We start from the raw sequence: 60,948 nt of genomic DNA on the forward strand, positions 1-60,948 counted from the left end.
GTTATTTTTGTAAATAAATAATTAGTTATTTTGGAAAATATAGAAGACTCGATTTCTATTGGTTGAAAATCAAATATTGATGAGGTGGACAATTAGAGATATCTCAAGAGGACACTCTAGAAATAGAGTGTCCTCTTGAGATATCTCTATTCCACCCTCGACACGTCATCTTAGAGATCCAAATAGAGTGTTGCATTGGAGATGGTTTTTAAGAAAAAACTCTAAAAATCCTAGGTGGCACTCGGAGTTTCTAAGATTGAGTGTTGCATTGGAGATGCTCTAATAAGCAATGTTGAATCTATATGGGTATGAATCTTGAGAGGACCAAGGTAGTGGGAAGAATGCTATAAGTGAGCTTCCACAAGAAAAGCTTTCCCTGGGACTCAGCTAAAGTTTCGATAACTCTTTACATCAATAAAGTGTGAAACGAGTATTGTTGAAGATGGCATGACCAATGAAAGACACCACTAGTTGAAGAGCCTTCACAGGGTTCTTTGTCTTCGTCCTTATTCGTCTTCTTCTCCAACTTCTTCATCTTTCTGTTGAAGATGACAAGAACAATCAAAGGCACTACTGGTTGGAGTACCTCATAACTTTTTCTTTTTCTTCTTCTTCTTCTTCACCGTCTTCTTGTTGAAGATGGTGAGGTAAATCAAAAGCACCACTAGTTGAAGAAACTTCGTACCTCCTCTCCTTTCTTAGCTTCTTACTCCTTGCAACAACAAAGTGTGAGAAGGCAATTTTTGAAGATGGCAAGATCAAACAAACCAAAGGCACCACTGGTTGAGAACCTACACAGAAAAAATAAATATTTTCTTATTTAAATCCAAAGTTTCAATAGGTTATACTTGGATTTTAGTTAAGTAATTCTAAAAATCAAGGATTTTGAGGAAAAACTTGAGTTTAGTTTCTAAGGTTTTGGAACCCTAGAAAACAAGCAATTTGTTGCTCATGTTCGTATTTTGCGAAAATCGGACGAAAACTTAGCCAATCAGATGAGGTCCTTAAGTCTTATATGGGGTCCTTATAAGACTTTGTTTGGCCATTCATGGACACCTAGGGTTTCTTTAACTTGGACAGATAGAGAGAAAGACGAGAAGGATTGAGGTGATCCGTTGTTCATCATTACCTTTTTCTTTGTAAAGCTCCATCATCTTCATTATGCCTCTGATCATCTCATTTCTTCTTCTCTAACATTAATCGCAGGGTGCATTTTGTTATATAAATTGAAGATGCCTAATGAAATCTAAGGTTCTCGACTTATCACTTGTTATCAAAGTTATAAAAACAGAGTCAAGCTTTTGTTATCTACCATCTACGCAGATAGCATTTCTCCTCTTCTTTTCAATTCTTTCTAAAACTTCTAATACTTCTAATACTTTAGTTTTAATTGTTTTGGGCCTTTAGGTTACTGATTTTGATTTTTTAGGTTATTGATTTTGTTTGGGTTACTAGTTTGATTTACTTACCGTTACTCCATTGTTTTGAGCTACTAATTTTGATTATTTTAGTGATTGATTTTGATTGTGTGGATTTCTGATTTTGATTTTTTATTATTAGTTGGGTCAATTTTAGATAGAGCAGAGTTTTTAAATAATAAGAATTGGCCAAGCTTCCTAATAAGATATACGGTTATTTTCTATTTCACCCTTACTTTACGATCAACTTCCTTTTTAGTCGTCTGTTTTTTGGAAGATTCAAAATTGGTCCACTTTTTCTAATTCCGTCTACATACTGCTAAAGTTGATATATATCTTTCAAAACTGCCATTATTTGTCAGCGTGTGTTAATCCTTCCCTTTTTTTTTCTCTTTCTCTTGCTAACTTCTGTGCAGGCGACCCGAAGTTAAATTTGAATGAAAGAAATAAAATAAAAAATCACAGTGAGATACGCCCGATTCTTTCTCTAAGTCGGTTAAGATGTAGGCGCCCATTGAGTGGGCCACCCACTATAATCTTGCACGGTACTAGAATCATAAAGTAGAAATCAAAAGATCGTTGTCCATCATAATCACATATTTTTGACACGCCAAACACGACATTATCATTTTTGGGAAAAATTGTAATTCCAAATAGATAAACTCAAATACCAATTTGTGTTGAGGAAATGAGGTAAAAAACACAAAATTATTTCTACATGTTAATTTTTGGGATGTTCTTCTATAAGAACAAATTATTTTATAGCAATTTTAGGCTAGTCATGTATAAATTCAAATTTCGCTCCGATCTTGGCTACTAATTTTCCGTGTTCCAAATTGAGAGGTGAAGATTTTACTGCGTCCATGTGAAGAAGTTGGCCATGAATTTTTTTTATGTTAAGATTGAAGTTGTTATAGGATGGTGCTGACCAGCGTTCTGGATTGCTAGTGATACTGCACGCTTTGGAACACCGGGCTTCATGGATTTAAAAGTCCTCACTAGGGAAGGGTGTTTAACCTCTTAAGAGGAGCACCACAATCCGTCTCACCACCAATGTGAGATTGCTTTACAACACACCCTCCCAAGACCACATCATAGTAGAGTGAATCGTGCTGATAACGTGTTACAGGATGGTGCAGAGCAGCCTTCTGGACTGCTAGTGATACTGTCCGCTTTGGCACACTTGGGTCTCACGATTTTAAAAGACCTCACTAAGAAAGAGTGTTTAACCTCTTAAGAGGAACACCACATTCTGTCTCACCACCAATGTGAGATTGCTTTACAACATAAATATGTTTCACAACTTTCACAAAAAAATGTTCCAGAATAGAGGGACCGACCTAGAAGCTGATCCTAATGATCCCATGTGCCATCAAGCTCGAATTCCACCATTTTATATAAACAGATAATCTATTCGTTCTTTCTCTCTAAATTTCATTTGGTGGGTTGGAGACCTAGAGCTCCCTTCAGGTAAGCATGTGGATGTGAATCCACCACAATCATTAGTAGAGAGATAGCTAGATAGAGAGAGAGGTCACAGCAAAGCCATTAGGAAATATCCCAAGGGTCTGTTATAATAGCAAAAACAAATCTTAGTTTCCCTCTCAATCATGAGGTGGAACATGGGGTACCTTTAATAAACTTCTTTTTTTTCCTTCTCAACCGTAGTTCTATATTTGGGCTTCCCAACCACTCTTGATTGTTTAAGTGAGAGTGAAAGAGCAGTTTCAAAAAAAAAAAAAGTGAGAATGAAAGAGAGGTAGTATCTTAACAAAAAAAAAAGAGAGGTAGGACATCAACAAAAAAAAATAAAAATAAAATAAGAACAATGTCTCATCAAAAGTAGATCTCATTGTATATGGAAATGCTTCTAGCATAAGGTACGTATGATTTCATTGAGATAGGGGCGTGGATGTGGCTTTTAGCCTTATTAATTGGTCATTCTAAAATTGGTTCTTTTTTAGCCATATATATCATAGCTCATTGCAGGAATTCTTCTTTTGTGTTGCGCTTACGAAGTTAGGTTACTCTTTTATTGACTTCTCCGCGTTCATTGTACCATGTCTCGGCTCCATATAAGGTCTTTTTTGTTGAAGTTCTGTAGTAATTCATTCCTATAACAAAGATATTAAATAAGCAAGCACGTAAAATATTACAAAAATGAAGGAGCAAATCAAAAGTTTGCAGCAACCTTCTCACTCCATTATGTTAAATAACTGTGTTAAATCAAACATGCTAGTTAGGGGTGGGAAAACGGCTCGAAAGTTTCGTACCCGCTTGGGTCCGCCCTAGTTCGAGGTAAACCGTGGTACTTGCTACCCGTCACGGGCATACCCGATCCGTCTGACGAGTATTTAACGGCGAGAAGTAGTCAGAGGGTCTAGACCAGAAGACAGCCCCGTTTAACCCGATAGACACGACCGAGTGGACCGACTGACCAGACCGGTACAACTACCCTATAAACATGATCATTTAGTTTTAAGGTGTGATCCTTATTTCTAAGGTGTGAACTATGGACTTCGTGATGTTGTATGATTTGTAATTTTTTATTATTCTATAATCTTGTAATAGATGACTACCTTAACCTTTTTTAATGGAGTTTAACTGTGTAAGTGTTTTAAATTAATTTTTTATCGATTTATTTTATTATTAGGTTGGTGGTAAACCTAAAATTCGATTGACCCGATGCTGAAGAGGCCCGTCCGGTCAGCCGATCACAAGCGGGAAATGGTCAAAGGAATTTGTGATTTTGACCGCACTGGACCGAGTAATTTAACGGACACGAAATTTTGGTTCCTGATCGAGACAAGCCCGAAAAGTTTAGTCTCGCGAACAACCCGAAAAGTAATAGAGAGAGAAAATGAAGTTTTCTCCGAAAGTAAGACGTTGATCCGATGATCTGAATCGTTAAACAACAATGATACAACTCCCGGCTCATTTCCCGGCCGAAATCCGGTCGGGTGAGTTGGCAAGCCAACCCGGCATTTTATCATGACGTGGATGTTGCTTTCATCTGATTTTATATGGAATCTAGTTTTAGTCCCTCATATTATGTTTAATTATAGTTGAGGACCTCCATAAAAGTCTTGAGAAATCAGATTTTCTACCCAAGAAGCTCTTCCCTTTCATGAGCTAGGATTTTTTTTCTCTATCTCTGTTAGAAACACCACCACCACCACAAAATCCGACGTCTTCTCACCCATTTCCAACCCTAAATTTTCTCTTTCATTTTCCACAAGCCCTACTCAGGTATTTCTCCCTCCCTCACTCTCTCTTTCTATCTTATTTACTTTATCTCTCTAACTTTGTTACATTAGACTAGAATTTGAAAACCCTAGATATATTTTAAAAACTCTAATTGTCTTCAAAATCTTGTTGGAGAAGGAGAGTAGAATCGTGATAAATGAAAATATAGTGCCTGGCAATTCAATTATGGATTGGATTTTTTCATTTGTTACAGACAGCTTTAATTCTTAGTAGTTGAAGTAGTTAGAATCTGATAATATTTGCTTAAACTTTTTTGTCTTGTTCAATATTCTGGTATAACATTTGTTAGTGAAAGAAGTGAGAAATATTGTATTGAATTCTCTTGAAAGATTATTACAACATCTCTAAAAGAGTCCATGGGTATATAGACCAAAATTAATTTGATAATAGGTCTATAGACCATTCTTCTTAGATTATGGATTTATGGTCCTTTTACAAGAAGGGTATAAAGTATGGCTAATTTATTGGGTAATACCAATTGTATCCCAAATAAAAAAATCCCGGGTTTTTTGAATTTACGAGGGTTTTAGGAAACTTTCCCAAAACCCGTGGGCGTGATTTGTGGGGGATCTTTATTCAGCCGAAACAGATTGGATACCAATCTTCATAAAGACACTTTCTCTCTCTAAACCTACTTCATTTGGGATTTCAATCGGTTTAATGTACCTTGATTTTAGGATAAATTTAGGAAAAAACGGTTAGATTCTCACGAAAATTTCTCTCTCTTCTATAATCTGTTTAGAAACAAAATCTAAACTTTCCCAAATCAATTTTCTCTCTCTTCTTTACAGATTTAATATGGAGATTTATTAGAAAAAAAAAGATAGAAACAAATCATAATTTCTCTCTCCTCTAAACAGATTTGGAAATCAAATTTTCTCTTTCCTATTATCTGAATCAATCTAGGATCAATTTAGCGTGATTTGGGGGTTAATATACAAAACATATATATCACTTTCTCTCACTTAACTTTCAGTTTTGGAAATAGTATATTTTTCTGGGAACATTAAAGCAGCATTTGTTTTCGTTTTTACTCATACATAAATACAAATCGAATACAAATTATGAAACAAATACGTAAATTATGTATTATTTATGACGAATAAACCTTCATTAGTCAAGTATACAACGTAATTTATCAAATGTATTTGGGTCTTGTTCAGTAAATTAAACATACTTTCTATTACATAACACATAATTTCTTTTACATTACACATCGTTTACATTCTGTTACCAAAAAATCGTTTACACTATATTGTCGAAGAGCATATGTAGTCTTGAGCAGGACAAACAACATTTACACTATATTGTCGAAGAGCATATCCAAATGATTTTGCACCACCAGGAAACAAATGACCAACTTCAGTAGCAAATTCCATAAGTAACAACAAAACTGCAAAAAGAAAACATATACATTTGTTAACAAAACAAACAATTTACTAGAAACGACATGTATAATGGAATAAATTATGCATACTGTTTGTTAAACTTCATAATGTGTTAGAAGACAAACATAACGTTAGTTCGAATCACAAGGTCACTGTTATGTGAAAAAATATGTATAATGTGCAATAAATTACATATAATTTTTGGAACATTTATTATAGTATAAACGGCAACTGTTTTGTGAAAAAAGTACGCGTAAAGTACATGTACTTTATATCCAGAGAAAACAATGAATCTGAATATACCGCAAATCTGAGTCCGTCAGTGAAGATGAATCTGATCTGAAAAAAACTTCAGTAATGATTAAACGAAAATCTTAAGATACATACCACGAAAATTGAAAGATATAGAACATACCTAGATTCAATAAAACATTAAATATGATATAAAGATCAAAGATTTCATTATTGATATTAAAATTTTAGAGAGAGAGAGAGAAGTTTAGACTTCCATTTCAGATCTATCAAAGATGGAAATATATATTATGAGAAAGATCTACAATTGAATCGTTTTTTCAGAAATAATACATAACAATTTGATACAGTTTAAAAAATTAATTATTAGATCTTAAAAATGAATCTAAATACAAAACAGTAATATCAAATACATGAAAACAAAAACGAAATCTTACAAATGAATGTTCTCATTATGATTTTAGCAAAAATAATTACCTTCAAGAATTGATCTTCGATAAGTTTAATGGAGATGAATGTAGAGTTCTGATGTTAATAGTGGTTAAACAACTAGGTTAATGTTCTTGAAAATGAGATATACTATATTACGGTTACATATTAGATTTGTTAATATTTCTTTCATTATAATTCTGATTGGAGAGAGAAAGATGGAGACAATTAAGGAAATGATATATACATGATTATTTTGGCAAAAACGGTTACAAAATATATGGAAAGGTTATAATAGGTATTAATAAGGATTAAATATTATAAAGATTTGATATTTCTCTCGAGATGAATACAAATGGACTAAATCTCTTTTATGATGATTAATTTGGTTTTTAAATCCTTTTTAGGATTATAGAGGATTAAATCTCCTATTAGGACCCTATTTTTGGTCTATAGACTCAAAAATTATTCTATTTATAGTATATAGAAAGAGAGATCAAAGAGATAGAACTTAGAAAGAGAAAGAACAAAGAGGGATAACTGTTTTAGTAACAGATTAACTAACTTAACCTAATCTATTACTAACTATCATTAAACACCAACTACTACATGTGCCAGTCACACATGTATAGAGGTGTGCCTATAGAAACTATTATAACAGTCCTTTCTGTATTAGATCCTTTCACTCCTTTAATCTTCTTAAGTAGTCCCTTGATAGTCCTTCTCTCTTACAACCCCCCTCAAACATATGGTTCAAATTGAGTGAAACATAAGTTTGTCCCTGATAAACTCAAAAGCTGAAAGAAGAAGGCCTTTAGTGAACACATCTGCAAGATTCTGATCTGAGGGAACAAAATTGACCTCCAATTGGTGTTGCTGAACTAAATCTCTGATAAAATGAACATCTATCTCCACATGTTTAGTTCTAGCATGAAACACAGGGTTAGATGCTAAGTACTTAGCTCCCATATTGTCACAGAACAGAACCATTGGTAATACCACAGAAATATGAAGCTCCTTGAGCAAATAAGATGTCCAGAGTAATTCAGAAGTAGCTAAAGACAAAGCCCTATACTCTGCCTCAGTAGATGACCTTGACACTGTGAGTTGCTTCTTAGAGGATCAGCAGATCAGAGTAGAGCCTAGGAAAATACAATAACCACTAGTGGACCTCCTTGAATCAGGGCAGCTACCCCAATCTGAGTCTGAGTATCCACTTAACAAGGAGCAGTCACCTGATTTGATGATAGTACCAGCTCCTAAAGAACTCTTAAGATACCTTAGCACTTTCTTTAGAAGTGTAAGATGCACTGAGGTTGGGTGATGCATAAATTGAGAGAGATAATTCACAGAATAGGTGATGTCTGGTCTTGTCATTGTTGCATACTGTAACCCACCCACCATGCTTCTATAAAATAATGGATCATCCAACAAAGAACCATCTAGCTTAGATACTCTCTTACCAAATGATACAGGAACAGCACTTGGTTTGGAATCAAGTAGCTCAGCTCTCTTTAGGAGCTCAACTATATACTTGGTCTGAGATAAGTGAAGGGAACCATTCACCTTAACTACTTCAATTCCTAAAAAAAAATGGAGATCTCCTAACTCCTTCATAGCAAACTCTTTCTTTAAGTCAGACACAAGGCTTTGAATCAGGTGTAAGCTGGACCCTGTAAGAATTATGTCATCCACATAAAGAAGAAAGACCAAGATATGATCTTTAGAATTGTGAACAAACATAGAGGAATCAGATGAGCTCTTGAGAAATCCCCAATCCAGTAGATAGGTAGCAATCCTTTTAAACCAAGCTCTAGGAACTTGCTTAAGTCCATAAAGAGACTTATGCAAATGAGAGACATGGTCAGGACTCCTGTCATCAATGAATCCCTTAGGCTGCTTCATGTAAACATTCTCATGTAAGTCCCCATGCAAAAAGGCATTGGACACATCCAATTGGAGTATTGTCCAAGAATTTGAGACAGCTAAGGTAAGTACCACTCTAATAGTTTGTATCTTGACAACTGGACTGAATGTCTCTTGGTAGTCAACCCCTTCCTGTTGATTGTAGCCTTGAGCTACTAGTCTGGCCTTATATCTTTCCAGGGAACCATCTGATTTATATTTCACTTTAAACACCCATTTACTACCTAGAACATTCATAGAAGGTAACCTAGGAACTAAAGTCCATGTCTTGTTTTGAATGAGTGCTTCATACTCAGCTTTCATTGCTACCCACCAATGAGGGCTTTTGGAAGCCTCCTTAAAGGAAGAAGGTTCAAGAATGGTATACTGCCTATCAGCCAGGAAGGAAGCAGAGAACATATGAGGTGAAGTATATAATCCCACATGATCAGGGATAGCCTTGGGTTTGATAATACCACTCTTAGACCTAGTTTGCATAGCATGAACATTGGTATTTATAGCTGGTGTGGGGATAGGATTTGCAGTAGGAATAGGAGATGGTGGGTTTATAGATGGCACTAATGACTGAGATGCAGAAGTAGGAGAAGATGGATAGGAGTGGAGCTCCTGATCATAGAGTGGATAGTTTATGTGGTGAGGAGTGGCATCTTGATCAACCACAAGTGGTAAAGAAGGTAAGTGGATGATGCAATGAGGAGCAGCTGGCTCTTGGGACAGAGACTCAGTTGAGGTGTTATTCTCAGCAAAAGGAAATGTAGATTCATCAAAGATTACATGTCTAGAGACATATTCTTTGTGAGAAAGTAAGTCCAAACATCTATAGCCCTTATGAATTGGAATATAGCCAAGGAAGACACACTTGGCTGATTTGAGACTTAGTTTGTCACTCTTAGTGTCTCCAAGATAGGGGTAACATAATGACCCAAACACTTTAATCATATCATAGTTTGGACTTTGATGAAATAAGAGTTCATATGGAGTTTTATAGGACAGTACCTTACTTGGTGTCCTATTGATGAGATAGGCAGCAGTAGCATAAGCATGGAACCAAAATTGCTTAGGCATGGAAGCTTGAAAGAGCAAGGCATTACCCACAGAGGTGATATGTCTGTTCTTTCTTTCTGCCTTCCCATTTTGTTCTGGGGTATAGGGACATGAGCTTCTAAACAGAATTCCACATTTGCTGAGATGAGCCTGAAAATCCCCTCTTGCTAACTCCAATGCTCCATCACTTTGAAAACTCTTGATGGGGAGAGAGAACATCCTTTCATAGTGCCTTTGAAAGTGTTGGAAACAACTCAAGCTATCTTATCTTTGTTTCATGGGGTATATCCAGAGAAACCTGCTAAAGTCATCCATAAAACTGATATAATATCTAATACCAGACTTAGTAGTCACAGGAGAAGGCCCCCATATATCACAGTGAATGAGTTGAAGTGGTTCAGTAGTTGTGCTGGTTGAGAGAGAAAAAGGAAGTTTTTGACTCTTCCCAAATTGACAAGAAGAGCATATCTTATCAAAAGCCTTGGAAGAGAGGTGAATTTTCTGTGCTCTTTCCAAAACCAGAATAATATCTTTGGAGGGGTGACCAAGTCTATTGTGCCAGACCTTGGCTGAAGCACCAGCAACATGTGTCTCTTCAATATCTTCACTTTGAGAGCCAGAATGCAAGTTCATTGTGAAGTCAATGCTATATAGATTGTTTACCATAGGTCCATCTGCAAGCACCTCTTTGGACCATAGGTCTTTGATAAGAAAACCCCAAGGTAAAAACTCCACACTACAAAAATTCTCTTTAGTAAATTTGGAGATAGAGAGCAGGTTCTTTTTGATACTAGGGACATGGAGTACCTTCCTCAGCTGAAAAGAGTTGTCATTAGCTATAACAGTAGCTTTTCCAGTATGACTAATGTCAAGACAATTCCCATTGCCTATCATAACTCCATTATCACCAATATAGGGTGTACTAGTCTGGAGATTTGTTTTAGAGTGTGTCATATGACTTGTAGCTCCTGTGTCTGCAATCCATTTATCATCTTTAATAGGTGCACAAGTCAAATGAAGCTCTTCAGACCTAGACTGTATGGTCTCAGTGCCAAAAAGGGCATGCTCCTCCTCTGTATCTTGTGTTTCCATCACATATTCAGCCTCATCTTCTTCTTCTTCTTCTTCTTCCATCTCTTGAAGATGTAAATGTGCAAAGTTTCTAGTAGGAGGTTTTGTTGATGAGGAAGATGGTTCAGAGAAGTCTTTAAACCTCATACGACACTGTCGAGCTGTGTGTCCCCATTTATAACAGATACCACATGGAATGGTGGTGTAATCAAAGAAATTAGTCCTATTTTGAGGAGAAGTTTGCTTAATTTGGAATCTTGAACCAGAGTCAAGAACTTGATTCTGATTCACTTGCCTTTGAGTAGAGAAAGATGACCTACCCATACCTCTAGATGGAAATCTCTTCACAAAATAAGCTTCTCCCTCATCATTAGTCTCCTGTTTTTTGAGCCAATGCTCATGATGAATAAGCCTACTCCTCAACTCAGCAAAGTTCAGAATACCCTCTCTATTCTGAATAGTAATTACAAATTGGGAATACTCTTTGCCAAGACCTTGGAGTGCTATTCTTGATAGCTCAGAATCACTTACCCTATCATTGACTGCTACAAGGGAGTCAGCCAAGTGTTTGATCTTACTCAAGTATTCAGAAATTGAGGCTGATCCCTTCTTTATGGTTTGAAGTTTATTTCGCAAAGATGATTTCTTTGCTTCAAATTCTTGAAGAAAGACTAATTCAAGATAGGTCCAGATATCCCTAACAGTTTTTAAACCTAAAATATCTGAGGCTATCGAATGGGTAATGGTGGCTTAATGAAAGATTTAACAAAACTATCATTTTTACGCCATTGAAGGTATGCTGGATTGACAACATCTCTACCATCAAGAACAATTAACTGAGGGGGTTCAATATAAGTTCCATCTATATAACAGATCAAATCATTCCCAATTAAAGCATTTTCAATTTGATCTTTCCAAACTAGGAAATTAGAACCATCTAGTCTAGCAGAAATCAAACTAGTAATATTTGCATTGTGGGAAAACTGAACTGAATTAGGGTTTTGCTGCTGTGTTGGTGGTGTTGCCATGAGTAAAGAGATTGAAACCCTGGTTCGTTAATCACAGAAGCTTCAACTCTTTTTCTTAATCAAAATTAGGTTGAGGAAGAGAATGAATCCCTGATTCTTGATACAGAAGATTCAGCTCTTTTCGATTTAGGTTGAAAATTAGATCTCTGATACTATGATAGCAGAAGATATAACTTCAATTTTACTCGTTGATCTTTTCCCAATTAATTTTCTTGAATTCCATGATCACAAAAAAAACTTGAGGGCTCTGATACCATGAAAGAAGTGAGAAATATTGTATTGAATTCTCTTGAAAGATTATTACAACATCTCTTCTATTTATAGTATATAGAAAGAGAGATCAAAGAGATAGAACTTAGAAAGAGAAAGAACAAATAGGGATAACTGTTTTAGTAACAGATTAACTAACTTAACCTAATCTGTTACTAACTATCATTAAACACTAACTACCACATGTGCCAGTCACACATGTATAGAGGTGTGCCTATAGAAACTATTATAACAGTCCTTTCTGTATTAGATTCTTTCACTCCTTTAATCTTCTTAAGTAGTCCCTTGATAGTCCTTCTCTCTTACAGTTAGGAAAATATTCGTACCCAGAAGAAATTTGGGTATATTTGAAAATGTTGATTCTCTTAATTCTATAGTTGTGTGTTTAAATTGTTTTTTTTTTCAATTTGGCTACTCTTTAGTGAACATTACTATTTGCCCTTTCTAGATATCAATGAATGACTGAAATTTCTGTTCATTTTTTATCAATTCTTGTCCAAGAAGTGTTTGTGGTTAATTAGTTCCTTTTGTGTAGAAATACTTGTGTCTATTAGGAACAAATATGACTGATTTTTCCGTAATTGAACCCTAAATGTCTTATATGTGATCCAAATTAGTAGAATATCTTTTGCAGAGATGTCGCAATCTTCAGAAAGTGAACATATGGATGATTTTAAGCTAATGTCCGAGAAAGAAAGTGACAAACATAAAGAAGTAATTGTACCAAGTGTTGGTTTAGAGTTCCAAACCATTGATGAAATGTATGAAGTATGTCTTTCTTATGCTAGAAATGAAGGGTTCTCAATAAGCAAACGATCATAAAAAAAGCGGGAGGAGTAGTTCGATACATTACACTGACTTGTGGAAAAAATGGGCCAGCTAAATCAGCAAGTAGCAGTCCTATTCAACCACAACCTACTAGTAAAACTGGGTGTCAAGCCAAAATTTGTGGGAAGTTGAATGAAAGTGGGAAGTATGAAATTACTAGTTTTCTTTTAGAGCACATTCATATTCTTAGCCCCGGAAAAGCTTGCCACTTCAGATGTTATCGAAAGATTAATGCATGTGTGGCAAGACAACTTGAAATTAGTGAGATGGCAGGAATTAAAGTGAACCGAAACTATAAGCAACATGTTGTAGCTAGGGGTGGGAATGTTGCCCGCGAGCCCGAAACCGCCCATGGGTACCCGAGCCCATGACTGACCACGGGCACCCGCTACTCGTTGCGGGTAGATCCCGCCCGGCCCGCTGAAATTTGGTGGGTGGGCGCGGGTAAAACTCCTTGCCCGACCTCCCGCCCACACCCGAGTCCGATAGGGCAAGCCCGATTGGTGCCTACATATACCCGCCCATTTGTGGTCCATTAGGAAGCCTAAAAGAAGAAATTCACTTCAAATCTTCAATAAGGCGGAGAGAACGTATGTCGTTAGATGAGGGATCTCTAAGATATCGCTCATCCGTTAGATCTAGGGTTAATAACTCCACCACTACCCTATTATATATACTCCACGTTCCCCCTAAACTTCTGCCTTTTCCACTTTTCTTTGTCTTTCTGGTACTCTGCTAGTGTTTCTCTTTCTTCCATTTCTTTCTCTCTAGTTAATCATTCTTTCTTTATCTCATTCCTCTATGAGTTTATGATTATCTATACAAGATCTATAACTAAGACCAATACAAATTTTTAAACAAGATATATTACTAAGACCAAATACAAGCATATATATATATATATATATATATAACATTAACAATCTACTAAAATATGAAAGAAGACATGAAGTGATTCCCTAAACAAACAAATAAAAAAAATTATTTAGACTTGGATGAAGAACTATGCCCGATACCCGAGCCGCCCGTTGCCCGAGAACTCGACTCCTTTAGTGGGTGTGGGCGGGCTTTGAGCAGAGGAAAATTAAAAATTACCCGCCCGATCTACCCGACTACCCTAATAGCCAAAGAGAAGATCGACCCGACCCGCCGAGCCCGAAGTGTTTTTACCCGTGGGCGCCCATACCCGCCCGATTCCCACCCCTAGTTGTAGCAGCTGGTGGACATGAAAATGTCCCCTTTAATGAAAGAGATTACAGAAATTATATACATAATAAACTATTTAGATTCCGGAAGGTATTCTTTAATAACACATTTCAAAATCATTCATATTTTAATTGATTATCACATATAAGTTATATTCCTTAATAATCATTCATCATCTAATAAGCATATCCCATCTAATAACTTAACAAAAGCATGAAATATCTCACTATGAAGCATGAACAAAGACAAGATTATAAAATCTATATGAAATAACAATTAATAGACATTGAAGCTCAATACAAGGATTCATTAATCAATAACATATTTCAAAATAAGCCCAAGTATGGGTTTCCTCTAAAACTCTAGATACAAGATTAGCTACTCATGAAATCTATAGTAATATTCATTGAAATTCTAAAGTAAATGGAATTACAAAAGATAATGAAAAGAAATCACCAAATGAGATTTAGATCCATAGCTCCTTGTGCCTCCATGTTGATGTCCAATATTAGCTCCAAATGTTCCAAGAATATTACCCAAAACTCCAAATAATAGCTTTTTAGAAGATGAAAGAAGAGAAATTTAGAAGAGAGATAGAAGAAGAAGAGATTTATGAAGAAATTAGAAGTTTGGATGAAGAAATTAGAAGGTTAGATATAGAGATTAGAAGTAGAAAGAAATTAGAAAGAAGAGATGAAGGTGGTAGAGAAAGTAGTAGAAGAAATGGATTTAGGGTTAGAAGAGGGAAGGAGAAGTGGCTTAGAAATTAGAGAAGGAAGCCTTTTGAGAGGGATTTTAAGTCTAGAGAGAAATGAGAGAGGTAGAGATTTATTTATAGATAGGTTGATGGCTAGGGTTTTAGGAGTTAATTGGGAGAAAAAGGGAGAAAGAGGGTTAAAATATTAAGTTAGGGTTGCTTTCTACTCAAGAAATGATTTCTTATTTGTTGAACATAAAGTGAGACAAAAAGGAGGGGCATAAAAGTAATTTCTGGAGGGCTTAAAAGGAGAAAAGAGGGGACCACGGTACTGTCCGTTTTGTGCATTCAGGACGTGCCACGTCACCTTGTTGTGTCCCACCAGCCAGAATGGTACCCAACAGTGTCCCACTGGTCCACTTCCTTTGACTCCAACTTTGACTATGCATATCTCACTCTTCCGGACTACGAATTGACTTCCGTTTTCTCCTACGAGCTCGTATCGGACGCTAATTTTCACCCATGCACTGACTTTGGCCAAACTTACCAGAATACCCTTGTGTCCAAAAGACCAAAATGCCCTTCAAGTAACTTCCTCCTGTTTTTAATCACTTTTCACACATAACTCTACCAAAGACACCTAATCAAGAAAACCAACCATTTTATTATAATAAAGACTCGAAACGAACTAACTCGACTAAATTAAACGACTCTGATGGGACATTTTCATGACCCATCACCAACCAACACCATAATCCACATCCCTTGTCATGAAATCCTCTCTGCACATATAAAAAGAGGATAATACACATATAATGAGTTATAGTAACTATATACTTCAAAGATTCAACATATAAAATTTTGTAAAAAAAACGATACTGCTTCTGGACACTTTGTGAACCATTGATTAGGATTACGCTCAGTTCTGGAAAGCAACACTTTAAGAAAATCATTCGAGCAAGCGCACTTGATTTGTTTTCTTTCTTGAACAGAATCCATTATCATTGATTTTCTATTTGTCAAAAATAGATAACCTTTATTATACGCTCAAAATGGTATTTAAATAAAGACACACGCCCACACCATTACCTTTCTCTTTCAGTTAGTCGAGCCATCGCCTGCAAAACAGTAACCTAAGCAAACAAAATACAGCATCACATTACATTTAGAAAAAAAATAGTATACATTTGTAAAAAAATCAACCTAGTAGGCCACCATTAGAGGGAACCATTAGTAGGCTAAGCCAGAGAACAGATCAGGAGTAGTCAGCCGATTAATCGGTCGGACCTTATGTGGAGCATAAACAACATTGGCCAAGACTCAAGATCCAGGTCACTTTATTCACCCCTTACTCTACATTTCATCGTTCACAACTAAAAGAAGTCAAGACCAAACAACCACTACCTCTAATACGAATTCTCCTTAAAATTATAAGTGAAAACATTCAAGAATTCAACCAAAATGAAAAATCAACAACAATAGAGAAAGTTCAGTTTCCATTCAAAATTTTGAATGTAAGAGCACAACTAGAAATCTCCATGTTTCCCTAAACCCTTAACTTCACCAATCATAAGCAACTAAACCCAATTGAGAAAAACCCATGATTTTAGGGTTTCATACTGGATATAGAATTAAAACATGTAACTGAAGATAATGAATCAAATCAAATTGATACTATAGATGAATATGAGTTATAAATACCACAGATTTTGATAGGAGCTTCGAGTTCAAGAAGAGTAGGTTGAGTAATAAAGAACGATTTAGAATGAAGATAGAGTTGTTTGATTTCAGAATGATATGATCATTACTTGTTAATTTGCTTTGCCTACGTCTGTAAAACAAAATCCTCAATAGCAAAGTATACATTATTTTTGTCAGGAAACAGTAATGCAGTAGAAAACGATGTTAGCTAAAAAAAATTGATGAACTTCAATTATGAAACAATGAAATGATGATGAAGCTCAGCCTAATACTTTTTATTCAATTAGGTTAAGAGAATCATATTCAGAAAAGTTTAATTTGAAAAATTTACATGAACACGATTAGCAACTCAAAAACCAAATTAGTATGCTATAAAACTCTACTCAACACACAATTTTATCACATAAGACAATTTACGTCACAATTAGGCATGATTTATGGCAAAATCATTTAGGGCAAAATTAGAATTTAGGTCAAAATCATAAGTAATACTTACAGACAGAGATGATCAAATAAAGTTGAGAGAGATAGAAAACCATGAAGACTCACCTCGGTTTGTAGAGAGATCGAAAAACTAGAGTGAAATCTTCAATTTCGGAGAGAGAGAGAGAGTTAGACAGTAATGATAAGTTGGGAGGAATAGATAAAACCAAAACAAAATCAAACCTTACCTATGAAGGAGAGAAGACAACGCCCTAAGCAACAATTTCCGACCAAAATCAGGCTGAGAACGACCCTCAACTCCCGGCAGAAAGATAAACCCTAGTTTTCACGAGTAAGGTGAAGTCTGGTCGTGATTTTTGTTATGAAAGAAAGTTAGGCAGCTCAAGGTTTAAGTAGGGGTCCTCTGTTGTTTGATGATAAAAGATTAATCACAAAAAACCACAAACCATATATATAAGACCCAATACTATCAATCAATAAACCTCATCAAATTTAGATTCAAATATGAGTTCAATCTCTTTTCAATAACAAAGTAATTAACTACTAACCTTTAGAAGTAAGCAACACAAAACACCATTAAACTATTAAGTCTTCAAAATACCATATACCCTTGCAAGGAATCTCATTTCTTCCACTTTCTCTCACTAGGTTTTTCTAGATCTCAAAATGAGAAGCTGCATCACGTTTTTTTTTCTTTTCACAATTACATCACTTTTCAATCTAACACATTTCTATTTTGTAACCTTATAGTACTCAAACCACACTCAAACTCCAAGCCCACATAATATTCCATACAAGGCCCAACTTCAAATTTGGTTTAAAGTCCCTTTTTCCAACATCCCCCCTTAAACCAAATTTCCGTAGCTTCTCATACCTAACATCCACTTCAATCATTCAAAGACATCATGCTTCAAAGGCTTCATAAATATATCCGCTATTTGATCTTGAGACTTGCAATACATCACTTCAATATCTCCTTCTTTAACATGCTCACGAATAAAATGATATCGTGTATCAATGTGTTTGCTTCTTTCATGACAAACGGGAGTCTTGGCTAAAGCAATGGCCGATTTGTTGTCAAGGAACACTTCGGTTGGACCAACTTGAGGGCATTGAAGATGCTTCAACATATTTCTTAACCAAATTGCATGACAAACCATAGAGCTAGCGGCTACATATTCCGCTTCACAAGTAGATAAAGTCACAATGGGTTGTTTCTTAGAAGACCAAGTAAATGCCGTGTAACCCATAAAAAATACGAACCCCGATGTACTTTTTCTTTCATCTAAGTCTCTACCCCAATCACTATCGGAATAACCGATAAGCTTAAAATCTTGTTCACTAGTGAAAAATAAACCATCATTGAGCGTACCTTTAACTATCGAAGGAGCCTCTTGCAACATTAAGATGAGATTCATCCGGTGTGTCCATATACCTACTCACTAGCCCAACTCCATAGAGAATATCCGGTCTTGTACATGTAAGATAACTTAGACTTCCAATCAAACTTTTGAAATATGTAGGATCGACATCACTTCTTCTTGTGCATTTTCTCAATTCCACTCCACTTTCAAGAGGGGTGTTTACCGGATTACATGACTCCATTTTAAAACTTTTAAGGACTTCCTTAGCATATCCTCTTTGAGAAATAATATGTCATTTTCCATTTGCTTCACTTCAATACCAAGGAAATGACCCATCAACCCAATATCGGTCATATCAAATTCCTTAACCATGCTCTTCTTGAACTCATCAAATAGTCTTGAATCATTGCCGGTAAATATCAAATCATCAACATAGAGACAAACAAATAACATACCTTCATTTTCTTTCACTTTCATATATAAAGTGTGCTCATGAGGACACTTTTCAAACCCATTTTCTTGAAAATACTTATCAATTCTTGCATTCCATGCACGTGGAGCTTGCTTTAACCCATAAATGACCTTCTTCAACTTATAGACTTTATCTTCTTTTCCCTTTTTAACATATCCTAAAGGTTGTTCAACATATATTTCTTCCTCTAGGATACCATTTAAAAATGCCGACTTGACATCAAGTTGATAAATCTTCCATGAATATTGAGCCGCTATAGAGATTAACAATCTAATTGTTTCCATACGAGCAACGGGAGCAAATACCTCACTATAATCAATGCCGGCCCTTTGCTTGTAACCTTTAGCTACAAGTTTTGCTTTGTATCTTTGGACTTCTCCACTTGCATTCTTCTTTGTCTTATACACCCACTTCACGCCAATAGGTTTGTATCCCTTTGGCAAATTTGTCAACTCCCACGTATCATTTTTTTCAATTGCATTAATTTCTTCATTCATTGCATTTTCCCATTTTTCTTCTTGGATGGCCTCTTCATAACTAATAGGATCACAATCCATGAAAAAACAACACAAGTTCAATTCTTCTTCATTATCTACAACTTCATAAATTTCTCTCAAACTTCTTGTCTTCATTGGTCTTTCACTAGAACTTCCCCGCGATGATGAGGATGATGGAGACGAGGATGAAGGTGATGATGATGATGATGTTTCTCTATACATCGGTGTTTGTGGCTCTCTTTGTGCTTCTTCTTTTTCATGTTCTTCCCCTTCAAGCTCAAGTTCAACTTGAGTAATTTCTTTTCCTTTCCACTCCCATGCCATTTCTTCTTCAAATACAACATCTCTACTAAGGAGAACTTTATTGGCAATAGGGTTGAATAACTTGTAACATTTTTTTTGTTCATCATAACCAAGGAATATGCATTTCTCACCTTTGTCATCAAGTTTTGTTCTTCTTGCTTATGGTATCTCTGCATAAGCAATGCACCCAAAAACTTTTAAATGAGCCACACTTGGCTTGTAGTAGCCCCATGCCTCTTCCGGTGTCTTCAAATACACACTTTTTGTGGGACATCTATTCAACAAATATACGGCACATGCCACGGCTTCCCCCAAAAATTTCTAGGCAACATTTTCTCTTTTAACATGCTTCTTGCCATATTTAACATGGTGCGGTTTTTCCTCTCGGACACTCCATTTAGTTGTGATGTGTATGATGGAGTAAGTTCATGAATAATCCCATGATTTTTACAAAACATATCAAAATCTCTTGAAGTGTATTCTCCACCTCTATCGGATCTTAATTTCTTGACCACATAACCACTTTGTTTTTCAACCATATTCTTGAATTCTTTGAATGCTTCAAATACTTCAAATTTATTTTTCAAGAAGTATACCCATGTTTTTCTACTATAATCATCAATGAAAGTAAGGAAATAATTATTACCTCCATTTGTCATCGGCTTCAATGGACCACAAACATCGGTATGCACAAGTTCTAATGGATTATAAGCTTTCCACCTTCCTTCTTTCGAAAAATTTGTTCGATGATGTTTACCAAAGATACATCCTTCACACACTTTATGTGAGTGATCAATATATGGTAAACCCCTTACCATATTCTTGCTTGCCAAAGTCTTTATCCCATCAAAGTTTAGATGCCCAACTCTCAAATGCCACAACCAAGATTTATCTTTCACAATAGAGTTTAAGCATTTCACATCACCATGTTGAATGTTCAAAGGGAATAATCTATTTTTCGCCATCTTCACTTTGGCAATGAGAGTTCCACTTCTATCTCTTAATGTGAGATGAAGATCCTTCAATCTAATATCATATCCCTTCTCTAAAAGTTGTCCCAAACTCAAAATATTATTTTTCATATCGGGAACATAATAAACATCGGAAATATAACTATGGGTGCCATTTTTTAGTTGAATGAGGATATTACCTTTTCCTAGCATTGAAATCTTTGAAGAGTCGCCAAACTTTATATTCCCTTTTACACTTTCATTTACTTCGACAAACAATTCTCTTTTCCCACAAATATGATTACTTGCACCAGTATCAAAATACCAAGTATTTGTTTGAGATTCATCAAACCCATCACAAGAAAATAACAATGTAGGATCCACATTGATTTCTACATCGTTCTCAACAAGATTTGATTCTTCCTTCACTTCATTGTTATACCAACATTCATTACTATAGTGTCCAAGTTTGTGACAATTGTAACATTCAATATCCCTTTTATCTCTACCATGACTATTATAAGCTCTAGTAAAGTTTCCTCTACCTCTTCCTCTTGATTCATTTGTTCTTCCTCTATTAAAAGGATTTCTTCCTCTTTGGTTTCCAAAGCCCCTTCTATGATTATCATAGCCTCTTCTATAACTCTCATAGTCTTTTTCCTTTTTTGATATACATTGTTTTTCTTGTTAGTTTTGCTTGAAGCACTTGATCAACCGAATAATTTGAAGAGTTTGCAACATTTATATTCACCCTTTGTTCATGGATTTGCAATGTTCCCATCAATTCATCTACCGTCATAGATTCCAAGTCTTTTGATTCTTCAACAACAATAACCACATTATCAAATTTAGGTGTTAAAGACCGTAAAATCTTCTCCATCACCCGAACGTCATCACATTTTTCACCACACCTTTTCATTTCGTTAACATTAGACAATACTTTTGAAACATAATCGGAAACAAGTTCTCCTTCATTCATACTCAACCTTTCAAATTCACCGCGCAAAATTTGAAGACGAGGCTTCACTACTTTATCAACTCCTCTAAAAGAATTCTTGAGAATATTTCAAGCCTCTTTCGATGATTTTGCTTCGGATACTTTTTCAAATGTAGGACTATCTATCCCTTGATATATGAGAAACAAAGCTTTTTTATCATTCTTCCTTGAATCTTTAAGAACATTTTTTTGTAAATCATTCATACTATCCTCTTCTTCTAAACTTGGTTCTACATAACCATTTTGAACAATATCCCATAAATCTTGAGAACCCAACAATACACTCATTTGGATAGACCAATGTCCATAGTTTTCTTTTGTTAATCTAGGTATTTGAGATTGTACCATATTTGTCATCTTTCTTACAAGATCCCCAATTTTTTACAAACCCTAGATTCTCAAAGTGTTAAAATGCTAAAGCATTATGACTCTGATACCATGTTGTTTGATGATAAAAGATGATTAATCACAAAAAACCACAAACCATATATATAAGACCCAATACTATCAATCAATAAACCTCATCAAATTTAGATTCAAATATGAGTTCAATCTCTTTTCAATAACAAGTAATTAACTACTAACCTTTAGATTTAAGCAACACAAAACACCATTAAACTATTAAGTCTTCAAAATACCATATACCCTTGCAAGGAATCTCATTTCTTTCACTTTCTCTCACTAGGTTTTTCTAGATCTCAAAATGAGAAGCTTGCCTCACGTTTTTTTTTTCTTTTCACAATTACATCACTTTTCAATCTAACGCATTTCTATTTTGTAACCTTATAGTACTCAAACCACACTCACACTCCAAGCCCACGTAATATTCCATACAAGGCCCAACTTCAAATTTGGTTTAAAGCCCCTTTTTCCAACATCCTCAACTATAATTAAACATAATATGAGGGACTAAAACTAGATTCCATATAAAATCAGATGAAAGCAACATCCACATCATGATATAACGCCCGGTTGGCTTGCCAAGTCACCCGTCCGGGTTTCGGTCGGGGAATGAGTCGGGAGTTGTATCATTGTTGATCGTTAAATCCGTTTTGGATTGATTTTGGCCTTCACTGCATTTTGGCTAGTGTATCCCATATTTCTTTGAGTTATTTCCCTAATGGCCCCCAACTTTGTGACCAGCTTCCCGCCTGGCCCCCTACTTTACGAGAAATACCCATATGGCCCCCTTCCGTTATAACACCGTTACTCTCTCTCTTCCATTTCTTTTCTCTCTCCTCCAACATGTTTCCTCTCCTCCAACATGTTTTCTCTCTCTGCCACCTCGTTAAAACCAGCCAACTCATCATCTTCTCCGGGAAGGTCGCCGACCAACCAATTTTCCGGCCGGCGACCATCAAACCTAAATTTTTTTTTTAATTTCATCTCTCCTCTCTCTCTCTCTCTCAAAAAAGGAAATTTTTTTTTTTTCACCTCCCTCTCTCTCTAAACTCCGGCGAAGGGGGTTACCCTTCGCCGGAGTTTAGAGAGAGAGAGAGAGGGAGGTGAAAAAAAAATTTTTATTTTTTTTTGAGAGAGAGAGATGAATTTTTTTTTTTATTTGTATGTTTGAAGGTCACCGGCCGGAAAATTGGTCGGCCGACGACCTTCCCGGAGAAGATGAGTTGGCTGGTTTTAACGAGGTGGCAGAGAGAGAAAACATGTTGGAGGAAAGAGAAAAGAAATGGAAGAGAGAGAGAGTAACGGTGTTATAACAGAAGGGGGCTATATGGGTATTTCTCGTAAAGGCGGGAAGCTAGTCACAAAGTTGGGGGCCATTAGAGAAATAACCCAACATATTCCACAAAAATAAATACTATACTACTAAAATAATATTCTCTCCTATTTAATCTCGTCTTCTTCTGCTTCGTGAGTCTCACACTCTTCTACGGATCCATCATTCACGCAGTCAACTTCATTTCCTCTCTCTCTCTAAAACTCTATAGACATGCTTTTATTTTTCGTTTTCTCCTTCTTCATTTGTTCCTTACTTTTCATCTTCTTTCGTTCTCCCCGATTCACTCACAGAAAACTCCGTCTTCCTCCCGGCAACCTCGGTTTCCCGATCATCGGAGAAAGTTTTCAAATAATTTCAGCTTACAAAACCGAAAACCCAGAACCCTTTATTGATGAACGAGTGAATCGGTATGGTAATCTTTTCACGACTCACATATTCGGTGAACGAACTGTGTTTTCAACCGATCCTGATACAAACCGATTCATACTTCAAAACGAAGGGAAATTGTTTGAAACGAGTTATCCTTCTTCAATTTCTACCTTAGTTGGAAAACATTCTTTGTTACTTCTAAAAGGAAATCGTCATAAGAAATTGCATTCTCTCACTATGAGTTTTGCCAATTCTTCTATGATTAGAGATGATTTGCTTGTTGATATCAATCGTCTTGTTCAACTAAACATGGATTCTTGGTCTGACAAAATTTTCCTTCAAGATGAGGCGAAGAAGGTGAATAATTAATCAAATATATTAAATCGAGTCGATGTTAAAGATTGTAATGAAGCAACTCAAAACCAATTGGCAATGATTGCAGATGAACCTTACATTTTTAGCTGCTAGGTCGTCCTTCTCTTATGTGGGACCATTCTCACATGTCAGTGGCAGACTTCTTGAGTGGAAACACCCCTATCTTTTTTTGAATTGTTTAGCGTGTCTCGAACCCTTGACCTCTAGGGTGGAAGATTTATTGATTTGAGTTCTTTATACTCGGTCTTTTTAACTACTCTGTTTTATATTTGTTATTGAATTCTGAATTTAATTTGTTTTCTTTGTTGAATTTTGGCAGATAACATTTGAATTAGCAGTGAAACAATTGATGAGTTTTGATCCAGGGGAATGGTCAGAAAGTCTAAGGAAAGAATACATTCTACTTATTGAGGGATTCTTTTCTCTTCCTTTCCCTTTCTTCTTCACTACATATGGAAGAGCCCTCAAAGTAATCAATCAAATGTTATTAATTGATTTTTCTTCTTCAATACTGATTCATGATTGAGATAATTGAAATTGGGTTTGTGATACAAAATGAGGACAGGCAAGAAAGAAGGTGGCAGGGGAACTGGAATTGGTGGTTAAAGAGAGAAGGAAAGAAGAAAATAGAAGAGAGAAGAAAGATATGTTAGAGGCATTGTTGGTTGAAGAATGTGGACTAAGTGATGAGGAGATAGTGGATTTCTTGCTTGCTTTGTTGATAGCTGGATATGAAACCACTTCAACCATCATGACTCTTGCTGTTAAATTCCTTACTGAGACTCCTCTGGCGCTGGCTCAACTCAAGGTCACTATCTCTCTTGCAAAAAAACTTTCTCTGACCCTTTCTCAACTGAGAGATGCTAGAATCACAAAAGATTTTGATAAGAAAAAGTTCCTGGCGGTTGTGATTTTCATCTCTCAACGGCCTAGATTTGGACAAAGTTTGAAACCACACCCGCCACATCAGCTGGGAACAGATTTTTGTCAAAATCTTTTGTACCTTTATCATTTCCCTTCTCAACTTTCTTTTGCCAAGAATCTCTCGCTCTCTCTCTCTCTCTAATAAAAACTAAAAGACAGACCTACCTAAGACCCCCAAATGAAGAACTGTGATTTCGTTTAGGTCCGGAGTAAACTTTTGTTTTTATTCTTATACATCATTGCTCTTGCAAACAACTCTCTCTGTCTCTCGTGTAGAATGACTCTATCTACTAGCGCCACAATTCAATAGCCGGACAATAGGACACTTAGCAATTATTAGAGTTGAAAATGGAACCCCAAAAGTGAAGACAAGTATACTTTAATCCTATTTCTCGAAAGCAACTTAAATTAAGTTGCATCATTAGAGAAACACCCTCGTGGAAACATAATTTGCTTTCACTTTCTCTTGTTATATATAATGTAATCCTAGGACCCATTCCATTCACAAACTTTTCATCTACTTAAATAATGTGTTCATTTGTTATTCGATCCGTATAAAGAGGAAAAGACGATAAGTTATTTTTTGTAATGTTATAACCTTAAAAATGCTCTTTTTAGAGACTATTTTTTTTATGTAGGTGTCCTTAAAATGTTAAAACTGACAATTATTCTGCAGGAGGAGCATGAGAAGATCACAGCAAACAAGGATTATTCTTCCAACTTAGAATGGGTTGATTACAAGTCATTGCCTTTCACCCAATGTGTAAGCCACAATTCAGATGTACTTGATGGTTTTTGTTTTCTTTTTTTCCTTTTTATTTTATTAGTAGATGATTGTAGTTGGTTTTTCAGGTAATAAATGAGACGCTACGATTGACTAACATAATAAGTGGGGTGTTTAGACGAACGACAACCGATGTCACCGTTGAAGGTATAATATTAGAAAAAATTTATATTCTTTGTCATCTTAATAATGAAGAAGAAGAACAAATATAGCCTAGCTTAACTAAAATTGCTGCTTTGATGGCAAAATGGTTGCAGGCCTCACTATTCCAAAGGGATGGAAGGTTTTTACTTCCTTTAGGGCAGTTCATATGCATCAAGATTACTATAAAGAAGCTAGAACTTTCAATCCTTGGAGATGGGAGGTTCAACCAATTCTTTCTCTTTTATATCTGTCCTTCTCTATTTTTTTTCAGCATCTTGGTTAATACTATTATTTGTGAAAAAAATTGGAAAATGTTATTTGACTCGACAAAAAGTGGTTTGAATGGCTGCAACGAGACAAATTGCGTCACGTACACAATTTACTTTGTCAGACCATTAGAGCTACTTTTTGTCGGGCCAAGTAGCATTGTTGAGAAAGATTTGTATGTACTTAAATATATGGAGTTGAAGAGTTCACTTTTAAATGAGCAGGGAAAATCGCCGGGAACTGGAAATATGTTCACACCATTTGGCGGGGGTCCACGGCTGTGTCCAGGATATGAGCTTTCTAGGGTTGAAATCTGTGTTTTCCTTCACCATCTTGTCACCCGTTTCAGGTATTCTATTTTTCTTTTCTTATACAAACATTTCATCTCACTTTCCCTTTATCCCCGTCTAGCTAATCGGCAAATAGTGTGTTTTTTAAATTCGAATTGGGTAGTCTTAGATTCATCTTTGTTGTACCATCTTGTTCCTATAGTACCATCTTGTTACGTGGGACTCTTAACCTATTCTCACATTATGCAACCTGATTTTGGTCAAGACTTTATTGTCTAAACGAAGACAACAAATTCTACCTATGTAAAATTAGTTAAATTCGTAACACACACTCTACTTGGTGGTGGCCCTGGGACAACTCAAATCAAATTCTTCTTTTTTGTTGTGTTGATTATAATTTGCAGTTGGGTTCCGGCAGAAGATGACAAATTGATTTTCTTTCCCACTACAAGAACCATCAAGGGATACCCCATCAACATTCGACCAAGAAATATGTTTTAACGCTATCATGTACTTTAATTTTGTGACTGAGATTAGGAGCGACAAAAAAAAAAAAAAAAAAGGCCCACGAAGACCAAAAATGAATGTAAATCTTGTGTGATAATAAAATAAAATCTATTCGTAATACATATAAAAATGTAAGTTGCTATTCCAAAAAAGAAAGATATGTAAGTTGAAGCGTGTGAAAAGAGAGTTTTTCATTAACTCTGTACGAAAAAGTTTTGCCTTCCTTTTTCTTAAACATGCCAGGAATGGATTATTTCCCCCTGTCCTGATGTTTTTCTTCAATCCTCTAATTTTTATTAGATTTTTGTAATTGGGATGTTTTCTTGTATCTAGAGAATTAATCTTTAACTAAGATTAATGATTCAAAATTAAGATAATGCAGTCAACAGAATTAGGTACACAAAACATCAAACTCATTTGGTCGATGGTCTGTGGAGTGTTGCTGAAAGTATATTTAAGTCTACTGAGTACCATTTTGTGTTGACTATTTTGAGTGAAAAAGAATAATTTGAAATGATTTTCTTGGACCATGATCATATAGAGTAAGTCCCTGTTTTTTTTTCTTTTAATCTTTGTGTTTTTTTTTCATTTAATCTTTGTGTGTGAAATTGATTGGTTGGTATCAAATAGACTCAGAAATAACCAAAATCAACTATTGTCTGACAAACAAACATTCTGAAATCTAATTCAAATTAACTTATTTTAACCAGATTTTGGTTCTGACTTGGAAAGAAAAAACAAACAATATCAGTCTGAGATAAGATTTTCATTCAATATTTTGTTAAAAATACATGTCAAATTTATGCCTCTAACATCACGTGATTAATAGGGTTAATTACAATGTCGCCCCCAATTTGTGGCCAACTAGATAATTAGTGGTCAACATTTTTCGCCTTCACCCTTCATTTCAAAAGATTTTATTTTCTGTCACTTTTCTATCTTACGAAATGAAAATGCCACCGGTAATGACCTGACGGTCACGGTCAACAACTTTCAACAATTTTTATCTTCTCTTTTTCATCCTCTAACCACAGCCACCACCATTCCACTGTCTTTCTATCTCAAGTCTATAGCTAGAGAGAAAGAGAATGATGGTGCTGACGGTGGCCATGAGAGAGTGAGAAAGAGAGATACACAGATTGAATTTTGTTGTTGTTGAAGATCACTCGCAACGAAAATCCGGTCGTTGACAACAACATTTCTTGGCTGTAATGAAGGGAACGAGACTTTTAGAAACGTTTAAACAGGAGACATCCTTCCGCATGCGCAAAAGACGATTAACGGAGATAGTGCAGTGCCTGAGGTGACAAACCATGAAACTTTGAAAAGAATGATAAAAAAAGAAGGGGAAAGTTAACTATTAAGTTCACTAGTAGAATCATTTTCAATAGGTCACACACATGGGATCCTAACTGGCAGGGCCGGTCCTGAGATTTTGGAGGTCCGAATCGAGTTATAAGAATGTGGTCTACATAAGAAAAAAATTTGTACATCAGAATTCTAAACATTTTCCTTGCACACAGGTGAGGTTTAAACATGAAACTTGTGTTCATAAGGCAGTTTGTATTGAACGATCTGATTGAGTTACTCAAAAATTGGCTCGGGGAAAGACACCATACGTCCTTAGGCGATCCACCGGTCAAGTGGTTCAGCGAGTCCGGAATTCGACGAGTCAGTAGTTTGTTCGGTTTCTTTTTTTTTTAATAGAAAAAAATATTAGAAAATGATTCTTTGAGAAAAATGCTCAAAGAAATTTCAACCTTCTTTTTTTTGGTGCTTAAGAGGTGATAGTGTTGGTTGTAGCTCGATTGTGGTTGTGGTGGAGGTTTAGTAATGGTAGTGGTTGTGGTGTTGAGACTCAGTAATGGTGATGGCAGTGGATGTACAGTGATAGAAGTTTATAAATTGTGGTGGTGGTAGTAGAGGTACAATGGTGGAGGTTTATTAATCGTGGCGGTAGTAGAAATTTCAACTAAAGTAATTAAGAAAAGTATAAATTCATGGTGGCGGTTGTAGTGTTGAAGTTTAGTAATGGTGGTGGCAGTGCAGATACAATGGTAGAAGTTTAGTAATTGTGGTGGTAGAAGTAAAGCAACAAAAATAAAAGATAATTTAAGAAGCAAAAAATGCTTATGTTTGGAATCGAATCCAGTTTATTTGGCTCATTTATCACGTATTTCACCAATTAAGCTACTTTAGACTACTTGTTGCATTTAGTACATGTTTTAGAAAAATAATCAAAATCGAAGCCCCTTACTTCTTTCTACTTATTCTTCTTGTGAAACCCTTTGGCCCTGAAGTCTGTTTCCCTCGGGGTCGGCCATGCAAACTGGAATTAACCCTGTTTAAGAACATGTAAATAGGAAGGCAAGATAGCACATCTGCTGATTGATTACGTAACCAACGGATCGTGGGGGTTGGTTTACGGTTATTAAGAAATAAAACCTAGTCAGATTAGAGAGTAATTGATGAAGGTTAAGAAGGGACAGACATAAGGAAAACAAGCAAGAAAAAAAACAAAACATAATCATTATAAAGAGGTCAATCAAAATCACCCAAACACCCAAACACTTAATGGGAGACAAACTTCTTTCTCTTTCTCCCTTTTTTACTTCACATGTAATTTTCTTTTTCTACTTCACAGGTAATTTTCTTTTACACATAATCATGTTGTCAAAATTGATCAATTATTATATTTTTATGTAAGAAATAGACTCTTTAACAAAAAGAAAAGGGTGTTTATGGATTCTTGACAATTTCTTTTATATTAGGACTGATTCCATTGATATAAAAATATGCAACATTTATACTATTGATTCTATTCATGTCTGTTAACGTATGAGAAGGTGAGTGTCTCGACTTGGCCCCCACCATATCACTGGTTAAGAAAGGAAATGGGAGTAGACGATCGTGCGGTGGTCGTTACAAGGCATTGATACATCATGATAATGTGATAAGCACGATAACCGCCCAATTTAAGCCATTAATAAAAGAGGCCTAAAGTCCAACAACATGAAAGAGGCCTAAAGCCAGACAAAATTATTACATTATTTACTATATTTATTGCCTAAATTACATGAGATAAATTTTGATTGCAAACTGCTTCTACCAAGACTCAATCCCACGACTTCATGGACTTAAGAGGGGGTGACCAACTACTGCACCAAAGGGTGGTGGACATAAGTATAACTTGTTGATACCCTATCAATTACGTTTTTAATCAATAAGTATAACTTGTTCATAATTGTGAAGAGGTAATAACCTCTTGATAATCGACTCGGATGAAACCGAGGGTGATGTAGTAATGTCTCGGTTGAAGCCGAGAAGTGGGAAGAAGATGCTCTCGGTGTGAACCGAGAGGAGGAGAAGTAACTCTCGGCTGATCCCGAGAGCTATGACAATGGCTCTCGGGTGAAACCGAGAGCGAGAGAATGAGTGAACTCGGTTGAATCCGAGAGGACTGTGTAGCAGCTTCGGGTGAGACCGAGAGATAGAGTGAGAGAGCTTCGGTGAGATCGAGAAGAAGAAGATGTTATGTTGATCGTGAGAGAGATTAGGTAAAACCTTTGTTTATTCACAATAACATGATTTTACATTATGGATTTAATCCTTTATATAGGTTTACAAGAAGGAGTTTAAGAAATACAAAACTATATCTAAGTATGTGTTTATCTAAACTATATCAATCTTGGTTGTAATAGGAATCCTAATTCTACTAGGATTCCTATAATTAAGTGGACCTAATCCACTCGGTTTAGCCGAGTGGAGTGGACCTTCTAACACTCCCCCTCAAGTTAGAGCGGGAATGGAAGTAACGCCTAACTTGCCAATAATGTTCTTGAACGATTCTGCTCCAAGTGGTTTGGTGAAGATATCCGCTAACTGGTTGTCTGAAGTGATGCAGCGAGTGGCAATGACGTTGTCTTTAATCTTCTCACGAACGATGTGGCAATCTATTTCAATATGTTTCGTACGTTCGTGGAATACGGGGTTATCAGCGATGTGGAGTGCAGCCCGATTGTCACAGTAAACTGTCATCGGGTCTGTGTGATCAATTCCAAAATCAAGTAATAAATACTTGAGCCATTGTAGTTCACAAGTGAGAATGGCCAAAGCTCGATATTCTGCTTCTGCAGATGATTTTGCAACCGTTGGTTGTTTCTTTGATTTCCAAGAGAGTGGACTATCACCCATCATTGTAAAATATCCAGTAGTTGATCTACGGGTTGAAGGGCAACCTGCCCAATCTGAGTCACAATATCCTGTGATATGAAGAGAGCTTTTTGCTGATAAGAAGACTCCTTTATCAAGGGTGCCTTTCAAGTATCGTAGAACGCGGTGAGCAGCGTCTAAGTGTACTTGACTAGGTGTCTGCATGAATTGACTAAGATTATTTACTGCAAAGGTGATGTCTGGTCGTGTGACCGTTAGATATAGTAATCGGCCAATGAGTCGGCGGTAAACCGACGGATCCTTTAAAGGAATACCGTCGGTAGGACTAAGACGGAGCTTTTGATCCATAGGGAATTCAGAGGGACGTGCCGCAGTTAAGCCAGAATCTTTTAGAATGTCAAGAGCATATTTCCGTTGACATAGGAAAATGCCTTGTGATGAGCGAGATACTTCGATACCGAGGAAGTACTGTAGACGACCTAAATCTTTTAGTGAAAAAGATTTGTTAAGAAATAATTTTAACTTGGAAATAGCATTATAATTATTTCCAGTGATGATTATGTCGTCTACGTAGACGAGAACAAAGATTTGAGTGGAGTGCGAACGGAAAGTAAAGAGAGAATAATTACTTTTAGACTGTGAAAAACCTCGTACAATAAGAACGGAGGAGAATTTTGAAAACCATTGACGGGAGGCCTGTTTAAGACCGTATAAGGATTTATGAAGACGACATACTTTAGACTCCCCCTGAGATGAAAACCCAGGAGGAAGTTTCATGTAGACTTCTTCATGGAGATCGCCCTGGAGAAAGGCGTTATTAACATCCAACTGGTGGAGAGACCAGCCTTTAACGGCGGCAATAGATAGGAGAACACGGACAGTAACGAGTTTTGCGACTGGGGCAAAAGTGTCGTTATAGTCGAGTCCCTCGATTTGGGTGTAACCTTTAGCTACTAGACGAGCTTTATAGCGTTCGATGGAACCATCTGAATTGAATTTAATTTTGTATACCCATTTGCAACCAATAGGTCGCTTGCCGGGTGGAAGATCAGTGATGGACCATGTCTTGTTTTCTTCCAAAGCGGAGATTTCTATGGCAATAGCTTCCTTCCAATGAGATGATTTCATTGCTTGAGTGAAGGAGCTAGGCTCGGTAGTAGTCAATATAGAGGAGAGGAATTGTTGATGAGATGTGGAGAATGAATTGATGGAGAAGTAGTTTTCAAGTGGGTACTTGACGGAACTCGTGTTAGAACACACATAATCATTCAAGTGGGACGGTGGTCGGCGAGATCGTGTTGGACGGCCGGAAATCTCAACCATCTGGTCGGAATTAGCCTCAGGCGGTAGTGGGTCCGTCGAGGGGACGTCGGGTATAGGACCGTCCATGGTGCTGGAGACGCTCCTGATTGGGGAGTGTCGCTAACAGCTGCTGAAGGCACCTCGGGTGATGGTGCCGGTTGTAACGGACCGGGAACAGAACCCGGTCCAGCAGGGGTGTCTGAAGGCACCCCTGAATCGGTAATCTGCCGAACAGCAGCTCCATCGGTAATCTACTGGACGTCAGGAACAACAGCTCCATCGGTGATGGTGCTGCTGTTTGATGCCGAAACAGTGGGGGTCTTGCCGGTTGATGGAAAATCGAAGGTGTCATCATCTTCGATGGAGAGGAATGGTTCCGGATCGGAGTGGTTCGGTGTAGCCGAAGAGTAGGAGGGAGACATGGGAAATTTGTTTTCAACGAACATGACGTCTCTAGAGACAAAAATTCGTCGTGTGGAGATATCGTAAACACGATAACCTTTTTGTCCATTGGGATATCCAAGGAATATACCGGCGGAAGAGCGGGCGTCCAACTTGGTTTTAACCAAAGGAATTCGAGCATAGCAAAGACATCCAAAGACACGTAAATGGGAAAGATTGGGAGCAACACCCATGAGGATTTAATGGGATGATTTTCCATCGAGAATGGGTGTCAGTAATTTATTGATTAAATAGACCGCGGTGAGAACACACTCTCCCCAAAAAGATAGAGGAAGGTGTGACGCCCCGTGTCCCAAAATAGACACGACCACGCCCCGGCAACTCACAGACGAGACAAAAATCCGACAGAGTCTCCTCTGTAAATCGAACCGGTCACACCTGTAAAACCTGTCATGCAAACCATACATTCGCATATACAAGATAAATAAACTATAAAGCGGAAGCTAAACAAACTCAACTCAGTTTCGGGTCGAAACCCGAACCACAAAAAGAACTATAAAAGCCTCTTACACAACGATACAACCTATAAACAACTCTAAGTGTTATATGTATACATTTTAGAGTTTGGTTTCTGTAGTAAATACATAACTTGGAAATAACGAAAAACCATATAAGCAAAAACCAAAGAACGACGCAACACCTCTAGCCTCGTTAGACAAGATCACCGGCTGGAATACAACTCCGCCTCGAGGCTACAACCAAGCACCCGCACACTAACAACTAGTAGGGGGTCAGAATACTCACCGACACGAGTTATTCTGGTAGAAGACCAATCCAAAACCCATCACGTTTTCAAAGGTTCATTTAATAAGTTGTAAACATCATGACAAAACGAGTTATCAAACCAGTTACCATATATATTATATAGAAAACCATTTTCCTTAATCTAGCAAGCAATAGCAGTGATTAGCTGCCCACCCATGGTGCGCTCCCAATAAGAGGAGAGTTCCTCAGGAGAACCTAGAGTGCGTTAGATAGTACCAGCCCATTTATGGCACTAGCTAATGCACTACGTCTCCTCGAGAAAGAAACTTACCCCTAGCCGGTAAGTCCCTCTCCCACTAAGGGACTCCGCAATCATTGAAGAGTTTACCTCGTGATACATATATACCTTAAGTATCTAAATACGTTTTAGATCACCGAATTCGAATAAGAGAGCCGTCCCCCAATACCCATGGAAGGACCTGAACCTCATTCTCTTCGGTACCCTGTCATGCATCTAATGCAATCTTTCAAAATCAGTTACGTTCATTTATCAAAACCAATATTCATATTCAATTCATTATCTTATCAAACACGGAAGTGGAACAACCAAGAGTCATATCGCCACAAAGCAGAGGGATTCCCAATCAATGTCACCTCCCAGACGAGCGGTCAGGAGTACGTCCCTGAGCCTCGAACTGGAGGCACGAGCACCAATGGCCAGCAAGTGAAGCACTCTACTCCCACAGGTCTCATGACTAGTGTCGCCCACCTCACCGGTCTCACACGGATCACACCCGTGTCCACATGTCATCCTACCCTCAATGGCTACGTGCCCGTAGGTTGACATAATACGCAGCAAAATCCCAAGTAGTTCGCAATCACAGTAAAAACAGTTCGAAAGCATTTCTCATATCTCAGTAAAACCATTCAACCATATTTCAATTCATCACATAAATCGAGTTTCATGCTACCTAAACTCTAGTTATAATGGCGCATATATAACTATAGAATCTAGCATATTCATTATCTAGAAAACCATGTTGGATAAAGGATTCAGAACCCCTACCTCAGTCCTTGCTCACCAAAGACCTCCCGCCTACCAGACGACCTTATTCCTCCTCATTCGCATACTCTGAGATAAGGAAGAATAACCAAAACCACCGAATAGAAACATTAGGTTCTAAACGAAGAACCTTGCACGACAAAAACGATAAATAAAACAAAACAATGAAAACTCATAACATAAAAACAAAACGATAACTTTGGAAGACTTCGGCTTAACCGAATTTCGATCGATCTTCTATCTTCATAACCATGCCCAATCGGGGTCGATCAATCACTGTTTGAACTGACTTATAACCTTAACATTTAGTCATTAGATGTATTCCCCAAAATCCAAGTGAATCACCTTTGAAGTTTGCAAAAATACGAACAACAAAGCAGAATTTTTCCCAACTCCGCACTGTTCGGTAAAACAGTCATAATTCTTTCGTCCGATATCGAAATGACTTGTACCATACCTTTTCGGAAAGCTAACAACCTAAGCTACGACTTTTGTGTTTTATGAAAGTACGTACGAGCAACATATCAATCCCAGATTGGCTCGGACAGTAGGTTTAATTCAGTCCCTCGAGTTGTCGTTCGATCGATAACCTATATCACATAATCTCTCTAAAGTTACTTATACACCAAAATTACTTTATTCCCAACCATATAAACCCTAGAACTATATGAACCATGAAAACCCAAAATTCCATAAACCCCAAACCCTAGAATTTAAGAACAAGCCAATAAAATCATCAAAACCATAATTTCTTACTTGATTTAGTTGTTCTTACTCTACTTGTTCATGATTTCATCGCAACTAATATAAATTCGAAGTAGAAACAAGATTTCATCAACCAAATTCAAAAGAAATTCGGTCTAGAGAGAGAAAGGGAATTTTACTTACCAAATTATCCATAAAGACTAGCTTGAATCAAATCTTTGAAGCTTGAATTCAACAAAAAATCAGATTTCCCCTTGAAATCAACTTGAAATCTCCATAGAAATCAAATTTTCTTTCACCCAAACCCTAACCCTCAATTTCTGTCGAGCAAAAGAGGGATAAAAGGTCTGATTTTTCTTCTCTTATCCATTCCCACGGATTTACAGTTAGGTCCCTGTTTTTGCTCGATTGCAAAATACCCCCTAAATTGTCCTCTTTGCTGATTTGGTCCCTCTTTCGACTTGACCTAAATGTCAAATAGTTCCTAAACCAACCTTTTAAAACACGGGATGTTACAGGAAGGTGAGCTTGGAGTCGTAAGGAACGTGCCACTTCAAGGATGTGGCGATGTTTACGTTCAACTACCCCGTTTTGTTGAGGTGTATAGGTACAACTACGTTGGTGGGTAACCCCTTTTTCGACAAACCAACTTTGTAGAGAGGAATTGAGAAATTCGGTTCCATTGTCCGATCGAAAAGTCTTTATTTTACAATTAAATTGTGTGGAGACATAGGTAAAAAAATTCATAATTGTTTTATTTGAATCGGACTTAGAATCTAAAAGAAATATCCAAGTACAACGTGAGTAATCGTCGACAAGGGTGAGAAAATATCGACACCCGGAGGTGGATGGGACCGGAAAAGGTCCCCACAAATCCGCATGTACCAACTCAAATATGTGAGAGGAAGAAGTGGTACTAGTTGGGAAAGGTAAACGACATTGCTTAGAAAGTGGACAAACATCGCACGGTACTTTATTAGATAAAAATTTAAAATTCAAACAAGGAAGTTTGGAATGAAAATATTGAAAACGACTAAAAGATGGATGGCCTAAACGCCAATGCCATAAAACAAAAGACTTATTACTAGAACTATCTTTAGTAAGACTAGAAATTGAAAAAATTGGACGCTCCGTGCGAAGGAAATAAAGATCATCATGAAGACTACCATGCCCAATCTTCGTCTTCGTTGTTCGGTCCTGAAAAAGACACAAATTCCGGTCAAATAACACGGTACAACGAAGTGATTTAGAGATTTGAGAAATAGAGATGAGATTAAATTGAAAAGATGGAATGTGAAAAACATCTTCAAGATAAAATCTATTGGAAAAATAGACCGTACCAATATGTTCAACCTTTACCCGTGAACCGTCCGGTAAACGGACGTATAAATCCGGTGGTGCAAGGGAATAAGAGGAAAATCGAGATATATTTGAACAAATATGCTTGGCGGCTCCCGAGTCAATGACCCAAGGAGGATGAAAAGAATAGTACTTACCGGTAAGGTTGATTAGAGGGTCCTTGTTGGTGTTGCCTTGAGAATTGGTTGTGGACGGTTGCCTATTGCGGTCAAGGAGTGCCAATATACCTTGGTATTGCTCATTAGTGAAGGAGGTTGCTGGAGGCACCCCCTGACCGGTTTTGTCAGAAACCGAGAGATTGATGGAATCTTGTCGGGTATGGTTTCGTCCTCTTTGACCATAGTTGGGTGGATACCCATGTATCTTGTAACAAGAGGAAACATCGTGACCATGGATTTTGCAATTTTCACAAAAGGGACGAGGACGTTTTGTACGTTGTCTCTCGGTTCCATTATAACGAGTTTGATTAAACTCATTGTTTCCAACGGCAAGGGCCGAATTGTTGGAGTCAATACTCATAGGAGTGACTAAGTTTTGTTGAACCTCTTCTTGTTTAATAAGTGAATGGATTCGGAGAATCGAAGGAAAGGGTTCAATCAATAAAATTTGACTCCGAATAGATGAAAATCTATCGTTAAGTCCTTGAAGAAATTCCATAACGCTATCTTGATTTGTTCTTTCAAGTAAGGAACGACCATGTCCACATGTACAAGGTTCGGTTAGAATCAAGGAATTGAGTTCGTCTTGAAGAGCCTTGAGGTTGGTAAAATAAGTTGAAACATCGGAGTTGTCTTGTCTAAGACAAGAAATCGCTCTCTTTAATTGGAAAATTTTAGGAGCATTACGTTGATGGAAACGATCATAGAGATTGTGCCATATATCGGAGGCCGTTTCATCATATAAGATGGATGATCGAAGAGGTGGATCAACGGAGTTGATGAGCCAACTAGAAACGAGATCATTACAACGTCCCCACTGTTCTAGTTCATTAGGATCGGTTGGTTTTTCGATGCTTCCATCAACAAATCCCAACTTAGCTTTAGCTCTTAAGGCTTTAGTCATTCCTCGTGACCATGAGGGATAGTTATCACCGGTTAGGAGCGGTGTGATAAGAATAGTAGTGGGAGAATCCGAATGGTGGACATCAAACGGCCCACTATTGATGTTGTGATGAACTTGAGAGGTTTCCGAAGTTTCGGGAGTAGTCATCTCTTAAAAAAAATTGAATTCTAGCTCTTATACCATGTGAAGAGGTAATAACCTCTTGATAATCGACTCGGATGAAATCGAGGGTGATGTAGTAATGTCTCGGTTGAAGCCGAGAAGTGGGAAGAAGATGCTCTCGGTGTGAACCTAAAGTCCAACAACATGAAAGAGGCCTAAAGCCAGACAAAATTATTACATTATTTACTATATTTATTGCCTAAATTACATGAGATAAATTTTGATTGCAAACTGCTTCTACCAAGACTCAATCCCACGACTTCATGGACTTAAGAGGGGGTGTCCAACTACTGCACCAAAGGGTGGTGGACATAAGTATAACTTGTTGATACCCTATCAATTACGTTTTTAATCAATAAGTATAACTTGTTCATAATTGTGAAGAGGTAATAACCTCTTGATAATCGACTCGGATGAAACCGAGGGTGATGTAGTAATGTCTCGGTTGAAGCCGAGAAGTGGGAAGAAGATGCTCTCGGTGTGAACCGAGAGGAGGAGAAGTAACTCTCGGCTGATCCCGAGAGCTATGATAATGGCTCTCGGGTGAAACCGAGAGCGAGAGAATGAGTGAACTCGGTTGAATCCGAGAGGACTGTGTAGCAGCTTCGGGTGAGACCGAGAGATAGAGTGAGAGAGCTTCGGTGAGATCGAGAAGAAGAAGATGTTATGTTGATCGTGAGAGAGATTAGGTAAAACCTTTGTTTATTCACAATAACATGATTTTACATTATGGATTTAATCCTTTATATAGGTTTACAAGAAGGAGTTTAAGAAATACAAAACTATATCTAAGTATGTGTTTATCTAAACTATATCAATCTTGGTTGTAATAGGAATCCTAATTCTACTAGGATTCCTATAATTAAGTGGACCTAATCCACTCGGTTTAGCCGAGTGGAGTGGGCCTTCTAACAATAATCAATAAATCACATTTTGCTCAACGTTTTAAGAGTTGCAACCTTCGCAGGGTTGGCCTCGATGCCTATGTGCCTGACCATTAAGTCTAGAAATTTTCCGGAGGGTTACTCCGAATCACATTTCTCTGGATTCAACTTTATGTTGTACGTTTGAAGTATGTCGAATGCTATTTTTAGGTTCGGGATGAGTTCTACTGTTTTGCTTTTCACAATCATATCATCTACATAACAATACATGATTTTTTCTGATTTGTTCTTAAAAATCTTGTTGACTAACCTTTGGTAGGTTGCCCAAGTATTCTTTCACCCGAATGACATTTGCTTGTAGCAATAAAACCCCATGTCAGTTCTGAAAGCGGTGTGTTCCTGATCTACTTGATGTGTGTCCATGAAGGCATCCATGAAGGTGAGCAGAGCATGTCCGACTGTTGAGTCGACCAACTATCTATTGACGGCCAAGGAAAGCTATCCATGCGACAAGTTCTTTTTTTAGATCTGTGCAATTTACCCAGTGTTGTTATTTTCCGGGACCAACACTACGTCCGAGTGCTAGCCAATTTGGATAAAAGGAAAAATCTGATTACTCTAGAGGTTAGGCGTTTCCCACTTGTTTGACTATGTCTGCCTTCTTTTCAGGGGTAAAATTTCTCTTCTTTTGTTTGACAACCTAGTGCTCTGTTTTCAGGTTAGTTGGTGGGAGATCATAGAGGCATCTACTCCAGACACTTCTTCGAGCTGAAGACGATAATATGCCTACAACTCCTTAGAACTTTTCCCACTCTTGTCATTCAGATTCAGTAAGGGTTTGCCTACATAAGTGACCCTTGTTCTCCGGGTACCGATTTATGCTAGTATTGTCATGTCTATCAAGACAGTCTACTCTACTTTATCTGTTATTTTATCTTTAAAACTCGCATAGCTAAGATTTTCTATATCGGCTTTGTTGAGCTAAATATTATTAGCATTGACCAGTCAAGAATCAACTGATTGACTTGAGCGGCACATGGCATATGCCGAAATACGCACGAACGAGAGTTCGACAAAACCAACAGAGAGGTGAACCAGAAAGAGCGCTGCCACCAGAGCACTGAAACGAGAGGTTGGCATAAGTCTCCTTTGCACCTTGAGCTCTGTCATGACTTAAAGGCTAGAAAAAGGATGCATTTGAGTCAAATCTTTAACCTAAGCTCAGGAATGAAGGTATGGAGAAGTAAGCTCGACACCCTGATCTCTGCTCTGCTTGAGAGAAATGTCGATTACACGGAAGACCAAATAGCGTCTGGTATCTGCTTGCCATATCGAGAGATACAATCATATCTATAATCAGAAAGATATAATCATATCAACTATAATTAGAAAGACTCTATTAATGATCCTACCATGTGATCTTCATTAATCGGTGATTTACCACATTAGGCCTATACCAACGAATAAGTTTTTCTTGAAAAACAGATCTTATCCTTAACCTTTGAATTCTTATTGAATTATAACATGCAATACTGAATTGACTTGAATGTCTGAGTCTGTTTGCAAGTACCCCCTCCCCCATCTAGTCACCAACGACAGGGGAACAGTTAAAACGAAGGTAACAAGGACGATTCTAGGGAATGTACTTTTTGCTATCATCATTTTGGCGGTAGAGGAAGGAGTTGCCACTAAAGAAATCCCACACAATCATTCTCACGAATTCACAATTTTCAGAATATTAAAGCACTGGAATCGTACTTGCCCCCAGTTTTGGGCTTGAGTGGCATAACTCTTTCAATTCAACCTCACTGTTAACTGACTTAACCCAAAATCTTATCGAGGACCCCAGTCGGTGAGGATCTTAAGTATTTATGAAACTTGGAGTTCAAGAGTCTCACATGGAGGAAACTTCTCTTACAGAATCTACAAGATCGGAAACACGATCTATCAAGTATGGTTGAATAAGGTAACTTCTAAATATCAAATATAGGTGGATCTCAGTTGCCTCATCATCCCCACCTATCACCAGGAACCTAATATCATCTAACTCCGAAATAGTTGTTTCAGTCCAAAACGTTGGATCTCAACCGCCTCATCATCACCGCCTATCAACAGTCGGTCAAAGCAACCTATAAAAGGTAATCAAATCGTCTCAAAGAAGACACATAACGAGTAATTCACCATTCTACAATCTCAGAGTTCACTCAATACTCAATATTTTTGACTTCAAGGGCAATATAAATGTCTTGAGTGTCAGAGAGGCTTCCAAGTTCCTTGCAGGTTTCGACCCTCAGATTGTAAGGAACAAGCGTATTCAACGTAGCAATCTCAACACCTTGACGGATTCCAGGAAGACAAATTCTGCCATCAACACTTACAGACAAGAAGATCGATCTGATTATAGGGAATGTGCGAGTAAGGTCAACGCACTTAAAGATCACATTCAAATTTAGGAATAAAGTCATGCTATAAAATTGTGTATTGGAACCCCAAATGAATCAAAGAAAAAATAGAAGGTCGCAAGTATTCAAAGCAACAATGAAAATACATAGCATCGAATAAGATGAAGGAAGGACAACAAGAGATAATTTGTCTTTATTCATTTACTGAAAATCTATTATAGAAGAAATTACATTAACAAAAAAAATATACAAAAATAAAGGCATGTTGTTGAATTGCATACTCGAACGCAAAATGAAACAGAGAAAAACATAAGGTGAAAAGTATCCAAGGCAACAAGGAAAATACATAGCATTGAATAAGATGAAGGAAAGATAACAAGAGATAACATGTCTTTGTTCAATTACTGAAAATCCGTTATAGAATAAATTATAATAGGAAAAATAAATATACAAAATATGTTTTGGTCTATTACAGAAGAAATTACAACAACAAAAGCATACCGGATAGCAAAAAAAAGGAAATGCAACAAAGTGGAGTCACACTCAATGAAGGGTTAAGCCATAGAAAGATAACAAAGATGTCCCTGAAGGTAAGCTCATTGTCCCCATGTTCCTAAGAACAAAAGGCGGCGAGGTATACAACCCCACAACAAGCCGTCAATCCCTAGGCCGCCACCGGTATGAAGAAACTACTAACTATTGGAATTTGCCCAACACGTTATTCACCCAGTCGATGTGAACGAAGAAGATTAGGCAGAGTCCGGAGGGAAACATAACATCCTCGAACAGACCTGATGTGCCCAAAAAGGGTACACCCGCAAGTATACGGGTGTCAAGTAATAAAACCTAGTAAGACTGAGATCGATCCACAGAGACTAGTCAAACTTATTCTGAAACTTAGAACTAGCACGATTTTTCTTCGAGATGATGAAACAATAAATTACTCAAATACAATAACGGCGACAAATAATAATGGTAAACAGATCAATGGGGGAGAAGCTAGGGTTTCGGAATCCACCTTAACATGTATGTAAAATGACCTCATTAATTTCAATCTCCCTCTCAACTGTTTTTTTGTTAGCAAACGGCTAAGCTCCCTCTCTCTAGATTTTTGTTTTCACCCACGGGCTCGTCTTGGACTCTACTTTTCCACTGGATATCAACAGTGGCCAAAAATACAAGACTCTTCTTATCTCCAAATGACCAAAATGCCCCTCATGTGTGTCTTTCTCCTGTTTATATCTATTTTTCGCGTTCAATTCCGTGAAAGACACCTAGGTAAGAGAAACAATAAATTTATTAGAATAACATCTTGAAACAGACTAACTTGCTAAAATTAAAAGAATCAGATGGAGCATTTTCATGTCTCACCAAGACCTTCATTTTAGCATAGCCTCCTTGAACAGTAAGAGCTGATCGGCATAAGAATCATCAAAAGAAATTTAATGACAAATCATAAGAGTAAACATGAAAATGCTAAAAAAGAAAGAAGAATTATCCAAAGACAAAGAAGGCTATTTATATATAGGCACGAAATGATGAAAAGAATCCCAAATGAAAATGAAGAAAGATTACAACGCATTGGGAGTAAGCGATATCCGCATGCCACCCCAAAAATCGTAGTGTATCTTTGGTTTGGTCAGAATTGAAATAAATATTGATGGTACGACTCTGACAGAATGACCTGTGATAAGGAAGACTCTCCAAAGACTGTCTGATAGAGGGAAACATGTGGCAACAATGAGTGACCAGAAACCGAACGGTTGAGTAACCAAGAGATATGGGATCAGAATGACGACTCAAGCCCCAGAAAATTAAGAAGGGATATTCAAAATTTCCGCACTTCAGAGCGCATGCCAACAACCTTGAGAAACAATGCTAGAAAAGGTGGCCTCTAGACAAAACTTAGCCGGGCTTAGCTGACAACCTTAGCTTTCATATGCATCCACATTTGAATTTACTAATTACCATACATTGCTTATTTTGAACAAGAAAGAGACAATAAGTTCTTTTACTACTTAGTCTTTCTTCTTTCAACGAAGGACTGACAAGACTGATGATGATCCAAATATTGGTCATCAGTTGATCGAGTCAATTTGTCAAAGAAAGGCCCAAAGCGGGTTAACCAGTATCCAAGTCACTAGGAAGATGAATCTGAAGGAACTCTGTTACTTGAGTCCGAAACTGAAAGGTCGACACGTGTGTCTAAGGCGCCTTAAGTCTTGTTCTGGCTCTAAAAAGAATCAGCTCAACCCTAATCATAGATGTGCTCTAAATCATGGAACAGTAAATGAGGTATGCGGAAACCAGCTCGACCCTTAAGGTTGTCTTGCCTGAAGGCACAAGAAGGCGAATCCAAGTCCCAGTTTACTCGACCTAAACCCTAACCTGACCTAAGGTCCCGAGCGGAGAGTCGGAGAAGTCCTTGAAATCTATGATTCTAAGCAACGTGCGAGGCAAGAATATGCCGAAAAGCAACTTTGCATAAACAATCTACAAAACCGGCAAGAAGATCAATCAAATACATAGTATATGCAACGAAGGAAACGTATCCTTGTTTTTTTTTTTTTTGAGAAATTCAATCTATTAATTGATAAAATGTATTACATGAGCACAAGTACAACGTCTAATTGAGAAAAGCAAGGGTCAAAGTTGAAGAAGCTAATTCATGTGGGACCACATTGGCTTCTCTAAAACAGTGGGTGATATTCACTGTTTTTCTTCCCAACGCGACACGTAATGCATGGAGATCGTGTCTTAAACGCCACGGGCTTGAATCGTCTCCATCCGAGATTAGGTTTACCACAGCCAGTGAATCCCCCTCCAAATCAAAAGAAGAAAGAGCTAGTTTCTCAGCCAGCTCTAACCCTAATTCAAAACTTTTCACTTCACTATGAAGAGATGATACCGGTCCAAAAACATACGATATTGAGTCTATGATTTCCCCTCTCCAATTTCTTGCAACTGCTGCTGCGGCCGCACCATTGTTTCGATATGCACCATCAACATTAATCTTTACTCTTCCAAAAGATGGTGGAATCCACACCTGTGACTGCAAAATAGTTGAGAAATCAGAAGTTACGAGTAATAAAGAGTTTTTTCGTAAGTCAAAAGTAGTATTTCTCCAAATACTGGATAAATCTACCACCGATGATCGGAAGTGATGATCGTTTCGACTCTTCCACCAATTCCACAGTAGATAAGTATACTTGAACCATAGATCCTTCGATTCTTCACCTTTGTTGAGTAGATTAATGATATTATCGATATAATTAGTACTCAGTTCTAAGAGATCCGAGTCTTGGATGTATATGAGCAGAGATCTAAATTTTGTGCATGACCCAAAGAGATGTTGAGCAGTTTCGATTTCATCTGTTAGACACATCTGGCATGATTGATTAACTGTTGTAATTCTTTTCCCAATGTTTGCTAATGTTGCTATGCCATCATGTAATAACCTCCATATGAAAAGCTGGATTTTAGGATCCATTTGAGTCTTCTTCCATAACTTGGAACATGGGACCTCTGCAATTTCTGATGGAAGTATAGGTCCAATCTTTATAGTCGAATAATAAGATTTGGTAGTGAAGTTCCCTTTTTCTGTTTTCATCCATATTAACCTATCCCTAGCTTGATTTATTGGTAAGGAGATGTTTCTAATAGCTGTGATTGTCTCTGAACTAAAATATTGATAAAGTATATTATCTTTCCAATCGTTTGTGCTATGGTCTATTAAGTCAGACACCCTAGTTATATTGGATGGGAGGTTTTGTATTAAAATTGGTTTGAAATTTGTCATTTTAGGAACCCAGGCATCTTCCATTATTCTAGTGTCGATTCCATCTCCAATCATCCATATAGTATTCTCTTTCATGGTGTTCCTAGTTTGGAGGATTGATTTCCAGAAATGTGAAGCAGGTTTGTGTTGTTCAACTGTCCAAAAATCTCCCGATTTAATGTATTTAGATGTTAAGAGTTTGACCCATACTGCTTGCTTCTCTGTTAGAAATCGCCACGCCATTTTTGCCACAAGAGACTCATTTACTTCACCAAGAGACCTAATTCCTAAACCCCCATGTTTCTTTGATGTACTGATTAAATTCCAGTTAATAAAGTGGATTGTTCTATCTTCCACACCATGACCCCACCAAAAAGCTCTTTCTTTTTTTTCTAGTTCTTGAATAATTCCTTTTGGAACCAATTGGTAACTAAAAGGATATACACAAAGAGGACCAAGTACTGATTTAATTAATACAGTTCTTCCTGCTTGAGACACCAATTTTTGTTTCCAACCCGATAATGATTTCTGAAACTTAGCTCGTAACCAATCATAACTTTTAATTCTATTGCCTGGTTTAAGTAGCAGAGCTCCCAGATATTTAGACTGATCCGTCATGATAGGAGCATTTAGTCTTGATTGGAATTGATTTTTGATTGTAGTAGGTACTCCCGAACTGAAGTAGATGGAAGACTTATCATAATTTACTGCTTGTCCTGAAAAACTGGAGTAAAGTGACATGAATTCAAGAATAATGGTTAAATTGTCATTAGTAGCTTTCCCAAATATAATTAAATCATCAGTAAATAATAAGTGTGAGATCGAAGGGATAGTGGGATTAACCATGTAACTAGTAAACAAACACTTTGATTCATAATGAGAAATAAGTAGGGATAATGCTTGCGATGAGAGGATGAAGAGGTAGGGTGACAAAGGACACCCTTGCCTCAGTCCTCAAGAGCTTTGAAAGCTCCCATAAATGTGACCGTTGACCTGAATATTAAAAGTAGGGGTGGTAAGACAAGCAAGAATAAGCTGGAGAAGTTTTCCTTTTAGGCCTAAGGCCTTTAGGACTTGCTCCATAAATTGCCAACTCACCCTGTCATATGCCTTTGCCATATCCATTTTAAGTGAGAAACTCCCATTTTTTGCCCTAGACCTATGCATGGAGTGTAATAACTCTTGAGTGATAACAATATTATCCAATATCTGTCTATTTGGTACAAAAGCATTTTGAGTCCACATTATATTATCTTCGAGGAAAGGTTTCAAACAATTTGCAATTATTTTCGTGATGAATTTGTAAATGGAATTGCAAAGTGAGATGGGGCGAAAATCAGAAGCGCAACTCGGATTTTTGACCTTAAGAATCAGAGCAAGAGTTGTTAAGTTAAGGGAAGAATCAAAAGAACCTGAGTTGAATATGCTTTGAATGTATTGTATGAGTTCATTGTCAAAATTGTCCCAGTTGAGTTGAAAATAATCGCAAGGTAGACCATCCGGTCCCGGACTTTTATTTCTTCCCATGTCCATAACAACTCCTTTGATTTCCTCTGCCGTTGGAATTCCTGAGATGGCGTTGATGTTTTCGTCTGAAATCACTTTATAAGCTTGAAGAACTTCCATTGGCGGCTGACTAACTGGTTCAGCTGTGAACAAATTCTGAAAAAAACTAATTAGATCATTTGCAATTTCAGTTTCATTTGAGCTTAGGTTACCTGATTGCAGTTTTAATTGATGAATTCTGTTTTTAACAGACATTGCTACATGAAAAGCTTTTGTGTTGCGGTCGCCATTATGAACCCATTTGAGTCTTGCCCTTTGTTCACTTTTTGATTTTTCCACTTCCTCTAAATAAATTATTTCCTCTTGAATTGAGCTTTCAAGCTCCATGGTCTCATTAGTGACATTTAGGGCTTGAATGTCCACTAATCTTTTGTGTAGAGATTTTAATCTGTCCCTAAGCATATTGAAAGATCTTTTGCTCCACACAATCAGATTAGTTTTAACCGTTTGGGCTTTTTCGTAAAAATTCCCTTGTGTTTGATTCCAGTTGGTCTCAAAAGTATCTTTGTACTCCCTATGTTTAGTCCACGCCATTTCAAAACGTTGAATAGTCGGTAATATTTGTCCTACCACTTTTAATTTTAGCAAAATAGGAGCATGGTCACTTGCATATCTCGGTAAGTGGAACAGTCCCGCGTCAGGGAATTGAAGTAGCCAATCAGAAGAAGCCAATGCCCTGTCCAATCTTTCTTGAGTAAGATGGAAACGATCTCTGTTATTTGTCCACGTATATGCCGGTCCATTAAAGCCAAGATCAATTAGATTACATTGCTGGATAAAAGACTGGAATTGATTCATAAAAGGGATGTTTGTAGATCCTCCTCTTTTTTCTGAGCAGTTACCTATCGCGTTCATATCACCAATACAGACAAACGGATTAGTAACTTGGGTAATCTCAATTTTAAATTATTCCAAAAACATAATCTATCCTGAACACGGGGAGGGCCATAGATAGTAAATAAGTCCCAATTATTATTAATAGAAGGGTCATAGACTGTGGCATGAAACAAGTTCGGGTTGGCATCATTAATATTAATACTAATATCATCGGTCCAGAGTAAGGCAAGTCCTCCTCCTCTGCCAGTAGAGGGAATTTGATGCATTTTATTATAACCTAAATAATTTATAAAAGAAAAAGTACATATATTAGATAGTTTAGTCTCGGATAAAAATACAATACTGGGCCTAGTTGCCCTAAGGAACTGAAATAAAGCATTTTTTGTCGGGTCGTTCCCTATGCCCCGACAATTCCATGCAAATATACTCATTCTTCCATCGGCTTTAAGGTAGCCGTGACCTGTTCCATCAGAGATTTTAATATAGCTTGTCTCGCCATCCTTTTGGCGATTCTTCTATCATCATCTTCTACTACCCGTTCTGGATTTATTTCAGTATGTATTTCATCGTTGACTAGAGTGGATGGGAGAGCGGAATTGTTGTGACCCTGAGAAGATAAGCGGGTTCGCTTCACTTTATTAATCTGATCCAACACAACACCAAAGTTAGTATTATGTGAGGAAACAAAAATGGTCTCATGTTCTGGGTCTCTACCATCAGGAATTGGCCCAAGTAAACCGGACTTGTGAGAGAAATTTGTTCCTGTAAAAGATTCAATTTCTCTACCATTTCCCCTAATGTTAAGAGGAACTTTGAATTTTTCACGATATTTTGGTTCCATAGCCAACGTAAGATATGCTCGTTGTTCCTCGGTTAAACGTAACTTAAGCATATCTCCGAAATGTAAAAGGGTAGGACAGAAAGTAATAGTGTGGCCAATACGACCACAAGAGTGACAAAACCTGGGTAATTTCTCAAATCTCAGTTCAACCGAGATTAACTGAGTGTTAGACAACTTCAAATTTACTCTTTTAGGTAATGGATTAGCAATAGGAATTTCAACCCGAACTCTCCCAAAGACCGTCCATTTGAGAGCATCTTCCTGAGTAGTAGGCTTAAAATTTCCAATTGTTGAGGCTAGCCTGTTGATGTGGGTACTATTTAGGTGTCGCATGGGAATTCCATGCATCTGAACCCATAGCCACACCTTGTCGAAAGTATGATCAATTGGGGCTTATTGATCGTTGCATTCCTGTAAGATGATTAATTCTTCCATAATAACCCATGGAGAACGATCTATGGCCATCTCTAATTCCATTCCTGTTGAAAAATGAATAAGAAAATGATTTTCTTTTATTTCTGTAAGTGTGAACTTATTTGGTCCGTACAATACTTTAGATAAACGGATCATTGCTTGACTAATGTCAATTCGTTTATCACTGCAGGATTTAAGAACTCCATGTTTAATAATTGATGGTTCTAAACTAAGTTGATCAAAACCCTCAACCGTTTGAATAGATGGTTCATCTGTTGTCAATTCCGCAAATTGTTGTAACAAATCTGAGTTGTTGTCTTCCATATCATGTGAGAGAGAAAATAGGAGAAAATAAAGAGAATGGAGGATGCGAAGTAGAGAGAAAATAGGAGAAGATAGATGAAAAGAGACTAAATCTCGACAAGATAATTAAAATCAAGAGAAAAAGAAGGAGAGAAAACGGGAATAACCGTCTGTAACCGACTGAAACTGCCAAATAACCACCCCAAAGATGGTGGCGCCACCTCAAAATTTAAAAAACTCCACAATATCATGGTTTTATCGGAGACGATGGATCCTCGCAGCCTCATCTCAACTGCTTATTGATGTGACACGAAAATGTCACATTTTCGAGTGTTATGAATAATATTTTATGTGTTTTTCTTGTTTAGGTACCATATTTGGAGCTAAACATGGAATTCGGAATAAAGGGAGCGAATTATCGCTATCATTTCATGTGCCCAAAATGAGAGAAAAGGACTTCAAGCAAATCATATGAGAAGAGGAGTCAAAGACGAGTCCAACGGTGAAAACGGAAGTCAATTCCGAGTTCGGACGGGGAAGTTGTGAAAGAAAGAAGTCGAGGTTCGGTTTTAAAACAAAGATTTTATGAAGGCACCCCTTGATTCCTATGTGAGAAGCAAAGTCTAAACCCAAGCCCAAAGTCAAGAATACTCAAAGATGAAGGAAGGTGTAGAGATTCTAGGAGCACTCACTTGGGCCCAAGTCAACAAAGTCTAAATGAATTGACTAAGTCAAGAGAAATCTAGGGTTTTTAGTAGTGTAAACTATTCATCATCTTCTGCATTAAGAAAAATACACAAGTTGGGAGGAGGAGAGAGAAGGTGGCTAAGGTTTCTTCACCAAATCATCAACTTTTTAGGGTTCTTAGGGTTTGGTTTAATAGTTGAGCTAGAGAGAGTTGAAGAAGAGAAGGAGAGGTGCCGGCCAAGTTGGCCGGCACCATAGAGATCGGGCACGGCATGGGAGCACGAGCAGCAGCAGCGACCGGCACCAACAACAGCTTGCACAGCAGCTACCCTTCACGGCCAGCATGCGCAGACGAGCAGCACGCACAGCAGCAACGTGCAGCAGCTGCCAGCACGGGCTGTAGCTCCCACGGACGCGTCCATAGCACGGGACTTGCTCGCAACGCACGGGAGAACGGGTATCATGCACGGGACAGCATCTATGGGCCGGATCTAAGCTTCCTTTGGCCGGAAACCTAACTTTCTTTGATCGGATTTTTCGTAGTGTTCCGGCAACTTTCTTGATTCAAAACCTTAGGGCTTTTACTCCCCATGTCTTGATCTATCTTCTCATGTAGTTTGATTTGATTTTGGGTGAAAAATCTTTAGAGAGAGAAAGCTTGGTGAAGCTTTAATGGTGGATGTTCTTGAGATGGAGAAGATGATGATGGGTGCTATGGTGAAATCTGATTTTTACTCGCGGACACCCAAAAGTGCCATATTAAAGGGAAATCCGGAAATTCGCTACGGGGAGATCGACTACACTTAGAGACTTATTTTTTCTCGACGAACCTAGCCTCGAATCACATCGAAAAAGGGGGATATCTCATCATCTTCTTTTCATTTAGTATTCATTCCACATGTTTAGCTAAATCAATTGTCGAATATATGAGATGAAATGTGATAAATTCGTGATTATGTTTAATATGATTTCATGTTTTGATTATGAATTGATGTTCATTTGATTCGATTATCGTTTCGATCGTATTTTCATGTGTCTTGTCATGCATTTCACATAGTTAGGCGACTAGACGACAATTTCGACGACTCGGGATTAACCGATTTAGGACGTTTATTTGACTAAGTATAATTTCCGGATATACGTAGTACTTATAGACATCACCTTAGGAGTCGAACATCGCTTGTATTTGACACATTAAATCGGACAATACATAGTTGTAGATGTGACGCCCCGTGTTCCGAATCACGGTTTGCCAGGCAGTTTATAAAAGAAACTCGGTCTAATACTAACTCAAACCAGTTTCAAATATAAACCCAAGCCAAAACTCACATCACGGGTTACAAATCAAGAACAAATACAGCGGAAAATCAAATATAGTTTCAACATTTAAAAAATATGCTCGGAAAATATATGTAACCCAGAAATAGTTTTTCATAAAGATAAAAAACAATTTGAATTCATTTATATGGACAATTCACAGAAGAGATTGAATTTGGACAGAGTCTCCTCTATAAATTGAACATATCAAACCTGAAAACCTGTCAACATTCATACATATCTCACAAACTTCTAAATAGCAATAACATCAAATAAAAAGTGATAATGTGCATACTATTTACATGTGTACAACCACAAACAAGTGAGAGAACGATCCTAACTATTCTAGATGATACATATATAATATTAACGTTGTGATTATATTGAAAATATAATAGAAATTATAATCTTACATAATGTGAACCGTCGAAGTAAACTATGTCACTCCGGGTCACCAATACCTGCAACTGAACAACAACAAATAGGAATGAGATAACCCGAAGGTCAGCTCAGTAGGATACCTAGACATCCTACCCGCACCACACACATCAACATTTTAATACATTAATAGTTATAAGTGTTACATATATACAGAGATATCAATATGCACACGAAGCAAAGCAATATAGCAAGATAATTCTTCTAGCTTACCAAGATCATGACTGAATACGCCCTCAGTCGGGGTCACCTACTATTCGGCTAGGAAGAACCGTTCGGCCTTTGTTAGTGCGTAGGCAGGCGGCGCCTTATCGAACGTTTGACTACTGCAGTGTACACATGGATCCACGTAATACCCCGGTAAGAGCTTCCGTAACTCTCCCTTCGTCATCATCGCCCATCGGGCTGGCTTGTGATCTCAATACGCATCGAATAGTAAATCTCACCCAAACAATGGTACGCTTAGAATATGTCATGACTTATCCAGACGACTATAAGAGCATCGTCGTGTAGCAGAGCCATATACCCACGGCGATACAATTATCTCATCTTGAGGCGCGTCCTATCTCCGGCCAGATCTGACGCTTCCTCGCAAGGTAACTCATTGACCATTCGAAGAATACCCAAACATATGCATGAACCTATAATAGTATTAAATGATCTGATAGGCTCCCAAAGCTACAAGAACAGAGCCCTCCTAAAGGTCCCATCAACCCAAAGGAGAAGAGCGTTCTCATGTCTCAAGGTAGGGTAAACCCTGTTTAAAGCCAAGCTTTTACAAGTGTCCACTTTCAGGGAATTAGTATTTTCTTATTAAGAAAACTCGGGTAAACACCCTCTTTCATTTCGGTGAAAACATTGTAAGTATCATTCACAACAGAATTCAAACAACACACACCAGTGGTTTAGCAGAATAAATAAACAAGCATGGCATTGGGTCAGTCTCCTAATCACTCCAAGGGTCGGAATACCCCAACTCCCATCCTCTCCGGACCCCATTCCGGGTAAACTAGAATGGTCGTTACCAAACGGCTGGCCACGAACCGAGTGTAACCCTTGACATAATTCATGGCTAATCCATAACATAAAATAAACAAGGGGACCAACCAATGCCCGTGGTAAAACAACCATTACACGTAACACAGATCAAGCTATTCCGCCTCCATGTTATACACGCAGCTCAAGCGATTCCGCCACCACGTGTTTACAATTCACACAAAACGATCACACAGATCAAGCGATTCCGCCTCCATGTGATTATTTTTCAGAAAAACCAATTTGTTTTGAAAAGTGAAACCTCCATAACATAGAGTACACCACATACATACATGTCATACCATATCATATCATAAATTGAACTAGAGAACTATAAAAAGAAGAAAAATGACTATATATATATAATGGTGAAACGGGGAATACCCGTGCTCCAAGTAAGATTCGTAGGATCCTACCTCTCCTTGCGCTTCTAACGGTGCTCCTGACTAGGCTCCACTTCTCCTCGAGCTCCCTATTGCAGTACATTAGTCCAACTGGAATATAAAAGGACAAAACGGTCATTTGACAGTTACATAACTGTCAAGACTCCTCTTGCAAAGCAAGAATGCATAAAATGAATGAAACTATACTAGGAATGTCCTATCGGCACTATAGAGATCACATAAACATTCCGACGGATACCTGAAATTCATACAAACCAACCAACCAACTTCCCATAAACTCTATGTTACATTTCCGATATCCCATAAGCTGACAAATTATATAATGAACCAAATACTATGAATCTTGAACTATCAAATCATAAAATGAACTCAATGTTACAAATCCATAACTCAACCTATCCATTTATGTTAAATACGACAAAGTTCGGGTAACTATCTTTATTCCAATTCATTATAAAACTGATCCAAATATGAAATTCGAGCACTAAAATAATTCGGCAGCACCCCATCTATATTTGAACACCCCGAAATAGTCTACAATCTCCTAAACATCATCCTAAACATAAATCATTCGAAGAAATTGAATAATAATTGTATAAATAGCTCCAAATTCTGATCCCAATTGAAATTAGTATAACAATATAGTTATCGATATAACCATCATAAATCCACCAAATACTGACGAAATTGAAAATTCTGAACGGATAGATATGTAGAACAATTTGAATACAATTACCTGGAAGAAGTTTCATCGAATTCCGACCACCGAACGCGAAGAAACCGACGAAGGAAATCAAACACCAACCCACGGACAAAAACCCTTTTTATTTCTCACGGCTAACACTTGCTGGTTGTTTAGAAATCACTTTGGTAAAGGATGGAGATGGATATACAAGGATGGGGATGACGTGGGACCATTTAAAACGCCTCTTGCATGCAAGACAACATAAATTGGTTTTCTTTTAAACCAACCAAATTGGTTTTGGGTGCCACATGTCCCGGTTTGAGGTGCCCATGCCATTTAATTTTCTTTTGAGTCCTTAATTTCTATATACCTCTTAAACCCGTCCCTCCAATCTTATAGCCAACTAATTCCACTCTTATCAATTACTTAATAACCCTCGCTTTAACTTTTTCTTCCCTTTTTCACCCCACAACTAACCATGAAAAAACTATGTGGTCCCGTTAATTTCGATACCGAAGAAAATTATCGAACACGAAACGATAGTCAAACCATGTTCGGTCTTTACATGTGACTAGTCAAAATCTATTATTTCGCGAGATATATCAAATGAGTTGTCTGAATCAACTGAAATAAATACTCGAAACCAACTATTGAAAATTGTTAGCTTTGTTTGACGATCCAATTCGTCCGATTCTCCGACTCGAAGGTCAGGGCGCTACAATACTACCCCCCTTAATTGAAATTTCGTCCTCGAAATTCGAAGAGAGTCGAAAATGAAACAACATCTGCCAATATCAACACAACCCATCACAAGACTCGAACCAAGACAACAACCAGTTTTGACTCCAACCTAAACTTCTGTAACCTGTAAATTCCTTAGGATTCCCTAACTCTCAGTGGTAATTTATCGAAGTCAAAATTTCCTGAACCATTACATCAGGGGACTCCGCATAAGAAGAGAGTTCTCCTTAGCACTGAGGAGACTTTGTCGATGATCAACAAGACTCCCTTCTCCCTTCTACCAATTTGAACCAAGAAGATCTACAACTCAACTCTATAAATGCTGACAACCACAAGCTCCCAGACAAAACTCAAATGACACCATTCTGACGAGAATAAACTGAGTGTTGTTCTTGTTGTGAGAAAACACTGTCACATGAAAATACATGCACCACAATACTCTGTCGGTTCGAACAAAAGATAGATTATATTCTAATATCTTAATAACCTATTCTCGTAAAACACCTATTGAGAAATGGATATAAAATTCAATCTAGCACGCCTCTAGATAACTCCACCATTCCGAACAACTCTCGAATTCTTATCCAAAGTAGTCCCACTGAAATCTGAGGAATCAGACAATTTATTATATAATGCAATGAACCCTTGAAAAGTAATCTCTCGATCTCCTTTTAACCAGCGACTACGATGCTAAAGAAGCTTACCATATGCTAAGAAGACAACTAACCAACCTCTTCCATTATTCTCCTTAGTTCTATATACCAACTCTGATCTTGAGAAAAGCTATATCATTTCTGAAGTCAAAAACTCACTGCATCTAACCAAAAACCAATCTGGCTAAACTCTATAAACAAATTAGATCCAACCCTTTATATTTTGAATTCTTCTACAAACTATAATATTATGAAGTGAAAATGAGGTTAAACACTAATATGTGCAACCATAGAATAAGCTGACACATATGTATCCTCTTCCCACATCAACCTCATACTCTGAAGCAAATTCTAGAATATCAAACAACTGAATAATGAAACCGAGTTTCCATCTTACCATCTGATCGGAGACTGTTCTATAACAATAACTATCCCCGATATAAAAAGATAAAGTAAAATGAAGGCCTCTATACTCTCTATATAAGAATGAATTGTCGTTAATTCTGCATCCTCAAAGAAAATAGCATTCTCGATAACATAAGAATATACCGTTGCCCACAATATAGGAAAATAAAGAATGAAGATATCTATAATATATTCAAGTCAAAATTGTCGTTGACATCATAATCTGAGAAACATATGATTGTTGTCTATAAGACGATAAAAGAAAATAGAAGGCCGTATAATATCTATACAAGTCATAAAGAAACCAACTCCCCGAGAATCATTCTACGATAACCTGAGAACTCCCGATGCTTCTAATAACCAACAGTGTCTCAATCAATATAACCTCTAATATCGAAGTATCTCGTTGAACCAACATAATTCAACCCATACATTAGCCTTCTAGACCATATTTCCTGAAACTCTAAATAGAACTGTTATCGATGAAAACCATAATAGTCTTATATAAAAAAATTTACATTCTTCAAAGTATCTCGTTGAACAAACAAGCAACCGATATCCTAACTACTAAACCTATCCCCGGCAGCGGCGCCAAAAACTTGATAGGCCCTAAAATAGGGTCTATTCCCCAAGTATAGGGATCAAGTAGTAACCCGGCAAAGCCGGGGTCGATCCAAGGATAGGAGGGTAGTTCGGATACCGAAGGGTCTTGTCCGTCGATTTAGTATTATTAGCTTAACTTAGACAAAACGGAAAAGTAACTAAGATAAAAGTTGGGGTTTTAAATGATTGATTGAGGAGAAACAATGAAAACAAATAAACTAGCTAAACTATCTAAGTAAAACGGGCGAGAGAGATTCGAGAGAAGAGTCGGAGGAACAAGAGTCGGGAGACGGCAAGAGTTGATTCGGGCAAAAGTTAAGTGAGACGGATACTTCGATCCACAAGATTGACAATGACAAATACTATGTATTTATTCGCATGAAAATGTAATTAACTTCACCCACATTGACAATCCTAGGTGTCATATATAACTCGAAATCTAACATAATGAACTATTTAGATTTCGGAAGATATTCTTTAAAAACACATTTCAAAATCAAGAATGTTTGATTGACTATCATATGAATCTAAATTCCTAAACTATCATTCATTATCTAAAAAGCATATCTCATCTAATAACTTAATAAAAGCATGAAATATCTAATTATAATGCATGAATGAAAAAGAGATCATAGATTCAACATGACATGACAAGCAATAGGCATCGACTATCAAACTTACACACACTATCTAATGGATTGAGAATGAACAAGTATGACACTAATAAGCATAATATGTCCAATTAAGTGTAATCGATCAAACGTCACTAAGTATCGATTATCAATTGAGTACACATTATCGAACTTCATGTCAATTAGACGATTAAGATCGAGGCTTCTAGTTTATAAAACTAGACGAAGACAATTAAACTCACATGTAAACAAATAATAAGCCAATCATCACATTCAAATCATGTTTCAAGAGTATCCGAATACGAGAGTTCATGTATCGAAATCCGGGAATCCATAATGATAAATCTACAACTATGTATTGTCCGATTTAATGTGTCAAATACAAGCGATGTTCGACTCCTAAGGTGATGTCTATAAGTACTACGTATATCCGGAAATTATACTTAGTCAAATAAACGTCCTAAATCGGTTAATCCCGAGTCGTCGAAATTGTCGTCTAGTCGCCTAACTATGTGAAATGCATGACAAGACACATGAAAATACGATCGAAACGATAATCGAATCAAATGAACATCAATTCATAATCAAAACATGAAATCATATTAAACATAATCACGAATTTATCACATTTCATCTCATATATTCGACACTTGATTTAGCTAAACATGTGGAATGAATAATAAATGAAAAGAAGATGATGAGAAATCCCCCTTTTTCGATGTGATTCGAGGCTAGGTTCGTCGAGAAAAAATAAGTCTCTAAGTGTAGTCGATCTCCCCGTAGCGAATTTCCGGATTTCCCTTTAATATGACACTTTTGGGTGTCCCCGAGTAAAAATCAGATTTCACCATAGCACCCATCATCATCTTCTCCATCTCAAGAACATCCACCATTAAAGCTTCACCAAGCTTTCTCTCTCTAAAGATTTTTCACCCAAAATCAAATCAAACTACATGAGAAGATAGATCAAGACATGGGGAGTAAAAGCCCTAAGGTTTTGAATCAAGAAAGTTGTCGGAACACTACGAAAAATCCGATCAAAGAAAGTTAGGTTTCCGGCCAAAATCAAGATTTCCGGCCAAAGGAAGCTTAGATCCGGCCCATAGATGCTGTCCCGTGCATGATACCCGTTGTCCCGTGCCTTGCGAGCAAGTCCCGTGCTATGGACGCGTCCGTGGGAGCTACAGCCCGTGCTGGCAGCTGCTGCACGTTGCTGCTGTGCGTGCTGCTCGTCTGCGCATGCTGGCCGTGAAGGGTAGCTGCCGTGCAAGCTGTTGTCGGTGCCGGTCGCTGCTGCTGCTCGCTCCCATGCCGTGCCCGATCTCTATGGTGCCGGCCAAGTTAGCCGGCACCTCTCCTTCTCTTCTTCAACTCTCTCTAGCTCAACTATTAAACCAAACCCTAAGAACCCTAAAAAGTTGATGATTTGGTGAAGAAACCCTAGCCACCTTCTCTCTCCTCCTCCCAACTTGTGTATTTTTCTTAATGCAGAAGATGATGAATAGTTTACACTACTAAAAACCCTAGGTTTCTCTTGACTTAGTAAATTCATTTAGACTTTGTTGACTTGGGCCCAAGTGAGTGCTCCTAGAATCTCTACACCTTCCTTCATCTTTGAGTATTCTTGACTTTGGGCTTGGGTTTAGGCTTTGCTTCTCACATAGGAATCAAGGGGTGCCTTCATAAAATCTTTGTTTTAAGACCGAACCTCGACTTCTTTCTTTCACAACTTCCCCGTCCGAACTCGGAATTGACTTCCGTTTTCACCGTTGGACTCGTCTTTGACTCCTCTTCTGATATGATTTGCTTGAAGTCCTTTTCTCTCATTTTGGGCACATGAAATGATAGCGATAATTCACACCCTTTATTCCGAATTCCATGTTTAGCTCCAAATATGGTACCTAAACAAGAAAAACACATAAAATATTATTCATAACACTCGAAAATGACTAGTTAGTCTAAGTTGAGCGCCTCAAATGTGGCATTTTCGTGTTACATCACTTATCAATATCGGCCAACGGAGGCTATATAAAGATGACAGGTTCGCCCTAACCAATCATGCAAGGTTCAATATCTAAACTTAGACTACGAATTTAATTCTTTAACTGCAAAAACAACTTACTAACTTGAGCACGGAAGAGGGTTCTGAGATTCTTGCAGGTTCTGGCACAGAATCACGAGAGTAATTCACTAATTGGATTGTTGAGTCTTCACACCCTTAATGATAAATTAATAACCATTTTTAGACATGATTAATGGTGGTGGTGGTCGAAGGTCGTCGGCGCAAGAGAAGAGAAAGATCCGAAACAAATAATTAAGACTTTTGGCAATGGTCGTTTGACGTCGGCCATTACCGGAGTGGAGCAATAATGGTAGTGGGGGTTTAGAGGAAACCAAAGGAAAAAAGAATTTTGAAAACGGATGCTATAGTTCGTGATTCTATTAACCATTATTGCTTCCTTATAGACTTTTACAGTTTTACAAACAAATAAATAAGCTACTTTTTTACAAACACGTGAAAAATATAGACAGGAAAGCAACCAAAAAGAAGTACATACTTCTTTATGTGAAATGGAGCCACAAATATGAATGTACAATCAGAGCCATAATATCACGATCCGTCTTGCATCCTCATGTAATCGGCATATAAACGAGGTTGATTTTCCACGGGATGTGTAATATACGCATGTCCTCCATGGCTTGAGACATCCAAGCCGGCCATTTCTTCATCGACCGATATCCTTAATAGCCTAAACTTATGAAGTGTATAAAACATAGGTCCCATTGTTGCAGTAACCCAACCTAAAATCACAAAAAGCTCAACAAGTTGTGCTCCAAACAGACCCCAACCACCACCCATTAACACCCCAAATGGACGACCTGCACCCAGTTGATCCGAACCGGAATCATATGCATCTATTACAAACTCTTGTTTAGCAAATAACCCTGTAAATATAAGTCCCCACGCACCACACCCACCATGCAGTTGGGCTGCCTCTAATGGGTCATCGTATTTTAGTTTAAGAGCCAAAACATTGAGCCCAATAAGAATCCAAGCAGCACAAAACCCACAGACAATTGCGGCCCATGGTTCAACCACGGAACACCCAGATGTAATGGCAACAAACCCCGCAAGAACCCCGTTGCAGACATCCAACGCATCCCAATGACCCACGAGCAATCGCCGTCCAAATAACGTGGCAATTCCAGCTGTCGATCCAGCAAGTGTTGTCGTTACAGCTGTTCGACCAACACTAGTCCAATTACCTTGACCAGGAGTGTCTGGATACGACACAAGAATCTTATTAAACGAACCTGGGTTAAACCCGAACCAACCAAACCATAATAAGAATGTACCTAGAACCACTAGTGAAGCATTATGACCACGCATCGAGACGGGCTTACCAAACACATCGAACCGTCCGACTCGTGGGCCTTCAATCAAGGCACCCCATAACCCAGCAATTCCACCTACCAAATGCACAACACCACTACCAGCAAAATCAATAGCACCCGACCCAAATAACAAATTCGACGAGTTAGGACTGAGCCAACCAGATGATGACCAAACCCAATGAACAACGAATGGGTAAACAAACCCAGTAAGGAAAAATGAGAAAACTAGGTAAGCACTGAACTGAGTTCTCTCAGCAATTGAACCACTGGTGATTCCAGCAACAGCAATAGCAAAAGCCCATTGATAGAGAAAGAAACTATAATCATAATTTTGATTTGGGATATCTATGAGAGCAAAAAAATGAGAACCAATAAAAGGGTTTGAATCGGTTCCGGTTCCAAAAGCAAAAGCAAACCCAAATAGGAAATAAGAAATGCTACCAACAACTGCATCGACAACGTTAGTGAGCATTATATTCATGGTGTTTTTGGCTCGGACTGATCCAGCACAGAGCATGGCAAAACCGAGTTGCATAACGAAAACAAGGTAAGCTGAGAACAGAAGATATATTGTGTTAATTGAATCGGTTACACTGACTTCCCATGATACCTCCATTGCCACCTAGTTGAAGTTATCGGTTCACCTAGTTCGGGAGATGAGAGAACAGAGATAGAATTACTCCAGTTTCAATCTTTATTCCCAAATTGTTGGGTGGTTTTATCTGTGAGAATTGACATATGTGACATTAATATTGAATGGTAGATAGATAAGTGAATGGTCACACCAATTAATGGGTTATTTCTGAAAGGCTGATACTTGTTCGGATTCTCACTCACACAAAAAAAACTGGTGGATAGAATCGGGCCTGTGGGCCAGTAGTCAACTCGGTTTTGGTTGTCTAGATTCTATTGATATCATAATTATACTCTTCATATTGGTTTTGACCAAGAAAAATAGAGAAACATTTTCACCTATAAACAATT

At 37.6% G+C, this 60,948-nt stretch overlaps 2 protein-coding genes and 1 long non-coding RNA gene across 4 annotated transcripts; 1 reads left to right on the forward strand and 2 right to left on the reverse strand.

The window, feature by feature from the left end:
- Positions 1 to 23,406: 23,406 nt before the first annotated feature.
- LOC147557926 (3beta,22alpha-dihydroxysteroid 3-dehydrogenase-like) lies at positions 23,407 to 27,106 on the forward strand. Its single transcript, XM_086659490.1, has 8 exons — positions 23,407 to 24,016; positions 24,354 to 24,503; positions 24,600 to 24,842; positions 25,635 to 25,721; positions 25,811 to 25,889; positions 26,000 to 26,106; positions 26,378 to 26,502; positions 26,848 to 27,106. Exons 1-8 carry the CDS (start codon positions 23,501 to 23,503, stop codon positions 26,942 to 26,944), a joined length of 1,404 nt encoding a protein of 467 aa, XP_086515616.1. The 5' UTR covers positions 23,407 to 23,500; the 3' UTR covers positions 26,945 to 27,106.
- Positions 27,107 to 51,159: 24,053 nt separating this feature from the next.
- LOC147557927 (uncharacterized) lies at positions 51,160 to 53,836 on the reverse strand. Of its 2 annotated transcripts, XR_015234218.1 has the most exons (3): positions 53,586 to 53,785; positions 52,862 to 52,939; positions 51,160 to 51,439 (listed from the first exon to the last, which is right to left on the reverse strand). It is a non-coding gene; the product is annotated as an uncharacterized LOC147557927 (long non-coding RNA). The 2 variants fall into 2 exon arrangements; XR_015234217.1 differs by having other exon boundaries at positions 51,160 to 52,939; positions 53,586 to 53,836.
- A 5,141-nt stretch (positions 53,837 to 58,977) lies between these two features.
- On the reverse strand, positions 58,978 to 60,700 carry LOC147557928 (ammonium transporter 1 member 3-like). The gene is made up of 2 exons (XM_086659491.1): positions 59,084 to 60,700; positions 58,978 to 59,035 (listed from the first exon to the last, which is right to left on the reverse strand). Exon 1 carries the CDS (start codon positions 60,578 to 60,580, stop codon positions 59,180 to 59,182), a length of 1,401 nt encoding a protein of 466 aa, XP_086515617.1. The 5' UTR covers positions 60,581 to 60,700; the 3' UTR covers positions 58,978 to 59,035; positions 59,084 to 59,179.
- Between the last annotated feature and the right edge of the window lie 248 nt (positions 60,701 to 60,948).

The sequence above is a fragment of the Eschscholzia californica genome, unplaced genomic scaffold (assembly GCF_041429995.1).
Source record: "Eschscholzia californica isolate CP2 unplaced genomic scaffold, dmEscCali1.0.p SCAF_2, whole genome shotgun sequence".
In the NCBI taxonomy this organism is placed as follows: domain Eukaryota; kingdom Viridiplantae; phylum Streptophyta; class Magnoliopsida; order Ranunculales; family Papaveraceae; genus Eschscholzia; species Eschscholzia californica.

Bases quoted from the DNA above. Each gene is read 5' to 3' on its own strand.
- LOC147557928 (XM_086659491.1), bottom strand. From the start codon at position 60,580: ATGGAGGTATCATGGGAAGTCAGTGTAACCGATTCAATTAACACAATA.
- LOC147557926 (XM_086659490.1), top strand. From the start codon at position 23,501: ATGCTTTTATTTTTCGTTTTCTCCTTCTTCATTTGTTCCTTACTTTTC. The intron at 24,843-25,634 runs GTCACTATCTCT...ATTATTCTGCAG, and splicing joins TGGCGCTGGCTCAACTCAAG to GAGGAGCATGAGAAGATCAC. The intron at 26,107-26,377 runs GTTCAACCAATT...TTAAATGAGCAG, and splicing joins TCAATCCTTGGAGATGGGAG to GGAAAATCGCCGGGAACTGG.